The sequence below is a fragment of the Urocitellus parryii genome, chromosome 10 (genome assembly GCF_045843805.1).
Source record: "Urocitellus parryii isolate mUroPar1 chromosome 10, mUroPar1.hap1, whole genome shotgun sequence".
NCBI lineage: Eukaryota > Metazoa > Chordata > Mammalia > Rodentia > Sciuridae > Urocitellus > Urocitellus parryii.
Genome location: NC_135540.1, coordinates 126,458,033 through 126,530,121, shown reverse-complemented (window position 1 = coordinate 126,530,121; position 72,089 = coordinate 126,458,033). Strand labels below are relative to the sequence as shown.

The window sequence follows — 72,089 nt, the reverse complement described above, 5'->3', positions numbered from 1 at the left end:
CAGGAGGGGGCTTAGGTCTAGTGGGGCCTGATTTATCTCTTGGCAAATAGCCTGGACACATTAAATCAATGCACCTCCAGAGCCTGACAGTCACCAATCTACACTTGGAGACTGTACCCCAGGAGTCACCCCAGGGTTCCACTCCTGGGATGGGGAAGCTGGTCCGTCAACACTTCTGTTGCCTGCAGATACCACCCTTCCCAGCCTCCTGAGCTCAGTCTCCAAGCAAAGGCAGTCACACCTGCCCATTCAAATTCCCAACCAGCTGCAGTGGTCCTACAGGACACAGGACTTAAAGGGGGGAAGGAGCACATTTCTCCCAGCCTCCCCAACTTGTATTCCCCCTTGGAAAAATACTCTTCAAATCTGATATCCTCAGGATTTGCTAGGCACAGTCTCGATCACGAGGCGGGTGTATGTCAGGACTTTGTATTGGACCCAGCTGGATCTAGGGGATCCCAGTTCTTGGTTCCTATTGGTGCTGCCACAGCACAGTCACCTCAAGGTGGCTCCTGCCTGGCCTCTTCATGGACAGTTGGGTAAATCGGGTCACCTGTGGTGTGCCAGTTTATTATATCTGCCTAGGGCAGGCTGCCCCTTTGATCTCTGGATTTTCCATGCTGAGACTGTCTGCAGTATTTCTCGACTTTCTCAGTCCTTGTGTGTTTTTCTCAGTCCAATGCTGCTTTTCCCTCAAGCAGCTGAGCTCCAATTTTGTCCCTTTTCCTTGTTTAATGTCCCAAAAAATTTCTAAGTCTCTAAGGTAGTCTGACTGTCCAATATTCAGTTTTAGTGAAATCCCTCTTTCACCCCCCCTCAGAGAAGCAGTATTCCCAGTGCTTGAACCCCAGATCACCAACCAATGAAAGACAGCTTCCCTCCAGTCTGCCTCTTCTCACTGTGACCTTGATTTGCCTTTCTCTGATGGCTAATGATATTGACTACCTTTTCATACACTTATTGGCCATTGTGTATCTTTTTGTAGGAAACTTCTTATTCAGCTTTTTAAATGAGTTGCCTGTTCATTGTTTATTGTTGAGTTATAAAATGTCTTTATATATTTGGATACTAGACCCTTATCAAAAATATGCCTTGAGAATATTTTCTTCTGCTGAGCATAGTGGTACACACCTGTAATCCCAGGGACTCAGGAGGCTGAGACAGGATCAAGTTGAGGACAGCCTCAGCACCTTAGAGGCCCCGTCTCAAAATATAAACAAACAAACAAATGAAAGAAAACATTTTCCACCATTTCATGGTTGAGTTTTTTTGTTTTTGTTTTACTTTTTTGATAGTGTCCTAGGAAGTTTTAAAATTTTAATTTTGATGAAGACCAATTCATCCATTGTTTCTTTAGTTGCTAAGCTTTAGGTATCATATCTGAGAAATCATTGTCTAGTTCAAATTCACAAAGATTTACCCTCCTGTGAATTCTTCCACCATCTGTTTTCTTTTAAGCATCTTATAGTGTCAGCCCTTATGTGTTGGTGGTTGGTCTATTTTGAGCTACTTTTCTTTGTGGTGTGAAAGTACAAGATTTGGGGGCACAGTCTCCAAGACAGCCTCACTCCTGACACTAGCCACTGGACACAAGCTCAACATCCCCAAACAGCCCTCAGTTTCCACAAGTCGCTTGAAAGACTCACGAAGCTCACTGAAAACTGCTGCACGCACAATTCCAGTGTAGGACAGCGAAAGGAAGACAGGGCAGGATCTGGGAAGGTTCCAAACACGAAGCTACGGTGTCTGAGGACACTGTCTCCTGGCATCGACCCATGACAAGGCACACAGGGTACTGGTCACCCAGGTGTTTCAGCTGGGCTTCCGTGTCCAGAGTTGTTACTGGAGCTTCGTCCCAGAGGCATGATACAGTCCATTGGCCAGTATCCAGGTCGGCTGACACCAGGTGACCCAAAGGACAGACCCTAAACCACATGACTTACTGCCTGTGGCTAGCCCCTGCCCTAATCAAGGATGTTTCTATCAGATGTGAAACAGAAGCTGGGGGCAAAGGCCAGTCGTTTTGGGGGACAAGGCAAACTTCTCTATTACACAGCCTAGATCACAACACACACAGGCTACTCACGTTTCCACTCAGAAGTGATAGACGCTGTTGGATATGGAAATGAAAAACCCCCACATAGTGCGGCCTGGGAAAGGGAGAGTAAAAGAAAGCCATACATTGATAGCATTGATCCTTTCCCAGGACATTCTTTCCCAGGGACAAGACAGGCCCTGGGGAGGAAATGTCCCTCCAAGCCTAGACTGGCAGTCTCTGGGAAGAAGGCAAAATAAGTCCTTTCTCAGTGACAGTCAATGAGACCCCGAAGGGAAAGAGATAAATACTGACCACTGACGCCAGACCCTCCATCTGGCCCACTGGCTGCTGACCCCAGACCCTCCAGTAGACACGCTCTGGCAATAATTAGGTCACCTCTCCATGTAACCTATAAGCACAAGCTTCCCCTGGGCTCATTTACCACCAGGAAAGCGGGTCCATCAGAGGCGTCACCTGTTCCTGCATGAAATCTCTTTCCTAAATAAAAAGCTGAGATGATCCGTGAAGTTTGCATCTGGCCTGGTCCTATTGGGCTAGCACATGCCGCTGTCTCTCACATTTCATTGGCTAAAGCAAGTCACAAGGCCAAGTCTATCTTCAAGGGGGGGGGAGGTGTATATATATATATATATATATATATATATATATATATATATCTGTTTATAGAGATGATTAGAAATCCATTCTATCACATAAATATTTTATATGTATTAATTCTCAGTTCCCTCAAAAATCTTGTAATAATCTCCATTTTCCATAAAGAAACTGAGTCACAGAGAGGTTAGGTAAGACACTCAAATACACACAGTTTGTAAGGGCAGAGCTGAGATGCCTGACCTTAAGCCCAGGAACTAGAGCTCTATAGCCCATGCTTTGAGGATAATTAAAGAGCCTGGTATAGTGGTGCACACCCGTAATCCCAGCAGCTCGGGAGAGGCTGAGACAGGAGGACCACAGGTTCAAGGCCAGCCTCAAGCCAGCCTCAGCAATTTGTGAGACCCCACTGAGAATGTGCCTTAGTGGTTAAGCACCCCTGGGTTCAATCTCTGATACCAAACAAGTAAATAAAAAAAATAAAGACAACGAGAGAGAGTGTGTGTGTGTGCGTTGGGGGGTTCCTATAGATTCTTCAAATTTCTTTCCTACATTCAAATAATATTTGTTGAATGCTTCTGAGGCTCAGGGACTCGGCCACTGGAATCCAGTGGGGAGTGAGGAGCAGGCATCTGCCTGGTGAAGCTGAGGTTTTTCCTCCTTTCTTCTTGGCTTGGGGATTTGTGGGGGAAATGGGGCTGGGTTAAGGAGACCCCACTCCCCAACGCAGCCACCACCACTACAACTCTGTCACCCTCGTCACCCCAACGAGAGCAGATGTCACCCACCACTTCCTGGGGCACTGGAGAGGCAAAGAAAGAGGAGATGGGGAAATGCAGATGGAGAGCATGAAAGACTTGACGGCTACACATAGAGCCCCTGGGAGGACCGTCGCCACTTCTCCTTCCTTCAAGATAGGTTTTAAAAGGGACAGTCTAGGCGCTGCCCCATCAGACGCCAGTTGTTAATTACGATTCTGCCTGTACTGCGGCTCTCTGTCGGCGGCACCACCTCTCTCTTTACCATTCCCCTTCAGAGTGGACACTTTTTCCTGAAACTATTACAAAAGAATGCATGTTTGGGGTTTGTTTTTGTTTTTGTTTTTGTTTTTGTTTTCCCTGCTGGGTTTGCTAGTAAGACAAAATGATGCTGGGAAGGATGCTGTCACCACTAGGGACTGGCCTGAGAATGAAACCATTTTAGAAAAATTCAGGCAGAACAGGACACATGCATACCAAAAAAGTGGCATTTTGAACTCCTAGATCCCGTCAAGCCTGAGTCAGTGTGATCTAGACTTTTCAGTTGCGTGAGTCAGTTAACTCTCTTTGTATGGTTAAGAAGTTAAGATGCAGGCTGGGGTTGTGGCTCAGCGGTACATGCAAGGACCTGGGTTCAATCCTCAGCACCACATAAAAAATAAATAAAATACATGTATTGTATCCAACTACAACTAAAAAAAAAATTTTTTAAAAAGAAGTTAAGATGCACTTCTGGTATTGAAATCAAAGAGTCTGACACACTCTATATTGTTTCCCTTTCTAAATTTTTAATGCCAAAAAATCCATCCTATACATAAAGATGCGTATTTAAAAAATGAGAATCGATCTGAGGAAGGCAAATGAAGCTCAGGAGAGATGACACCAAGTTGTCTAGGCATCACCTCTTGAAATCGTCACTCTTCTCTCCACACTCACCTGCAATTTTTAGGAAAGCATGAACGGCCACAGAAGGAGGCACTGGCCACCAGCTCACATGGAGAGAAGCAGCAGGTTAAGTCTCTCCTCTCTCCCCTGAAAAGATTTAGTACCAGGAAACCACAATTAAGTCTCATATTCCTAAAATTCATTACAGCCATAAAAAAGCACCACCATATTTTCATGAGCTATTAAAACAAACAGTGAAAAATAAAGCCCCCTGGGTACCCAACAACCTTCGTGGGTGCATATTTTTTCACGTATTTGGGAAGCAACACAATCTGGTCGACCACAGTACATCTCCCAGCAACTGGTTCAGATGTCCACATTCTCTTCTGCATCTTTGAAGTAATAAGCTACGATTTCTCTAGACACGCCATTTGCAAAGTATGTGGACTTCTATCACAACGTGAAAATGCATTCTGTTTTTATTCTTTGCTTTGCTCACCTGGTCTTCCATCTAAACACTCCTTGAAATCTCCACCAGTGCCGAGTGTCATGGGAGTAAAATAAAGGACACCTATTATGTGTCCACTACATCACATTATTCTATTTCATTTAATTCTGACCTCAATCTTTAAAGCAAGTGTTACTGATTTAATTGCCATTTTTCCTTTAGCCTCAATGAGAGTAAGCTGTTTACCCAAGTTTAAACTGCTCTAAAATAGTGATACTGTCGGTTGCTTCTTTATGACTACTTCCTCCTTCCTTACTGGCTGAATATGCTTCTCATTGAGTAAGTTTGAAATGCTGGCCACTTTTTCCCTCCGATCTCTTTATTACTAGGGCTTGAGCACATCACCCAACCTAGAGAATGGACCGGAGAGAAAGCCTGAAGGAAGTTTTGCAAATTTCTCCCAAATTAAAAAACAAAACAGAACACAGGCACACACAGGAGAACCCTTCCCCACTCTCCCTTCTTTTTGTTTTTGGAAGATGTCTTGGAATGATACAATACTTGGAGGCAGCAGCCATCTTGGGACCATGAGGGTACAGATTTGAAGACAAAGCTCAGTGCTCCGAGATACATTCAGCATGATGAAAAGGAAAAGGGATCCTTCTTGAAATCTTTGATTCTCTCACTTAACTAACTCTGGAGTCCTTCCAACTTAGGACTTAGGACAATGCCTGCAATACTTCACATTTACTGAATTAATAAATAAATGAGAGTCTAAATCTATTTTCCATTACTACATCAAAATATCTGAAGCTAGGTCATTTATAAAGGAAAGAGGTCTATTTAACTCACAGTTTTGGAGGCTGAAGTTCAACACTAGGCAGCACAACTGTTTGCCCATTGGCGAGGTCCCCCTTGGCTGCGTCACAACAGGGCAGGTGGCACCAAGGCAGGAGCATATGTGAGAGGGTGAGATCACATGGGGATTCAGGGCCAGCTTGCTCTCTTTGGAATAATCCCCTCTCTTGGGAACTAACCAGGGTTCTGAGAGAGCAGAACTTCAATATCTTGAGAGATTACTCTCCCCCTGAGCCCACCTTCCCAAGGATCCACCACTGGCCCACACTGCCACCGTGAGGACCAGGCTTCCAGCACAGAGCCCCTGAGGAGCACATCCCCTTGCAGATCACAGCGGGGACTTGAGCTTTCCAAAACCTGACTTCCTCAAAGATCAAGGAAATGCCTCCTGAAGCTAACCACGCACCTGCCCCGGGAGCTGCAGCTTCGTCCCTAGGTCTGTGCAGAGAAATCAGTGTGGGGTGTCCACTAGAGACGTGTGGAGAGGGCTCGTAAGGGCTGCGAGCTAGGGGCAACCCAGGAGCCACCAGCAGGAGGGGAGATGAAGGCTGGGACAGTCACAACCTGGAAAAGGACTCAATATAAACCTACAAACTGTTAATACGACATCATATAAATCATACGGACACGATTATTGAGGGAAGACCCCATAAATACAAAAATACATGTGGTTTGATTTCTTAAAATAAAATTTAAAACAGGAAAAACAAAAACTAATCCATGTTGATAGAAGTCAGCACTTACCTCTGGGGAAGAGCTGGCTATTGACTGGGAAAGGACACACGGATCTTCTGGGGTGATGGGACTGTTACATGTCTTGATCTGAATTGTTTATATATGTAAAAAAAAAATGAGCCAGACACTTAAAATGTGTGCACTTTACTGAGTATAAGACACACCTCCAACTTTTAAAAGGCCAAGAGAAGTTGCTGTTTCACAGGTATGGGACACATCTCTGACCCAGTGCCTACTCAGGGAGGGAGTAACCTTGAGAGCCTTGCAAAATAATGTTCATTAAAAATATTTTTAAGTAGCCATTATTAGTTCCATACAACAAATGCAAAGTATGACCCAGAGGGTCAGCAACCATCCAAAGTCACACAGCCAGTTAGTAGCAATGCCGGGATCTGGATACAAGTTTATCCGACCCCCCAAACCCATGCTCCTTTCTCTGTGTTACCATAAAACAGGTGAGGTGGGTACCTGCATAGCCAAAGGGCTATTGATATGACCCGGGAATGCTCTCCTGGAGTGTGAATTTATGAACAGAAATTGCTTCAGGAGAACAGAAAGTGCTGTGTGAGCAAAGAGACTTGCTGCAGAATTTACAATAGTAAAACACTAGAAACAGCCCAATTATTCAACATCATATAATTAAGCCAATTATATAAATTATTAAGAAAAATTATAAACATGATAGAATGTTGTGCAGCCATTAAAAACAGTACTCAAGATATATGATACAATGATAGAAATTGCGCCTACTTTAAGAATACAACATGAAAAGCAATACTTTTTAAAATTGTGCACATAGAAAATAAAAATCTGAAAGGGTCCGAATGCAAAGACTGTTAACAATGTCTGTTTCTGGATAATGAAATTTCGCAAAGAAGAGAGAGGTGAGGGTAGGGGAGGAGACAGGAAGAGGAGAAGGTCTTTTATGTTTTGCTTTATAAGCTTTGTATTTGATTTGCCATGAATACAAAATTTTATGATAAAAATTTTAACTAATTGATTAGAAACAATTGGAAGGAAATTTATAAAATATTAACAATGGCTGTCTTTGGACAATAAGATTTAGGAGTTTTGTTTGTTTGTTTGTTTTTTTAAGAGATGGGTCTTGCTATGTCACCCAGGCTAGTCTCAAACTATTGGGCTCAGTTGGCCATGGTGACACACTCCTGTAAACCCAGTGGCTTGCAAGGCTGAGACAGGCCTCATCAACTTAGTGAAGCCCTAAGCAACTTAGCAAGACCCTATGTCTAAATAAAATATAAAAAGGGCTGGGGATGTGGCTCAGTTTAAGCACCCTGGGTTCAAATCCCAGTTTAAAAAAAAAGTTCAAACTAATGGACTGAACCCTTCCTCCCACATCAGCCTCTGGAGTAGCTAGGACAGGTGCACAGCACCACAACTAGCCTGGGAGACCTTTAAATCTTCTTTCAGCTTCTCTACACTTTCTAAGATTCCTATAATGAGCACATGTTTCTTTGTATCTGAATTCAAAAACTAAACTTATTTCAAGGAGATGGTGCTTTTGAAAGTGCTCTGTGATCTGTGAAGCACTCAATTAGAAAAAGCAATTCTGTGATGACTATAAAACCCATGAAATGCTGCCGTGCCATTTGGCAGTGGCAGAGGGCACATTCTGTATGCAGCTGCCCAGGCCCTCAGTTTTACCTTCCAGAAAGTGGGAGGGAGGCCGGGGGGATGGGAAGGTTTCCTGGAAAGACTTCAGGAGTCAAGGCTAGGGGAGCCCTGGCTGCACCCCCAGCTGCACCTCAGTTTCCGGGGGAGTTGTTCTATTGCCCAACCTCTGGAGGTTACAAGCCAAGTTGCTTCACAGGAGGCCCGTGGGTGGGTATTTTTAAATGTTTCCCAGTTAACACTGAGTGAAGGGTGAGGCCTTCGGGTGATGCTGTTGATAAACTATGTGGGCCAGCGGCAGGAAGAACTCAGAAACTTCTCTGGAAACAATTAACTCTAATCAAGAAACATACTGTCACATTGCTTGCCTCAAACCAACCTAAGTATAAAAATTAAAAAGTAAGATTTTTAATCACCAAATATTATATATTTACAGTTTACAAAGGGTGCTCAGGAGATATTGTCTTTCGATGCTTCCTTGTGTGTGCACAGGTGCATGTGTTACTGCAAATTGAACCCAGGGGTGCTCTACCACCAGCCATTTTAAAATTTTTATTTTGAGAGAGGTTCTTGAGAAGTGGCTGAGGCTGGCCTTGAGCTTGCCATCCTCCTGCCTCAGCCTCCTGAGTCTCTGGGATTATAGGCATGCACCGCTGCTCCAGGCTTGGTGATCTCATTTAATAAAGATAATGCCCATAAACCGTGAGCAGGTGTAACAGCCCAGACCATTATGGAAGCAGAAAACACAACAGTCATACCTGCATAGCAACATTTAGGTGAACAAGGCCAGGTGTCTGGCAGTGGTCCCATAGCTCATAATGGAGCTGAAAAACTCTATCACAAAGTGACAGCGTGGTTGGCATGTTGTGCGCAATGTACAACTTGCTGGCTTGTGGTGATGATGTGTAAGCAGAACTACGGGCTGCTAGTTCCCATAGATGTCTAACATACCTGACTAGGTAGTATACTTAATGCTTGTTAAAGATAATTAACATTAACAGCAAAGTTGCTAATGATAGTTAACAGCTATGTAACTGGTTTAGTATTTGCTATCCTATACTTTTTATCATCATTTTAGAGGGTTCTCCTACTTAATAACAAAAAAGTAAAATAACAAGCCATGTCACTCTTCAGTGGCCTCGTTCGCCCCACATCTGCTGTGTCTCTTGACCACATTTTATCTTGTGGTGGAATCCCCCCGTGTGTTTGGTCATCGTGGCTTATAGCAATAGGCTGTGCCATACACATACCTGATAGCCTAGGCGCCATCTAGGTTAGTGTAGAACACTCAATGACATTTGCGCAATGACAAAATCACCTAGTGACACATTTTGCAGAACATGTCCCCAATCTTAATTGACATTTTCTTGCAGAAGGAATTGAGAAGGGAGAATTCAGAGTTTCCCCAAATCAAATTACTGCAGACTTGAACTTAAATACTCTTACCTCCAACCACAGCATGCCAGCATCAGGAAGTGAGTCACCAACCCGTTGGAGTGACCAGTGATGTCCTGACCACAGAAGAGTCTAGGAAGCCCTGCCTGCCTCTCTCCCCTCTGCAACCCCAGAGCCTCGAGAGCAACAGGAATGTCCTGAATGGAGGTGTGTCACCCAACAGGACGGCCAAGAGGAGGGCCTGGGGGCTCAAGTCAGGGTGTGTTCAATGAAACAATGAATATTTTCTACAAGACAACATTATCTCTACTTTACAAAGCAGAGAACTCAGACTCCAACTGGAAAGTGAACACAGCCAAGATCACATAATTTGCAAGAGACAGCTAGAAGAAAAGGGGTCTCAGAACGGCCGACTCCACTCCTCTCCTCCAAACTTGACTACTAACGGTAGCTTTTTAAATACCAAGCTGTGCGGTCCATAGTCTCAGAGATAATTTATGTGGTGACTCTTCTCTAGATACTCCACATAGACAGGATCATAGGAGGAGTATTGAACAGGAGTCGGCAACAATGATTTTTGCTATTATTATAGTATTTTATTCAAAACAATTAATTTTGCCAAGATTTTCTTCCAAAATCCTTACTCTGATTAATGACAACCTTTGAAATGATTTAAAGAAAAAAAAGACAATTTTGCTTCCTAAAAAATTTACATAATATAGTACATGGCAGGTAACTATAGTCATATATTTAGATCTAAATTACCGGATACAAATAAAAGATAGCTAGGGAAAAGATATACGTGCTGTAATCAAGAAAAAAAGAAGAAGAAAGACATTTCTAATCAATGTCTTGCAAAACCAAACCATTAACCAAAGTCCTAAACTGGAGGCTCAAATAATTGAAAAATGAAAATGATCCATCTACTCTTGACAGGGAGATTGTGGTTTTATAAAGAAATTGAATGCACAGGCGGATGAAAAGGATCAACACAACCATTTGGTAATTGGCTAAATAACAGGGATAGACAAATAGAAGAAATAACAACAAATAACAAGAAATGGAAAGTAGAAAACAGAGATGTCTCCCTCCTGTCAAAAGGCCACAGCCCGTTTATTCAGAACTGTGATGCTTAAATCATTAGTTACGTAGAATAGAACGGACGATGGTTAAGGGCATTCAATTCATCTGTCCATCCATCCATCCACCCATCTATCCAACCACGAGAAATTGCCCATTATTCGATCACTTTGGACTTACAAAAAAAGGCAACTTCGTGTAATTCAACATAAAATATTCAATTAATAAAGATGGAACAGGCTACCATGCTCCCTGCACCATGTGAGGCTTGGAGAGTAAGGGTTGAATAAAAAAAATCTTCCCCAACTCTGCAAACTCTCAATGGAAAACACACCAGCAACTATTTATAAGGAATTATGAATGTACAAAACACTGTGGGATTGTATTAGCATAGATGAACGGACAATGTAGAGAAATTTGTTAGCAGGGACATGGTTGGTGGGAATTTATCAAATTTTATTCCTTTTGCTTGTCTCTTTTTAAAACATTCATTATTTTTGTAATTAAAGGGTTTTTGTAGATGTGCCATAAAGGCTGCAGAAATATGTATAAAACAGAGGATTTTTCTCCCCAGTACTGGGGAACACAGGGCCACTCTACCTCTGAGGTACATCCTCAGCCCTTTTTGTGTTTTTTGAGACTGGATCTTGTTAAGTTGCCCAGGTTGGCCTTGAACTTGAGATCTTTCGACCTCAGCCTCCCAAATCTCTGGGATTATAGGTGTGCCTCGCCATATATAGCAACATGGAAAATTTTAAAGTTAGAATTGATGAAGCAACCCAGGTAAAATAAGAAGCAAAAGACTAGATATGCAAATCAACTATGGCCCAGACCATATAAAAAATAAAACTCTGACCCACAGTCTCTAGCAATCAGCCCTTTATCTGGAGCAAACAGCCTAGGAAGCCAAATAACAACCTGACCGCAACACAGTTGGGTCTTGATTAATGACTGACAGCTTCCCCGACCTTTGTTCCTGCTTCCACCTCAGGACCGACTAGACAGCCACTCATGTTCCCTGAACCAACCACACAGGTCACCTGCTTCTGCTCAGCAGCCTGCAGCTTCCCCGGCCTGCAGCCCTCCTGCTGGGGCTCACCTCCTCCACCATGAGGCACCTCCTCCACCATGGGATGGTGACGGACTCCCTCCCTGGGCAGCTCTGAGCCGAGGGCTTTTGCCTGTTCTCATTTGGTTGGTCTTTGTTCATGTCCACAGGAGGGAAGGAGAAATGGAATCAGTCTTAACGCACAGAACACAAACCACAGACTCATACACATTGTTGAGAAATGAGGGTCACAGCAACTCTGCACCCCATTGTCCCTGGGGACTAGCTGGGTTCTGACTCAGCCCCAGGAAGATGAAGTTTTTATTTACCTCTTTCCATTTCCTTCTTCATAGCCTCTTCCAGAACACTGGGCTCTCAATCCCTTTACCCGAGAAGCAAAATCTAGAGCCACCATATATATACCTCTATTTTGGTTTGAACCTTGAAAGCCCAATCAGAATCAGGAAGGTGTGGGGGCCAGGTTTCATCTCTAGAATCTGAACTCCATGAGGGAAGGAAACGTGCTTGTTTGGCCCCTCCCCGGGGTTCAGTGAATGATTGAAGTAAACACAAGGATGCCTCTAGCTCATCCGCATCCCACGGTACCTACAAGAAGATAACTCAGATCCTATCCAAAACCTGTCTTACTCCCACTGAAATTTCTAAACTAAGACACAGAAAAAAACCTGTGTGGTCCAATACATCAAGTATGGCCCCGCAGACGAGCCACAGAGACTCCATAGCCTGTCCTGTGGTGCTCAGTGCGTAGCTGGATACAGCTGCATTTCTAAACTCCGTCTCTCTCTCCCTCTCCCTCTCCCTCTCTCTCTCTCTCTCTCTCTCTCTCTCTCTCTCTCTCTCTCTCTCTCTATCTCTCTCTCTCTCGTGCTCACTGGATAGTAAACATGAATTGCTATTAATAATAATTTTCCACTGCACGTCCAGAACAATCCATCCAGAGAAAATTGGAACTTCTTCTTTACTGAGGTCCAGTCCCATCAATTTGATGCTCATTTTATAGAAAGGCCATTGAGCAAAATTAATGTACCCAAACAAATAGAGTTTGTCCTTGTAACTGATTCAGAGTATGACAGGAAACAAAAGGGCTGCCTTAATGGCCTCCTCTGGGAAATTTATTTTCAGAACATTGAGTTATTTTCTTCTACTCTACCAGATTAGATTAAAATCTTCTTTTTTAAAAAGAAAGTAGAATAAAACTTGGTTGTCTGTTTTCATGGACATCGCTTTTCAGAACTAGGCTCATTTAAATACACGTGTCACTGTCCCTGTCAGATCATGCTGCAATTCCAGGTTATTTGACTTCCCACCACTTTCTGTGCTTCCTGTTGTCTTAGCACTCCCAGCACAGCTTGCCCCCTGCCCAGATCTTTAACATGAAAAGGAAAAGTGAGAGCCACCATCTATATGGTAGAAAAGAGGGAGTTGGAGCCTTTTAAAAATATTACTATATCTTGCTATACAATAATACTTTGGACCGTGCTGTGGTTCAAATATGTCCTTCCAAAGTTCATGTGCTGGAAAGTTCATGTGAAATTCACATCGGAATGTTACTTGGAGATGGGACCTTTGGAAAGTAATTGGGATTAAACAAAGTCACGAAAATGGAGCCCCATGATGGCATTAGTGACTTTTATAACAATAGAAAAAGAGACCTGAGCTGGCCGACTTGCTCTGTCTGACCATGACACCCTCCACCATGTTATAATGCAGCCAGAAGGCCCTCACTAGATGCCCACACCAGGATCTTAGACTTTCTAGTATCCAGAACCATGAAGTAAATTGTTATGGCTTGTATGTGAGGTGTCCCCCAGAAGCTCATGGATGAGACAATGTGAGAAGGTTCAGAGGGGAAATGATTCCTTTGTGAGAGCCTTAACCTAATCAGTGAATTAGTCCCTGGGGGGGGGGGTTAAGTGCGTGGTAATTGAGGCAGGTGGAGTGTGGCTAGAGGAGGGGGGGCATTGGGGCTGTGGCTTTGGGGTGTGTATTTGTATCTGGGAAGTAGAGTCCTCTGCTTCATGCCCATCATGTGAGCTGCTTTTCTCCACCACAATCTTCTGCCATGACGTTCTGCCTCACCTCAAGGGAGCCTGCTGTCTGTGGATTGGGACCTCTAAAAATCCTGAGCCCTCAAATAAACTTTTCCTGTTCTATAGTTGTTCTGGTCAGTCCTTTCATTATAGCAGCAAAAAAAGATGACCAAAACATAAATAAACCCCTATTCTTTATGAACTATCCAGTCTGGGACAATCTGTTATAGCAACAGAAAACAGACTAAGACTGTGGCTCCTGTTTTTTGCAGGACAAGAAGGTCAATAACTTTGCCTGCCTCACTTTTAGTAATGAGAAAAATAAATAAATAAAAGTTCTCCCCAACAGTCTTTGTAGAGAAAATATATTCTAGGGCTGGGGTTGTGACTCAGTGGTAGAGCATCTGCCTAACATGTGTGAGTCGCTGGGTTCGCTCCTCAGCACCGCATTGAATAAATAAATAAATTAATTAATTAAAAGTATTTTTTAAAAAAAGAAAAGATGTTCTCTTCCAGGTGATCTCCCGGCCTCCTGCCCTCCCTCATCATAGCCACTTGACTATAAAAACAGCCAGTTTCTGGCTAACCTGTGACACGCCAGGTGTGAAAAGCTCAACCCCAACAAGAAAGAGAGTGATGAAAGAAGCCGAGGAGAGCCCTGCGTAGCAGAGACGCTGAGAACTTGCAAAGGGAAGACCCGAGGAGCCCCCGCTGCAATGAAGCAGCAGCCCCAGGCTCAGGAAGGCGGGACTGCGGGCAGGTCATCACAGGGCTCCAGCAGGAAGGACAGAACAGTAGCCAAGAGCTGGGCCACACGGTGACAGGGGACTGGCAACTTCATGCTGCTTTGGGCTCAGTTCCTGGGCAGGTTTCCCGCAGCCCAGCGAGATGGCAGTTCCGGCCACATGAGCTTCTTCTTATCCTTACCACCCTGGTCCTTCTTAAGGAATAACAAGAACAAGACCCATCACTTAAGGAGCCTGAGTGTGCCTTTTTTAATACAGAAGAGCTACACACACACACATACACACACACACACACACACACACACACACACACACGAACCTCTAAAAGCTAAAGCTAACCCTCACACATCTGGCGGCTTTTCACCTTCCAGCACAAACAGGAGCAGCCAAGTGTCAAGGAGTCCAAATTTACAGGCAGGAGCCAGGAGCTTGGTCCAGCTCCAGTCCTGTTTGTGGTGACATCACAGATTCAGGGTCTCTAACCTCACTTCTTCAACCATAGCAATGGAGTCGGAGGAGAAGCATTCATTTGGTGATTATTTACTGAGTTCCAAGTATGTGGCAAGTTCTGTGTTGGGCATCAAGTGAACTGAGCATGGGTTTTTGGTTCACGTGTTCTCATTGGTAAACAGGTCAGCACAGAATTGTGTGAGGGAGGAAATCCTCCTTGCAACCACAGGGTCAATGCCTGCAAACTTTGTACTTGCCAGGCCCCACAATCATGTGAGTCAATTCCTTAAAAAAAAATTTATGTATCTCATTGGTTCTGCTTCTTTGTAGAACCTTAACTGATATGGTCTGGGTGCAGGCATATAGTCAAGTCCTAGAATAAAGAGGAAGCCAGGACTGGCTTACAATTATTGAGGTGGTCAGGGTTCAGAGCTCACCGGGCCTCGTAAGCCCAGGGAACTATAAGGAAATTCAAACTTTCCCTGTGAAGGTTTGGAAGTTGAGTCTGCTGAACCAAATCAACAGCAGCCAGGTTAAGAAGGGAAAAGGTATGCACATTTTTTAATGTGCCCATGTGCTTGAGAGCCATGCAAGATATGAAACTTGAATGCAAGACCAGATGTGTAAGGTTTCAATGTCTTCTTCATGGTAGGGGGCTGCAGGTGCTTTCACAGGGGGAGTAAATAATGTTTAGGGAAAGTGACAGTTTGGGCTATGGTAATAGTAGGAGAAAGAAGGAAGGTGGGGGATTCAGGAGACCTTTCAGTAAAGAATGAACAGGGAAGGATGGAGGGATAGGAGGAGGCCCAGATGAAATCATTAGGAGAGTTCTGTACACGTGGACAATGACTTTATAGCTTAACATGCCATTTGAAAATTTTCTTATCAAGCAGGAATGATTGGGACTATGTCTTTGATTTTCTTTTACATCTAATGTATTACCCAGAGTGATGACTCCCAGATCAGAAGTTAAAAATAGTACAGGCATGTGAGGTTGTTTACTTTTTATTATTATATGCAGAGGTCAAGAGTCTAATTCAGGAACCTGAAACTCCTGGGCAGCCACTCCTGAGTGCTTCCTCGGTGCCAAGAGTGACTATCTCCAATGGCCAGCGCTTCCTTGGATAAGTCAGTTTCCTTTACCTTGAAGCCAGCTTGATGACAAAGCCCAGAAAAGCACCTTCCAGAAGGAAGTTGTGCAAGATCACTTCAGCATAGTCGGGTCTGGACGTGTGTCTAAGTTGGTACAAGATCCCTTTAGTGAAGACAGGTCTGGACGGCTGGTACGTCCTGTCTCTCCCTAAGTTGGCACATCCTGTCCTCTCCTAGTCTTCTCTAGCTGGGCCTATCATACCCAGTGAGGTAGGGGGACTCCACTGGTGAAGCTCGGGAACACTCCAGACGTCCTGAGCAGTTAATGGAACACGTTCAGCACGGGATAGGTCTTCTTGTGTGCCGCCATTCAGCTCTGGCACTGACCATGGAGAGTGAGGGCAGACCCCACCAGTTAAGGGCTCAGTCTTCCACAGGACTGCTGTCACTTCAGATGCCAGCCACACTTCAGAGGTCCCTCACGACTGACTGGGGGAGGGAAGGGTGTGCTTGCTGGAGTCTTAGACATGAGTGAACAAGGAAGTCCACAAGGAAAGGCATGTTTGGGCAGGTGCTTTGGGCAGGTTTTCAACACGGACCTTTGTTGTCAGAAACTTGGGATCATGAACTTTTCATCCACGGAACAGCACGGATCTGGTCACACACAGGAAGGGGTGTCCTTGAGGGCTCCCTTTTCACTGGGACCATGTTTAGGTTTCTCAGCAGGTTCCTCTTCCTAGTTGCAGGTTCTGGCTAGGAAAGCTATACTATTGGACCACGGAGGCTCTGGGGGTGTCCTTCTAAATTACTGTGATAGGTTTTGGAATAGGTTGAATAGCCACCCTCCCCACCACACACACACAAAAATTCATGTCCACAGAAAACCTCAGCCTGTGACCTGACTTGAAAATAGGGTCTTTGCAGATATTATTAGTTAAGGTGCGTTCATACTGGATTGGGGAGGACCCTAACTTCAGGGGCTCTTGTCCTTATAAGAAGAGGAGACACACAGAGAGGGGAAGGCCATGTGACAATGGAGTAGAGATTGCAATGTCCCCTCTACCAGCCAAGACACACCGAGGAGCCTCCAGAGGCTGGGAGGAGCCAAGGAGGGGCTCTCCTCCAGGACTTTCAGAGGGAGCATCGTTCTGCCAATACCTGGATTCTGAGCTAGTTCCAGACCCCAGGACTGTGAGAGAATAAATCTCTGTTGTTTAAAGCCACCCAGTTCTTGGCCATTTGTTATGACAGCCCCAGGAAACAATCCAGGACTAAGCCCCAGGCCTCTGCAGGCCCTGACCTGTTCGCCCTGTTTCTCTCTTTGCCTGGGGCCTCGGGATTTGGCCTATTTGCCACTTCTTTCAGCACCTGCCAACACTTACCTCCTCTTCCCCCACACCAGCAGGAGTGGCACAGGGTTTCTCCAGCTCCCCATGTTCCTGCTGACAAGCTGATGGCCTTTTCTTTGTTTAATTGCTTTTTTTCCCCCCCTTTAAACTAATTATTACAGATCGGCACCACATAAAGAAGAATCTGGGGAAATTTCAAAGTGTATAAAACTTGTGAAACCTCAGTTCCTGCACTCTAGTTGCTGGGTTTATCTAGCAACTGGAATTGTATTTGCACTTAGATATTTTAGTTTTCTTTCATTAAAATGAAAAACGAGTTGGGCATGTTGGTGCACACCTATAGTCCCAGCACTCAGGAGTTTGAGGCAGGAGGACCCCGTGAGCCCGGGTGTTCCAGACCAGCCTAGGGAATATTAGAAGAACCTGTCTTTTAAAAAGTAAGAGGCCTGGAGTGGTGGTGTACACCTGTAATCCCAGTGACTCAGGAGGCTGAGGCAGGAGGATCACAAGTTTGAGACCAACTTAGCAAGGCCCTAAGCAATTTAATGCAACCCTGCCTCAAACTTAAAAAAAAATAAAAAAGGGCTAGAGATATGGCTCAGCGGTTGTGTCCCGGGTTCAAAAAAGAAGGAAAGAAAAGGAAAAATTGAATGGTCTGCTTACAGCACTAAACTTTTTTCTTAAAAATAAGGCAATCAGCACAAATTAGAAGTATCAGTGCATTTTAATGAAGTATATATGTGTTAACTAATTAATTAATTAGAGACAGCGTCTCACTGTGTTGCCCAGGCTGGTCTTAAACTCCTGGGCTCAAGTGATCCTCCCACCTCAGCCTCCTGAGTAGCTAGAACTACAAGTGTGACAGGTGGGTCCCTTTCCTGTGATGGAGTCCACTTCATGCTTTGCATATAAATCTTGCTGCTTGACCATTGGGCAGCTTATTTTAAAACTTATTTTTTTCCCTTGCCCTTTTCTCTCTCTTCTCTTCCCTAACAACAGGGGGAATAAGATGAACAGTCTTCTTGTTGTCAGATGAATGATCTGTCCTTGCACTCACTGCCCATGAGTGTAAAGGTAAAATTTCTAAGCTGATTCTAAGCTGCAAAGCTTGAGTTAAAGTGTAAAAGACTGGGCATTGTAAAATTTCTAAATTGCAAGGCCTGGGCTAAAAAGTAATAGACCAGGTATTGTTAAAATTCCTCTGCTACCCCCAGAACCCATAATCTCTGTAGCTGTTAGGACAATACTGGAACTGCCCAGTAAATATTTCTCCTGGTCCCCTGGTTATTTAATAGCTAAGGGCTCCAAGTAGCTCGGTACGTAAGCATCCAGGCCACAAAACCAATCAGTTTAAATGTGTACCCCGCTTAGGAGTGACCAATCACCCCTGCCCAGACTGTTCCCGCCAATGAATGGACTAATCATGTCTCAGAGTTGTTGTTCAATTTTCCTGCGCCTCATGATGATTTGTTCTGATGTATGCAAAGCACCCCCCCCCCGCCCTCTCCAAAAAGTGTACTTAAGCTCTGCTTGACCTCTGCTCTGGGATCTGGGCTGCTCTCCTTTCTTGAGTGGGCACAGAGCACCAGCATGCTGGTTCAATAAAATTCCCCCCTGCTTATTGCATGAAGTTGGTCTCTTGTGGTCTCTTTCTCCGACGCTCCGCCAGACCCTTACATGAGAATAAAGAGACTCCAGGCCTGGGAACAGGAGATATACTCTCCCAAGGATACGAGCTGGGCATTAATTACATGTACTGATATACTTGGAAAACAGCCCTTGATGCTCCCCCCCATTTTTAAAAAATATTTTTTAGTTGTCAATGAACCTTTATATTACTTATTTATTTATATGTGGTGCTGAGAATCAAACCCAGTGCCTCACTCTTGCTAGACAAGTGCTACTGAGCTACAACCCCAGCCCCTTGATCCCCTTTATAAAACTGTGTCTTTCCCATGGCAGTTAGAATGGCAGCCTCTATGACTGAGTCCCTTGCCTTTCTCCTTTGCTAGCAAATCAATAAACTTTTTTCTTTTCTTTTTTTAAATCCTGGCTCAGAATGGGGACAAGGACTGAACTTTTGGTATCACCAGCATGTACCACCAAGCCTGGCCTAAATACATGTATATTTTTTAACCATTGCCACAACCTTGAACTTGAACCCATTCCCATGCCAGACCAGGGTCTTCCTTGGCAAAGTCCCTGATGTAGAGTACATAACCAAAACATATTAATTAACTGGAGTGAAAATCTTCCTTTCAGCATCTTGGTAGCCTTTCATATAGTACAAAAGAATTAATTTGTCGAACAGAGGGCAGATGGATTTTTTGGGGGGTGCAGAGAACAATCTGAGAGTGGAGAAAAGTCACAGATTTTTAAACATTGCCCCCCAAAATAAGTATCTATAAAAATTAAAATTATTAAAGTCATTTGATAAGATGTAACCTGTAACTTGGGCTCTGAGGACAAGAAACTTGTGTTCAAGTCACAATTCTACTGACTAGCTGTGGGAACATGGACAAGTTCCATTAGCTTCTCTGACTCTCAGGCTGCTCATCTGTGAAACAGACGGTAAAACCTCTCAGGGGTGATGTGAAGACAGAGGTGATACGAGCAGTGCACGTGACTGTTATGTAGCAGGTGCTCTGTAGATGCTTGGTGTGTGTGGTTGCCCATCATTTCTTCCCTTCCCTCAAACCACCCTTCACATCAAGCATGTTTGCTTTGTTTTTGGAGGTCAGTCTCAGATTATGATGATGGATCAGAGGTCAAATCTCTGGGGGAAAAAAATCAATGCAATTTCCCCCCAATTAGGGAGTATACTGAATTATTGCTAGTCATTTTCCTTAGAAACTTCAGGCATGAGTGAACTTTGACTTTCACTTTCAAACTACTTTCTAATTAAAATATTCCACATTTTTTAAAAGTTCATATTTACTGAGAGGAAACCACTTGTCTACCCACATCTGTCAGTACTGACTTTACCGTCCAACATCTTCATTAGCATACTGTTACTAATCTATCTGACTCCTATCCATACAAATAACTAGATGTTCATTACAGGGACTGCCTGAGAAGTTAATCAAGCATCAGAAGGCAGTTTGGGTCACAAAGTTCTTTGAATCTCTTGTTTCAAAAATTCTTGCTCTGCTGTTTCTACTAATCCTAATTCAATCCTAATCTGGGCCCTGCAAATCCTTAAACCAAACTTTCAATCTCAAAATGTCCTAAACTTGCCCTTACCCTTGAGGATGTAGCCACATTTGAGACGCTGGTTTTCCTTATCACAGTAGGCAATAAACTCAGCTTTGTCTTGTTGACAGGTTGTATGCAAAAAGAGTTAATATGGCAGCCTGAGACTGGCTATCCCTAGAAAGGCCTACTTGTAAGGTGGGTTCATGGCTGATATGTGGGCAGTTGGATATCAGGAGTGTTCCCAGAGTCCTGATAGGGATGGCTCACTGGGTTAAAACTGCTTGTGCAAAACATATCATTTATGCTGAACACTTGCTTTGTTTCTTGGGGTTTGGAATTTTGGTTCATGCCAGGGAGAGACTGCTTACCTGATCAGCCTTAGAACATCTCCGCGCACTGAGTCTCTAAGGGCCTTCCCTGGTACACAGGCATTTCACATGTGTTGTCACAACATATAGATTGGTGAAAGAAGAGTGTCCTGTGTGACTCCACAGGACTCCTAGAAGCAGGCTCCTGGTTCCCTCCGGACTTAGCTCAGTGCCTTTCCCTTTGCTGATTTTCTTTGTAGCCTTTCACTATAACAAGTCACAGATATGAATATGAATGTGAGTCCTCCTGGTGACTCATCAAAACAGGGGGTGATCTTGGGGACCTCTAACCAGATTGTCTTATTGATATTAAAGGAGAAAATATCAATATGCTCGAAGAAAAGTGGAAGGTTGGTGGCTTTCACTGTAACACTTCTTATAGAACTCTTTCAAACATGCCTTTACTAGTGGACTCACTAAGACTCTGGCAAGCACACCCTTCCCTCCTCCAGTCATTCGTGAGGGACCTCTGAAGTGTGGCTGGCATCTGAAGTGACAGCAGTCCTGTGGAAGACTGAGTCCTTAACTGGTGGGGTCTGCCCTCACTCTCCATGGTCAGTGCCAGAGCTGAATGGTGGCACACAAGAAGACCTATCCTGAATCTTCCCGAGATTCTGCTCCAAAGCCTAAGCAATCCTGAGGCTCCCAACAAAGGATGAATTTGAAATACAGGTGTCAGCAAAGTCTTCTTTGACAAAGGCACCATGAAATAGCAGCAGCATTTCTTGCTTTTCTTGTTAAAGGATGATGGTGGCATTGGATGTGGTGCATTTAGGGCTAGATTGAAATGTTCAGAATTCCCATGTATTATAGTGTGGGGGTTGGGGAATAATGACGAATTTCATATCAAAGAATGCATCCTCAAGGGAACAAAATATACAAAGTATTAGAACTATTGGAGGGAGCAAAATATTTGAGTTCCAAACTGAGGGGTGTGTGGGTGTTTGTGTGTGTATGTGCATATATATATAGTTTATAGTTTATTGTATGTGCATATATATTATAGTTTATATATTATAGTTTATAGTTTATTGTTGGATATCAGGAGTGTTCCCGGAGTCCTGATAAGGATGGCTCACTGGGTCAAAACTATTTGCGCAAACCATATCATTTATGCTGAACACTTGCTTTGTTTCTTAGGGTCTGGAATTTTGGTTCATGCCAGGGAGAGGGTGCACATAAACACACACACCACGTTTATGTGCATGTTTGGGGTGTTTGGGGGAGGGATGTGTGCTGGAGATCCAACCTAGGGCCTCACTCCTGCTAAGCAAGTGCTTTGCCTCTGGCATACATTTCTAGACCAACATTTTAACCTGTTCATGTAAATTGAAAAAAAAAAATCTTGTTTTGGCTGGTTGGCCCAAAAAAGAAAACTGACAAAACCAGCATTGCTGATTAACTTATAAGTTAGATGTTTTTCATTCACTGAATGAGAAAAACTGAAGTTCCAAGGTTTTAAAAAATTTTTATTGGTGCATTAAAATTAAACATAACAGTGGGCTTCATTGTGATATATTCACACCTGCACGTAACATAATTGGATCTATTTCATTTTCCAACACCTCCCCTACTCCCTCCCCTTAGCCACCTTCCTGTACTTCACTGGTTTCCTTCTGTTTTTATGAGGCCTCTTTCCTCCCCTTTTTCTCTCTAGTTGCCACATGTGAGAAAAAACATACAGCCTGTGGTTGTCTGACTGGGACTTTCTTAACACAATGTTCTCTAGTTTCATCCATTTTCATGCAAATGACATGTTTTTTTTTTATGACTGAATAAAACTCAATTACAGACATATATGGCATTTTCTTTTTCCACTCATCTATTGACAGACACAAGCTGGTTCCATAACTCAACTATTGTAAATTATGCTGCTGTAAATATGGCTATGCATTTATCCTCATAGTATGATGACTTTGATTCTTTTTTGACAAATACCAAGAAGTGGTTTAGTTTAGACAAATACCAAGAATTGGTATAGTTTGGTTGCATGGCAATTTCACTCCTAGTCTTCTGAGAAAACCCCATGCTTATTTCCATTGTATTTATACTAATATACAGTCGTACCAACAGTATATAAATGTGTCTTTCCCTCCACATTGTCTCCAGCATTTATAATTATCTGTATTCTTTTTTAAGTTAATTTATTTAATTAGGTACATATGACAGCAGAATGCATTTTGATTCATTGTACACAATTGCAGCACAACTTTTTCAGTGGTTGTACACAATGTAGCGTCACACCATACATGTAGTCATACATGTACCTAGGGTAATGATGTCCATCTCATTCTACCATCCTTCCTGCCCCCATGCACCCTCCCCACCCTCCCTACCCTTTCCTCCCCACCCTCCCTACCCTTTCCTCCACCCTCCCTACCCTTTGCCCTATCACAGTTCCTCCATTTTCCCATGCCTCCCCCCTCCCCATTATGGATCAGCATCCACTTATCAGAGGTCCAAGGTTCTGACAAAAAATATACTTAAAGCTCATAAGGAGATAAAAGCATTTTAGAAAAAAAATGCTATCAACAAGAGACCTGTAGAAACATTGATATTTCTATTTTCTCAGCACTGAGTTATAAATAAGGTGCCTTTATTTGTCAAGAATCCCGCCCTACCTGAGATAAGACTCTGGCTTTCACTTTACTCCATGTTAGAATGACTCCAAAATAGGCTAGACTTCAGCTCATTTAAAGTTGTGTTCAAAAGATCAATTTTTGTTGTGAAGACTACTATGATCCCAAAATAAACAGGGAATATAATATATAACTAAGTAAAGGTGTGAGATTATAAAAATCATTTTTCTTGATTCATAGTTACTATACAAATTGGATATATTTTTGCTTTGTTAATTTCATTTTGTATTTTCCTTGCAAAGTTTATGACTGTTGCCTATTAGTGTTTTGCAGAGGTACTGCTTCTAATAAAACAACTTGAGTTAATTTGAGATAAGAAGCCATCACTTACAGGACAGACGGTATGTAGTGCCAACTTCCAGTACTAATACTAACCCCCAAATCTGTAATATTATAGATATTGAAGTTATAACCTGTTACTCGACTGGTGAAACTGACTTGCTGGATGTTTAAAACCCAAAACTTGGAGAACAAAGCCAAGTAAGTAAAAGAAAAAAGCAGCCAATGTTTTGGCCTTTGCCCTCTACATTCAGCCAGGACGCAGCAAATGTTGGGACCCCTCTCTGGGCCCTGCAACTCTGGTGAGTCCCAATCTGTCCATGAGGGATATCGAGAGAACACGAAGCCAACAAGTGCACATTCTGCAAAGAGGAGGGGCAATGGAGATGGAAATGTCCCTGATACTTCCAAGAGAGGCCACTATGGTCAATAAGACCTTGACCCGCCCTGGAAAATGGCACCACGGGTAGAGGAAAGCTAAACAAGCCAAGAGACTTCACACATGTCCCCAAGAGGAATCTCAGCTGACTCTTAAAAGAGTAGATAGGAACAAGGTCAGTTTTGACCAACTTGGTCTTAACAACTGGCAGGAGAGTAAAGCCTAAGCAAAGTCTTACCTGGACATTTAAAAAAAAAATGTTTCTTTTAATATAACTTAAGATGTACACTTGTGTCAGCCCTACAGTTGGAGGCTATAAAGGAGGGGTTCTTGTGTGGGAATGCCCAATAACAATGATCACAAATTTGTCTTGAGTTAATTTGAACCTGATCTCATAGACTTACAAATCTTCCTAACTTACTGCATTGCTAATCTCAACCTGTTTTTCACTGATATGAGTTACTGTCTTTGTGGTTTTCAGAGACTGACTGAAATAGTTTTTGTGTTTTCTGGGCGTGGAGGTGCATGCCTGTAATTCCAGGGGCTCCAGAGGCTGAGGCAGGAGGATCACGAGTTCAAAGCCAGCCCCAGCAAAAAGTGAGGCACTAAGCAACTCAGTGAGACCCTGTCTCTAAATAAAATACAAAATAGGTCTGGGGATGTGGCTCAGTGAGTTCAATCCCCAGTCCCCCTCCTCATAAAAAATACGTATTACTTTTGTATAATTGTTTACAAAAAAGAATGTTTTGCTGTCTTGTTTATTGTTGGTTTCGTATGATCCCTGCCCTAAGTATACCTTGTCTAGTGACCTGCCATCTGCCACCGTGGACCAATGGACTATTCTGATGCTGAATACCCTAAATGTCCATGTCCCACCTGATAGAGAACAAGAACTTTGGGTTACTTCCCCCAACTTTGCCCTCTTTCAGCAGGAAGCAACTTGAAGATGTCATCACCCATTTTCCATAGAAATGGGATGTAGAAATCCACATGGGGAAATAGAACAGTGGTCCCTTTATGCTTTGAATGTAGCCTGTGCTGCTCTGCCCCTGCAACTTAATTTTTAAAATGGACATGTTTCTTTCTCTTCCTGTCTCCCCACTCCCCTCTACTCACTCCCCCACCCTAATCTCAGGGAAACAGGATTACCTTTCTTCCTCATTTTAGGAAGATATATCTGTCCCTGAGTACACCCACCCTAGGAATGAACTAATCCAGACTTTGGGGTGGTACCAAAAGATCTCAGAAATGACTGTCTCCCAGATTAACAAATGAATTACAATTTCAACAGCCTCTGAGTCACTTCTTTAAAAGTCCCCTGTTCCTACTGATGAGCAGAATCACAGCTTCTGGGACAGGAGTCCCCTGTTTTTCTCCTTTGTTAAAAAAGGAATAAGCCTTCTTTTTCCTTTTTAATCAAAAGAAAAAAGAAAGAAAGAAAAAATGATGCCTTGAGGTGAAAGAACTAAGGTATAATTATTATTACTTTAATAAGCCCTATTATTGGTATTTTTGATGGCTTATAAAAGTCATTTTGGTATATATTCCAGAAATTGAATGACTCTAAACAAAGGAGGACCTAAATGATGTCTCAGCATAAATTGTAAAAATTAATTTTTGATTGTAAAGCATTATTCAATCTTTAGCATATACCTTGGAAGGAAATGAGAGTGATGTTTTTTGTTTTTTTTTTTTTGCCATTGCAAAATGCTTCCCACATTCATCTATTTATTTGAACAAATTTTCTCAGTATTTAAATCTATAAAAACTAAAAACTATAAATAGAATTTATGCTAAATGTTCTCTCATCTAGATACAAGAAATATTCCTCCATCAACCCATAAATTGAGAAATGAAAATATTCATTTCACTAAAAGATGCATTTGCAATAAAATATGTCACAGGAGATTATATCAAACTAACCCTCTAAAGAAAAAAATTATACAGTGATTTGAAGACACTGGAAAGTAATCAAAAGCTGGTGGGCAGAAACTGAAAAGACAGCTACTCTTCAAAGGATGGACATACAATGAGTGAGGTTTATGTCCATATGTTTTATCTTGGGGCACTTCCTCGTAGGCACTGTGCAAGGCAGCTGGGACTCAATTAAAAAGTCACACCTCCATGGCTTAAGGAGTAGAGGATGGAATCTGGGGCTCCCAGAGCAGCTGGAAATGGAAGAGAGAAATCCTGAAATGGAATAAGTCAGGGGGGTAGAGGGCCCCTAAATCTGCACATACATTCTGCTCAGATCCTTGCCTAACATCTGAACTGCGTTGCATGGGGGAGACTTCAAGGAGCCCAGAAGAAAGCAACAGTTGGATTGTTGAAAGAAAAATATCAGGTAGATGTTGACTCCAGTCAATACACACACACACACTCTCTCACACACACATAATAAAATATATGGTCATAATAAATTAACAGAAACTTTAGAACTAAAATCGATAGAACTTGAAATTTTAAATCTCTTCACTGGTGGGTTTCATAACTGTTTGTAAATAGTCAAAGGCTCACTGAATTTAAAACTGATTAAGAGAAATTATCACATATGAAGAACAGAGATAAAAACTATTGAAAAATAAATAGGTAGGTAGAGCCATACTGATCTTCGGGACAATATGTAAGAGTAAAACATACATGTAACAGGAATCTCAGAAGGAAAGGAAAGAGAGAATGGGACAGATAAAAAAATTCAAAGAAATAACTGAGATCCTTCGAAATTTCATAGAAAACATAAATCTACAGATTAAAGAAACTCAACAAAACCCACATAAAAGAAAATAATCCCAAAGACATCATGTTCAAGCCACTGGAAACCAAAGATACAGAGGAAATCTCCAAGGCAGCTAGAGAAAAGGGCATGATGCAGATTAGACAGTTAGGTAGCTGGACTTGATTCAGAGACAATGAAGGACACAGAACAATGAAATGACATTTTTAGAATTGAACATGGTTGAGTAAGGGGAGTAAAATTGACCTATTATTTTAAGTCTGGAGAAAATATTTTTTAAATGTTGGTAAAATAATGATAAATTCAAATAAATAAGAACTTGGAGGGCTGGGGCTGTAGTTCAGTGGTAGAGCTCCCGCCTCGCACGTATGAGGCACTGGGTTCGATCCTCAGCACCACATAAAATAAATAAAGATATTGTGTCCATCGACAACTAAAAAACATATTTAAAAAAAGAACTTAGAACTTATCACCAGCAGATTCTGCATTATAAGGAATTTTTAATACAATTCTTCATAAGGAAGTGGAATGATACTAGATAGAAACTCCGATCTACAGGAAGGAGCAAAGAACACAAGAAATACTAAAAATGTGGGTGAATATAAAATACCATAAATTATTTTCTTAATTTCTTTAAAAGATTTGATTGCTTAAGACAAAAATCATTCACTGATTTAAAACATGTAGGTTTAGTGTACATGGCAACAATAATATAAAGGGTGGAGGATAAATGGAACTACATTTTTGCAAGATGCTTGCATTTCATGTCAAATAGTATAATAAAAGCTCTCAAAACATAGAAATAATTTAAAGATGCATACTGTAAGTCCTAGCATAACCACTAAAAATTAAAATGATACAGCATAAAGCCAATGAAATTAGTATGAACTAACTAGACATACTGAATTAATCCTAAAGAAAGCAGAAAAGAAAGAAACAAACAGTACAGGAATTGAAAAGTGAGACATCTAAATCCAACCACATCATTATTACAATAAATGTAAAGGGACTAAAAATCCCAATTAAAGAACAGAGATTAAAAAATCAAGAACCAATGGTAAACTATCTACAGGATATTAACACACTTTAAGTATGAAGACACAAATAGATTAAAAAGTGTAGAAAAAGATTTACCTAAGGTAAACAGCCTAAAAAGTCTAGAATAGTTAATATTATCCCTCAAAATGAACTTCAAGCCAAGAACATTAATAGATAGGAAGAACAGTCCATAATACTAAATTGTTTAAAGTTTAATTTTTAAAACTTTCAAAAAAGTCATTAGGAAGACATGAAACTCTTATGCACACACCTAGTAATATATCTTCAAAATACAGGAAGCAAAACTCATGAAACTAAAAGAAAAAATAGTCAAATCCATAATAATAAATAGCAATCATAATAATCTTCTTAGTAAGAAATAGAACTAGACAAAAAAAAAACAACTTTTAGGATATAGGTGACTTAACTAAATTTATATTTATAGACTCAATTAGTAGTTCAATTCAAAACTATTCAAATGCAGAATTCATCTTCTTTTAAAAATGACCATGTAATGTTCACCTGGGTATATACTATACCACGCTAAATAAGTCTTAACACATTTCACAAGAATGAAATGCCAAAGAATCTTTGTCTACAACAAATTTAAATTTGAAATAACACTAATTAGAAAAACCTTTAAACACTTGGAAATTAAACAACATACTCAAAAGAAATGGGTCAAAGAAGAAATCATAAGGAGAAATTAAAAATTTCATCAGAATGAAAATGAAAGCACAACACATCAAAAATAGCAGAATGCAACTAAAGCAATGCTTAGAGGACAACTCATAGCTTTAAATGCATATTTAAAAAGCAGAAAGGTCTTCAACCAATACTAGAATCTTCTCTAAGCAACTAGAAAATCAAACCTCTACTGAAAAAGAGTATAAGTTGATGAACTCAAAAACGGAAAATGAATGGAATTGAAAGATGGCTTTTTGAAAAGAATTTAAACATTGATAAACTTCTAGCTAGATAATTCGGAAAACAGGAAAATACAAAGTCTGCTATCAGGATTGTCCCAGTACAGATAAATATATAGCCCCAGCCCTCTTAATGGGCTTTTAATAGAGGAAACAAATATCAGCCATTCAGATAAATTCATATATCGCAAAAGCTGTGGTAAACTTTAAGTGAAAATTCTGTAGTAGGAGGAGAAGCCTATTCAGTTTGAAGTGAGGAGGACCTCCGCGGAAATAACTGCTGTCCGCACTGAGTAGGGGGAACAGCAGCCTCCACCAGCGCTTTTCTGGCCTTGGCTGACAGGTGGCTGCCCCACCGGCCCCGCCCGGCCTCGCCCGGCCCCGCCCAGGCTCCGCCCCATCGCGCTGATCCTTCTACGCAGGCGCGAGGGCGGCGCCCCGCGGAGCCGAGGGGTGGGGCGTGGCCGGCGGTGGGCGTGGCCGGCGGCAGGGCAGGGCGGGGCGGGGCAGCCGCGGGGCGGGCCCCGATCTGGCCCTTGTGCTGGTGAGGTGGCGTCGGTGTGACCCAGCCACTCCAGTTTGCCGCGATGCCGAGGCCGGGCCCCGGCACTCCGCCGCTCTGATAAGGTCTCGGCACGGAAGTCGGAGAGGGAGCCCATGGCGGAGCTCTGCGAGCCCGGCCGGCGGGGGTCCGCGGGCGGCGGGAACCCGGAGGAAGAGGAGGACGAGGAGCGGGAGCCGCTGCTGCCGCGGATCGCCTGGGCCCAGCCGCGGAGGGGTGCGCCGGGGGGCGCCGTGAGGCAGCAGGAGGGAGCTGGCGACGAGGGCGCGGCCGCCCCCCTCCAGGCCCGCGACGGAGAATTGCCGCTCCCGCCCAAGGATGGGTCCCGAAGCCTCTCGCGGGCCGTGGGGGCCACCCGCGGCTCGCCCACCGACCACAGCCGGAACCGCCCCTCGGTTTCAGGTGCGTCCCGCTCCCTTCCCGGCGCGTGCGTCCCCAGCGCCTGTTGCCCCCGCCGCGCGTCCCGCTTCCCGCCCGGCCCGGGGCTGCTCCCCGCGCTGCCAGCGCTCCTGGCTCGGCTGCGCCCCTGGCTTGCGCTCGCCTGGATGGAGGGGCTTCCCTGTCGCGGGGCGAGTAGCCAGCCCAGGCACGGACACCTGCCCCGCGCCGCCTCTCGCCTTGTCCACTGTCTGTAGGCTAGACCAGCGATTGTCATTAAACTCCCAGTTCTTTAGATTTCCCCCAAAGTGAGTCCAAACTGTAGCCAGACACTGAAGAAAACTTAACAGAGTGACGTAAGTTGTTTGCTCAAGTTTGGACGTGAGTTCTGAATTAATAATTCAAAACTATCGACAAGTTCCCAGAGTTGTGACTTTGCAAGGTGGATGACAGCAATGAGAGAGATGTCCAGCAAGAATATCCAAAAACGTTTCAAAACGTTTTCCAACTAAATGTTATTGTGACGCTAGTTAGAGGGGGCAGAGACGAATTTCCTGCTCCTGCTATCTATCTCTTACAAAGCTTTTATTTCTTGAGTCGTTTCTATAATTATGCGTTAAAACACACACCTTTTCACTGTTAAATGAATGGATCACCTTTGAAAGAGGGCAGTTGAATGTAAAGTTTAGGCATGTTGCTTAGCATAGATCGTTGTTGAAGAAGTGAGTTTGGGGCTTGTGGAGAGAAGTGAGACTAATTTCATGTAAATCGAGTAGACTTGATATAGTTATTGCTAGAGAAGAGACCAACTTGTTTGTGAAATGGTGGTGTTTACACCTACTTGCCGGTGTTAGGATGGATTTAAAGAGATGGTGTGCACACGGTGTTTTGGAGTTACCTTTCTTTGCAGCACTTAAACGCTACAAAAAAGATAGTTTGTATTAATATTGCTTAGTTTTTCCCGAGTTTTGAACTGCCAGATTTTTACCTGCCCTGCTACTAGTATGTACTATTATGTAGGTAAAGAATTTGGGATAGAGTAAGTTACTCAAGTTCTATTTGAACTTCTGTTCAAACATAAATACTCTAAATTAAAGAGGCCAAGAGGAAGCCATCTGTCCCACTCTTAAGCTTTAGCCAACATTTCTGATGTGCATCTATGCTACTATTATACAGTTAGGCTAATGGGTGCGTTTTCAGTACGACCCTTGGTTGAGCAAACAAACGTGAAGTTGGAACCAGATCACAAATGGATCACATTCACCTAACTACACTGGCAGTTTGGACTTCTATTACCTAGAATCCAGTCTATGAAGTAACCAAGATCCTCATAGATAGCTTGCCTTTTTCCACCTCAAAGTTAACATCATAGCTAGATTTTATTAGGGCCAAAAGTCCAGAAAATGCATTTGTTGTGTGAAAGTGAGGAGTTTTTTTGGTAAATAATGTTAAGGCTAGAAAAAATCAAAGTGAAGCTAGAGTATGGTAGTTAGAATACATATGACTTATTGAAAAGAAGGCCTACCTCTTTAATGGTGATATTTTTATCACAATTTATAGTTAGTTTTCATTGACCATCCTTCTTGGGTAAAATTAATAGAATTGTGATGGTTGGTAGTTCATAGAACTTCAGAGGTAAGTGGTCTGCCCAGAGTCAAATATCTGGGAAGTGGTAAAGACAGAACTAGATAAAGCCTAATTCTTTTTCATGTCCTGCACTTTTCCATTTTGCTATAGATGCCTAAATGTCATTTATTTATTTAGGTAAGACGGGGCGGGGGGTGTTGAACTCAGGGGCACTAGGCCACTGAGCCACATCCCCAGCCCTATTTAGAGACAGGGTCTCACTGAGTTGCTTAGTGCCTGGCTTTTGCTGAGGCTGGCTTTGAACTCACAATCCTCCTGCCTCAGTCTCCTGAACTGCTGGGATTATAGGCGCGCACCACTGCGCCCAGCTAGATCCCTAAGTGTTTATAAAATAATTGTTACTTTGGTTATTATGGAGTTTTTTTAAAATGGGATTTTAAAATAGTTTTGGACTATAAACATTACTTAAAGGTGTTTAAAAGAGATCTCCCCTCAAAAAAAAAAAATACTTATGATTAGTTTAAAATTTAGTTTTTTTTTTTTTTTTTTTTTTTTAAATGAGGCCATTATTTCCTTTGTCTGTTACCATCCAATTTCCATCAAACCACCTTTAGGTCTAAGACATTCTTGCCTTTAGATTAACATCATTTATGATGCTTAGCTGTTTTGTTTATAAAAACAGGAACTTTATGTACTTTAGTCACATGTCTGTTATCTTTAATAAGGCATTTGACAAAGTCTAGAAATAGCAAAAACTATAGTGTTGGTTGTTAAATCATTATCAAAGTAGGAGTAGTGGCATTCCTTGTCCTAGTTATCATTTTAGTCAGTGAATTGCATAGTATTAAAGATGATAAAATCTAATATCTATGTAGCAGTTGGTATGTGCTGGGCATAGTTCTATGTACTTCGCATTTGTTAATTTTTAACCAACCTTATGAAATGAGTGCTATTTTTTTATTCCCATTTAATAAAGCACAGAGAAGTGAAGTGAGTTCTCCAGGGTCCCAGTTAGTACAGACTTGAGCACATACATGTCTGTTGTTGGAGAGCCTAACAGAACAATTAGAACTCACAAAGGAAAATGAAATTTTATTTATGTCATTTAATGATTCACGATAGCTTGAATCATTGGAACCCTAAATGATAACCTGGTTTCATTTAGAGGAAAGTTTAGAAGAGTAGAAGTTGCAGATGTCTGTCACCATAACCTAGCATTGGAACCCTAAAGGTAGCGTTCAATTCATGTTCAAAAAATGCATGTTCAAAATTAGAAAATCATATAAATGTGAAGAAAGATGAGAAAAGGGGTAGTAAACTAAATAAGATGGAGACTGGTATAAGAGTACTGAAATAAGATTACTGAATAGCTAACATGAAAGAAACCAATTAGGGAGACCATGAAGTTGAACTTGTTGTTTGAACCAAAACAGAACTGACAAATGATAACTTGTCATGCATTCTCTTAGAGAAGAGACTATAAGCTGAACAACATCTGTGAAATAAAAGTGATTGAATTCATAAGTCTAGTTCTTATAACTTTCCTGAAGTCCTTTTCAGTAGAAGTAATTCTAGTAGCTGGTGTTAACAGTGTGGCTTGATTCAGGTTCAGGACACTGATAACCTGGTTTCATTTAGAGGAAAGTTTAGAAGAGTAGAAGTTGCAGATGTCTGACAGTCACCATAACTGAGTTTTTGAAATGGAGCAGGGATGTGTTGGAGATTATTCCTCAGCTGTTGCTTAGAATACAGCACACACACTTCTTTGTTTTCCATTCATTAGAGATACATCATTCATCAAATATGTATGCCTGCAGGGTACCTGTGGAAATCAAGATCTTGAAAGAATAGTGACCTATCACATGCATGCCTCCCTACACATCTGTGTAGCCTGGAGGAGGACTTAATCAATTAGAAGAAGTAGTTCTAACACACTGTCCATACTCTGACTGGTAAATCTGAGGTTCCACAGAGGCATGGAGCACTGCCCTCAATGTGTAGGGGACAGGGAAGATTCAGCTGAGTCAGTGACATCTAGCATTGGAACCCTAAAGGTAGCATTCAGTTCATCAGACTTATCAGCACTTTTTTTTAGAAATATTCTGGTTAGTGGGTAAGGTAAGGAAAGATGGGAAAGGGGTAATTCTAACTCTTAAGGGAGGATGGGTTTGTTTTAATTGCTTGTTTAATTACTTAAATTTAAAATTGGTAATTTACCCTGTATTTTTATGTTCAGCTAAGAACCTAAAGGATGTACAGTGGGCTCTCTTAATCCATTTTTTTTTCTATTTTCTAAAGGATCGGTAATAACCCTTAAGTGTGGCTGATGAGAGAGTTTGTTAATTTTTTTTAATTGACATGATCAGATTTTATTTTTATTTTTGTTTTTGGTACTGGGGATTAAACTCAGGAGCACTCAACCACTGAACTACATCCCCCACCCTATTTTGTATTTTATTTAGCGATAGAGTCTCACTGAATTGCTTAGTGCCTTGCAGTTGCTGAGGCTGGCTTTGAACTTGATCCTCCTGTCTCAGCCTCCTGAGCTGCTGGGATTATAGGCATATGCCACAGTGCCCAGCTAGTTTGTTTATTTTTTGAACAAAATTTATTGAGGGTCTGCCATGTGCCAGGACCTCTGTTCTAGGCACATAAGATACATCAGAGAACAAAACAAAGATCTTTTGCTTTCCTGGAACTTAGGTCATTTTGTTATAGTATTGTAAGTGTGAAAGATGAATAAGAAATATCCATGGGAAAGAAGCTTGGAATAGTCATGAGAGCAGCAAAGCTTCAGGGGTGCTTTGGACATCTGTGAAAAGTGAGGAGCCTGAACGAGACTGGAACTTGACTAGAAGGCCACTGTCTCTTCCTAGCATTGACCCAAAGGGAGTATATGAAGCTACTTAGAAAATAATTTTGAATATATTCTGACACAAACACAAAATGCCATACTTTATTTCTTAAGATAGTGACCACAATTTTTTTTAGAAACATGGCTTTTTAAATTTTTTACCTTTATTTTATTTATTTATTTTTATGTGGTGGTTCCAATCGAACCCAGGGCCTCACTCATGCTAGAAGAGTGCTCTACCACTGAGCCACAACCCCAGCCCCAGTGACCACAGTTTTAATGGAATATATATAAATATAATTATATATCAAAGATAGCCTGGTGTGGTGGCACATGCTGTAATCTTAGTTTTTTGGGAGGCTGAGGCAGAAGGATTGCAAGTTTGAGCCAGTCTAGACAACTTAACAAATTCCCAGCAACTTAGTGAGACCTATCTCAAAATAAAAATAAAAGCTGAGCATGGTGGTGCACACCTACAATTCTAACAACTCAGGAGGCTGTTGCAGGAGGATTGCAAGTTTAAGGTTAGCCTTAGCTCCTGTCTCAAAATTTAAAATTAAAAAAAAAAAAGGACTGGGGATGTAGCTCATTGATAGGTTGTCCCTGGGTTCAGTTCCCAATACCCCCGCCCCCACCCACACACACACACAGCAAAAACCCAGAGGGCTGCAGTGTAGCTCTGTATGCTAGAGCACTTGCCTATCGAACAGAAGTCTCTGGGTTCTATTCCTAGCACTGAGTTATTAAAAATCAAACTGATGATAAACCTTCAAACCAGATTATCCATATCATATGTTGCATGAAGCAGTATAATATCTGGGGGTGCCTTTCACATTAAACTCATTATCAAAGTACATTTAAGTAATGAGCATGCAGAAAATCGTAGAATGTAATTGTCAGTAATGAATCAGTTAAGGAAAAATTATCTACTAAAAACCACTTGCTTTCATTTTAGAAGAGTTGATAGGTCTTTTTTCTGACAGTAATTAGATAGTAGGACCAGTTATTTATTTTAAGTGCCCTTCTGGATTTTGATGCTAAATGCAAACCATGTTCAAAGAAAAAAAAATGTGTAGCTTCCTGTAGGATGATATTATCTCAATAATGTGGCAAGAACATCCTGCTTTATTTTCTACAGAAATGTTTCTAATTGATCTGATTTTGGTTGAAACTGAATTGTTCAGTATTTGACAAATGACTATGGACTTCATGATAGGAACAACAGGAGGATCTATGACGCACCTAACCCATAGCCAACTTGGTAACACTTACTAGTAATAATGTGAAGTCTTGCGTAGTCCAAAAGAGCTGTTCAGGTGTAGACTGTGAGAGAACAAGAGTAGTCCAAGAGTTCAGCGATTTCAATATAAATTAGTATTATGACGGAACTCCTGAGGAACTCCTACAGTATTCTAGGGACTCTTTCTTTTGGGTCAGTGTCAAGATTGAGGATGAGGTGTCTATTCTGTTCATGAGTTACTTGGTTCTGGAGACCATATTTGGAGAGGAAACATTGAAATACTGAGGCAGGAAATGAGGACAAGTACGTGAAATACTGAGGCAGGAAATGAGGACAAGTACGATGCTGAAAAGCCTGAGAACACTTCAGTGTGGAAGGAGGTGGAGAAAGACTCAGCGGAACAAGAAAGGCCCTTCAGCTATTTGATGGGCATCAGTGAAGAGGGTAAGTAGTAGGCCTTTGCTCCAGATGGCAGGTCTAGTAAGATAAGGGCGGAAACTGCAGAAGACACACTTCATTTCTGGAGATGGGAAGCCCTTGAACTGTTAGGTACAAAGGAGTGATGCAGTCTGTCCTGTTTTGAGAGGGTTACTATGGCTGCTTGGTTGAGTATAGAAAGACAGGAGTGAAAGAGGAAGACCAGTTAGGGGGCTCTTATAATAAGTTGGGCAAGAACTGATAATTACCTAAGTAACATGGAAGAAATGGAAGATGGTAAGAGGCTGGGCTCCAGACACTAGGCAGTAGAGCCTACACAACTTTCTTGTTGGAGATAGAAGGTGAGAGTGGAAGATCAGGATTGATTCTAAGGTTCTGCAGCTTATTCTGGTTTATACAACTGGAAGATTTTGAATTGCCAGCAGCTACAACAGGGAGGAATGGAGATGAAGTCTTGGGATGGGGGGTGTTAAAGATGAAGAATTGAGTTTTGGGTAATAAACTTTGAGCCATCTGTTAACATCCAAGTAGAGATGTTGAATAATAGTTGCAAGCCCAGGCCTGAGAGAGAAATTTGGAAATCATCAGTGTTGACCCATAGTTAAGCAGTGGATCAGTAGGTGTGGTGCTGTGTGTATGCGTGTGTGTATACACACACACACACACATATATATACATGAGACATATATATTTTTTTTTCACGTCATGAAGTAGGCAGCTAGATAGATAATCTGCTGAGAGAGGGTGGGAGGAGAGGAGGTGTTGAGAATTTGAGTTGATATGCGTTTCTCTGGTCAAGTTCAGCTATCCTGGCAGAGGCATAGAGTCAACAGACAGGTTTCACCAGGACTGGGATTTTTCCTGGTGACCATGATGAAGGGAGGGAGAAGAGTGATTCTGTAATGATAGGCCATATTTAAGGTGGTCAAGGAGTGGGGCACATGAAGGGAGTAAAGACCAAGGATAGCAAGGAGAGCAGTGCTTGTAGGTTCCTGTAGGATGAGTGAATTTTATGCTGGAGGGACTAAACTGGGAAGCTAAGAGGTGCTTGAAAAATTGTGGAGAAGTTGTAGTTACTGATGATAGGATTTGAGACAAGACTGTGGAATTAGAGCTAGAGAAGGATGAAGGACAGAATCATTGCAGAGGAGTTCAAAGAAGTGAGAGGGTATTTGTGTGATTTTTTTCAACAAATAGTAAAGTTTTTTCCATATGGCATTGTTTAGTTAGAAGTGGTCAGGAAGGAGGATCAAAGCTGTCCATGTAGTACTTAATTATATTTTTCTGTACCTCTGTCCTAACACCAATAACCAAATTCACACATTTAGGTCCATATCATGAGCATTCTCGAGGCTAATCTTTCTTCTTAATGCAGTGACCACGGGCCTTTCAGAGATGAATGCATTCTTGGATGATCCAGAATTTGCCGATATTATATTGAGAGCAGAACAAGCAATAGAATTGGGAGTTTTTCCACAAAGAATTTCTCAAGGCTCAAGTGGAAGTTACTTTGTAAAGGATCCTAAGAAGGTGAGAATTTCACAGACCTACTATATACTAAGAAAATTTTGGAAATCACTAACTTAAATCTGAAGTCATTGCGAATTTCTGAAGATATTAATTTCGATTGCACCCTCTTTTGTGAAATAAAGCACAATTTTTTTGGTTATTATTTTTTACTAAAGCACCCTCCTCTATAGAAATAGAGCTAATTGTTGTTAAGTTATAGATTGCTATTCTGACAGCTTCTATTTGGTTTCAAGCAATTACTGAATACCCTGTTCACTTGGAGATTCGTTGAGCATATGTCAATAAGTCCTCACCTTAAAATAGTCTATTACCATACTTGCCAAGCAGAGTAGAAATTGAAACTTTCACAACTTGTCTAATGTCATTTCCAATGCTTGGTTGTTTTTTTTTTCAAGGCTATATTTTTCTCTAGATATATTTTTTTTGGCATTGTGCCAAGGGAAGGAGGCTGGGTAACCTGAAGTGTGAAGTCATTGAAATGCACAAAAGTGAAATGAATAAATGATTCTGGAGCAGAAAAGAGAAATTTCTATGGTAATTTCTTCCACTTAGTCTAGAATTTTTCAAAAATTGATCTCATTTTTTCTAAAAGCCTTCTGATGCACAACCAGCAAATCCTCTTTTGAGAGATAAGAAAGTTCACAATTTTACCCCCTTTTTTTCAAAGACTAAAGTTATATTTTCAAAGTAATTTTAAAGCATAGACCTCCTTTGAGATTTTAAGAGAGTTGTAGGTACCTGGGCACAAGGCACAAGGGCATATGCCTGTAGTCCCAGCTACTCAGAAGTCCGAGGCAGGAGGATCACTTGAGCCCAGGAGTTTGGGGCCACCAGTCTTTGCAACATAGCAAAGTCCTTTCCCTTAAAAGTTAAGATAAAAAATATATATGTATTTTATATATATATATTGTATCAGATCAGTACAAAAGGTTATAGAGATTTTAGACATTCATGAACCAATCTTTTAAATAAAGGAGTTTATTTAAAAGATTGGTTCATGAAAAACATAACTGGGAAAGTCTTAGGCTAAGAGCAGCTGACAGCATAGTTATTCAATGTATCTTATTCCCTTTGTTTAGAGAAATATTTTTTGGCATAGACTTTATTAGTTTATTTAGCAAATGCTTGGAAACTTAATGTGTTTCAGATATGGCTTTGAGTACTAGAGGTGCAGCACTAACAAAGCTCCAGCCTTTTTAGAATGTACGCCGTAGTGGGGAAAGTAGATGTTAAACAAACTTGTGGCTTGGGTGTTTAATAGATTCTGAATAGTAACACTGTTTGACCTAAAGTGATGGTTTTCAAACATTTAAAATTGGTGAGACACCTTTTTTTAACCTGGAAGTCCATTAATATAAAACAAATGAGTTAATCTGGTTAAATGGCATGGGTCACAGGTTAAATGGCATGAACCCTTGCCCTCACCTTCTAAGGTTTGACAGAGCACTATTTGAAAAGTACTGGTCCAAGGAATTATTGAGTTTAGATCCTCAATGGAAATGAGTAAAATGTGATTGAAAACAAACTTCTTAACACTTGAAGGTTATGCCTAAATCTGAGTCAGGGAATAGGAGGAAACAAATTATGAGAATGTGTTTTGTGGATTATTATCTCTCTCTCTCTCAATCTATATGTAAAATAATGGATATCAATGTGTTTGATATATATGTCCGCTTCCACACATGTAAAAGCCTAATAAGATTTTTCCTTTTTACCCCTTTAGAAAATTATTGGTGTTTTTAAACCAAAATCAGAAGAGCCTTATGGTCAATTGAATCCAAAATGGACCAAGTATGTCCACAAGGTCTGCTGCCCTTGCTGCTTTGGCAGAGGCTGCCTGCTTCCCAACCAGGGCTACCTTTCTGAGGCTGGGGCCTACCTCTTGGATGAAAAGCTTCATCTGGGCATTGTACCTAAAACAAAGGTAAAGCAGAGTGGGTTTCCAGTCAAATACTTAGCCCACTTGTCTGTGAGTACTTTAGTAATAACTTAATGGTAGAGCCTAAAGTGGAATCCCTTCTTGGTAATTCAAGAGTATGAGCAGCTGCCAACTTGTCCTCACATAGACCCACAAGCATGCAAGGGAATGGCTCTTGTTCCTGGGAGGTCACGGGAGCTAACACAGAGAGGAGGAAGGACTTGCATTTAGAAAGTAGACAAAAATGAGGGATCGAGATTCGTGGAAGGTCAAGATAGCTATTTATAAGGCTGCTATTGGTTTCTTGTTGGCCTTTGTATGTTTTAATTGTTGCCATCCTCAAAATGTTCATATCTAATTCTACAATTTAAAACTCTTGCTTAGTTTTTTTTCACTAGAAAATTTTAGGTCACTTTTATACCTCTTTGAGAAAAGACATATGTTCCATGGTTTCACAAAATCTCCTGGCCTTTCTATCTTAGATTTTCAGCTATAGCCTTAAACTTTGCTCGTTTACAGGATTAGAGTGAATTTGATTGCGTACGTGGATAGAAATATCATAATGCAAATTCTGACCATTTTTCTGAACTCTGTGTTTCTAGGTGGTTTGGCTTGTCAGTGAGACATTTAATTACAGTGCAATTGACCGAGCAAAATCAAGAGGCAAAAAGTATGCTTTACAGAAAGTGCCAAAAGTAGGTAGAAAGTTTCATCGGATAGGACTACCTCCTAAGGTGAGTTACTATGATAAGCTGTACTTAGGATGTAGTTGGGAGGTTCAGCCTGATCTTTTAGAGCTAAACATCGCACTCTGGACTGTGGTTATAGTAGTAAAAGCTTTTTCCTCTTTGAGGAGCTCATAGTAACCAAGCCATTTCAATGCAGTTTGATAAAGTGCTTGATAGGTAGTAAGTTCGGGAGCTTTGAGAGGTTCAAAGAGGGATGCCTAGAACTGGGATTATAGCCCAGTGGTGGAGCTTTTGCTTAACAGGCCAAGGCCCTGGGTTTGATCCCCAACACCACACACACAAAGACAAGATGCAGAAGAGGGATGCCTAACTGAGTCTGGAGGAGCAGGAAATGTTTCCCAGATGATGTTGTATCAAAGGCTTTATAAAGTAATGGCCAAAAGTTCAGATCTAGAGTCAGAGCTGGGTTCCATCCTATCTCTATACTAGTTAGATTGAGACCTTGGGCAGGGTCTGTATTTTGTCAGCCCTAGTTTCTATGAGGTAGGGAATGACACGAACTACCTCTTAGGATAAACTTGAGAAATTCAAGTCAAGTACTTGGTACATAGTTATGGTTCAGTAAATGGTAGCAGCTGTGTTTTCTCATTGCACATTAGATTTTGTTTTTTCTAATCACTTTAAAATAAACTGAGAGATGATTAGCAGCTAACTAAGCAAAGGTGGAGAGGGCTAATGGAAAAGGCATCCTAGAAAAACTCTAGGATTTATTTTTTAAAAATAGACTTGACCTATAATTTTGTTTTGGTTTTGCTCTACATGTATCTAGATAAAAGACTTTGAGTGGAAATTCATGATTGACTAATTTTAAAAATTGTACTCCAAGTAAACTTGGAGTTCTAAGACTTTTTGTAAGTCCTTTTCCTTCTTGGATGTGCTAAAATAAGCATGACTATTGGAGACTATGGTTTCCATATTAATGACTACTACTACTTAGTTGTAAGTGCCTTAAAGAAAACATTGGAATTGTTTAAAAAAAATCATGCCAACAACAAGACTATAAAATGTCAGGATAAGGAATAGATTTTTGTGTGTGGTGATTTGTTTGCATTTTTGAAGGTTGCTCAGTACCCAGGCATCATCTGCTGTTGAAAACTTGTATTTCCATCTTTAATACATGGTTTAATGTTAACTAGTAAATTTTAGTAACAAAAATGTCTTTTAAGATGGATATATTTTCAAGGAAAGAACTTTGTAAAAAAACACTATAGAGGTTATGATTAATTGATTAGTTCTTTTAAAATTTATGACAGGATCTTTAATCTGAATAGTCAAAGAATCCACTATTATTTTTAAAATAAAATTATTTTCTGTATTTTATGTTTTAAGAAGAATCTTGAAACGTTTCTTTCATGAGTTAAAATTGCACTATTATGAAATAATCAGGATTGATGTTCAATTTGGCCTCCATAATTAAATTCACTTTAATGAATATTTTTAGAAAGCAGCATTCTTGTTAAGAGTGTCACCTTGAGGGCATGTATTTATTTTCCTTTTTGATTATCCCGAAATAGCTGCTTAAAAGTCTAGTCTAGCAATGCTCCTTAATAGTCTAGGGTTGAATATTTTTTATTTGCTGTGCGTTCTTCATGTGATTATTTAAAATTAGTGTGTAAAAATAGGTTTCTTGATAAATATGCTTATCTAAATTAGCGTTATCTCTTCTATTTTTCTTATTATGTTTGTATAACATTTTGTGACAGTACTGCTGAGAAATTAAAAATTAAACCCTTTGTTCTTGTACTTTTGTTTCTAACTATAGTTCTTAAAATTGTAGATTGGTTCCTTTCAGTTATTTGTTGAAGGTTACAAGGAGGCTGAATATTGGCTTAGGAAATTTGAAGCTGATCCTTTGCCTGAGAATATTAGAAAACAATTTCAGTCACAATTTGAAAGATTAGTTGTTTTGGATTACATCATCAGAAACACAGGTATTGAAGTTCTCTCATTTGTTCACTCTGATCTCGTTAGCTTTCAAATTATATACTATTGTTACCTAAATCAGAGCTATAAAATTTTGATGCAAAAATCTTAAAGCTACTTCTTCTACCTGTTTTCAAAACAGACATAGTACAAACTCTCCTGGGCATAATTAATCCTATACTGGGGGATTTGACTCATACCAGGCTCCTGTCTAGGTGACAAAGATCAATTCTTGGCCCCTAAAGAGAAATTTCCTAGGAGCAGGACAAGGCCAGATATTAGAAATGTTATCTTCATAATATGAAAAATTAAAACTTGATTGTATAATTTAGTTTAGATGCTCATTTTGACATTGTGTAATTGTTAGTATAGTTACAAATACATTAAACTTTTCATTTGTTCTGCTTTGTAAGGAAATAATCTAATTCCAAATTTGGATGTAGACAGTCCAAAGCAGTAGGTCCCAATTGTAGTTCCCTGGATTCTCAGGGTCATTCTTGTACAATATCCTAGACTTACTGAGCAGAAACTCTGCAGTGGGGCAAGGACTGTGTTTTCATGTGTTTTCCAGGTAACTCTGATGCACTCTAAAGTTTGAGAACTACTGGTTTGAAATGTTTTCTCATTCATATTAGCTTCTGAAAAAGCATCATGTAATTTTCTACATTGAGCTTCTTAATTAATATGATCTTAAATTAATAACTAAAATTAGTGTGTAGTCCAGGGTACCCCCAGTACCCTGGTAGCCTATTTGGAAATTTGTCTAGCAGGAAGGGTAGATGCTTTTCTTTCTCAGGTGAAGAGGAAGTTATCCTTGATTTTAATAACCTTAATCTAATAATCATATCTCCCTCACAGGGTAGGTTATAAGGATTGAATTAGCACATGTGAAGCCCCTAGAACAGTATCTGGCACAGAGAAAACATTCAATAAATGGTCGCTAATATTTATGGGGGTTTTTTGTTTGTTTGGTTGGGTTTTTTTTAGTTTTAAATCGGAACTTTGATATGGTAGACGTATGCTATAGAAAATCAATGAAAATCTCAAAAATCAGCAGGTGACTAGATTTCTCCCATTGATATTCATCTATAATGCCCATAAAAATCAATTAACAAATTTTTTTGTTTCTTTTAAAAGACAGAGGAAATGATAATTGGTTAGTCAGATATGAAAAGGAGAAATGTAAAAAAGAAACTGACCATGAGGTAAGCAAATTTTAAAATGAATAAGTAAATATATCTATATCTACACACACACACACACACACACACACATACACAACAGTCAATTTGTGTAAAAGATTTCTTGAAATTAAGTTATTCTCCATTATCTCCTCCTTCCCTTGTTAAATCTTTGATTTTAATTCTGTTCTTCTCATCTTTTTTCTGTCACTTGTTTACACTGAATTTCCAGATTCTAATTTTTATTATCTCTAGGCAGCTTTATTTTTTGTTTTGTATTAAAATAGAAGAATGATACCAGATGTATCATTTTTTTTAGAGCTTGGGAAATTTGCAGAATGACCATTTTTACTTTGCTTTTATGTAATTAAGGTTTCTGGTATTTGTATTTTATTAGTTCAGTTCCTGCTGAGTTTTTTGGTACTAGGAATTGAACTCAGGGTGCTATATCACTGAGCCACAGTCCCTGCTCTTTTTATTTTTTATTTTTGAGACAGGGTCTCACTAGTTCTGAGACTGACCTTGAACCTTGTGATCTTCCTGCCTCAGCCTGCCAATGTGCTGGGATTATAGGCATGTGTATACCATTGCACTGGCTCCTTCCGAGTTTTTGATTCAGTATTAGGTAATCTAATATTACCTAATGCAGTGGAACATGTATGCTTTACTTATGAATTATACCCACTGAACTTAAAGAAAACTTTCACTTAGAAGCTGGTTTTAACACAGAATAAACTTAGATTCTTAACACTATAAAAATTTTAGATTCATTACTATCAACTCTGAGTAACCTAAGTTCACATATTAGTTACATAAGACATTTTTAGACTTTTTAAAGTTTACAACAACCTGGCCCCACTTTTGAGAAAATTTTAAGTGATTAAGAAAAATAATTTCTCCAGTACTTATAATTTCTGTGTTCTTAAATTGTCACTTAAAATATTTGCATCACTTTGAAGCATTTGTACTTTTAATTGTTTATCCAGGAAATTTTAAAATACATATGCAATACTTAGTAATAAAAAAAAACCAAACTTGATACACATAGTAAGGGAATCAACCTTTTTAAAACTACGCTGAGTGAAAGAAGCTATAAAAGGTCACATACTGTATGATTCCATTTACATAAAAGTCTAGAAAATGCAGATCAGTCCCTACTGACAGAAGGCAGACCAGTGGGTACCGGGGACGGGGCAGAGGGAGGCATGAACTGCAGTGGAACTCAGGAAACTTTTGGGTAAAGCTTTCACATCTATTCAGGTTTATCAAATAGGACCCTTTGACATGTAAGGTTTATTTGTATAAATTGTACCTCAACAAAGTTGTAAATAGGAAAAAGAATGATAGAAATAGAAAATAAATGGCAGTTATAGCAGAAAGGGATTTAAAATATATACCAAAATATATATGTGTGTAATACCTCCTGAATTTGTTTTATTGGTATATCTTGGATAATTAAATTTGTCGAAAACTTTCTTCTTTTGCCCTGAGTATTTTGTGTATGTTCATTGAGGTGAGATTTGGTATAAATTAAGAGAAACAAAGAAACCTGGCACATCTTCACAGTAGAATTTTTAATTTAAAAATAGCCCTTTTCACTTCTTGCTCTTTTATCTAGGACACTTACTAATGCCAACCACCTGTCTTTATATAATGGGAACTACTCTTTGTCTTCCTCCTGAGGTCTTGGTTTCTGCTACAGAAGAATGTAGAAGTCAGGAATGGCCTACATTCTGTAGTCAAGAATATCTTGAGGTTCCTTCTGCTCGACCTTATTATATTTAGTTATAGTCTTTTAGAGGAATTTTCTTTAGAAATACTTTATATGTAACCTAATTGTTTCCATGGGACTATAAGAAAGACTAAATTTTAATAAGGTAATTTTGTCAAGTTGTTATCTTAAAGAAATCAATAATATTTTGCAAATATCAAACATCTAAGCAATGCATCTAGAATATCACTTTTTTTGGTGGGGGTGGGGTACAGGGGATGGAACCAGAGGCACTTTGCCATGGAGCCATTCCCCAGCTTCTTTTTTTTTTTTTTTTTTTTTTTTTGAGACAGGGACTTGCTAAATTGCTGAGGGCTTTGAACTTGCAATCCTCCTGCCTCAGCCTCCCAAGCTGCTGGTATTACAGGCATGCACCACTGTATCCAGCTTAGAATATCACTTTTAAAGTCTTAATATTCTCAAACTCTCCAAAAACAGGGGACAAAAGTGAAACCATTACCAAGTAAACATGTTGTGTCAAATTTTAAAATTAGCATTTGTGAAATTCTTACTGGTTTTTTAAAATAGTCTCTTCCCTTCCTGGGTGAATTTGTTTTGGTTTTGATTTTGATTTTCTTTTTTTATATTTCATTTTTTTTGCAACAATTTTAATTTTTATGGACTCTTTTTAAAAATATTTTTTATACTTTTATTTTATTTGTTTTTATGTGGTGCTGAGGATCGAACCTAGTGCCTCACACATAGTAGGCGAACGCTCTACCACTGAGCTACAACCCCAGCCCTTTTATGGACTCTTGAGAAAGAATATGTCCTTAAACCCCAGTAAGTATTATAAATAATTTATCCTTTGGAAATATTTATATAGGTGCTTTTACCAACAGATCATTCTTTCTTCTTTAGGTCTTAAACTGGATCAATGATAAAGAATTGCTTATTAAAGTAGCTGCAATTGATAATGGTCTAGCATTTCCTTTTAAACATCCTGATGAATGGAGAACATGTGAGTATTTAGAACTATCTGTAGATTCTATCATAGTCTCTTTTCCAAAGCAGAGAGGGAACAAGATGTGTAGACATCAAAATAACAGAACTGGATGAAGTATAAGTATAATCATTTATTAGGATTCAGTTCTAGGCACTGGGAATACAAAGATGTGTACTGCATGGGTCTTGCTGTCTATTGTTTGGTTAATATTGTGAGTTGAATTCACTTATAAAATGATTTAGGCCTGTCCCCCTTCCATTCAATAGTGATTTAATTTTTTTCCAAGTCTCTTCTATGGTTAAATACCAAGTTTTCTATATCTTGAGCCAGTTACAGACATTTTTAAGTTTGCTCAAAATTATCTATGATATCTGGAGTTTCAGATTTGTGAGTATAACATTTTACGTAGAATTCTCTTATAACTTAAAAAAAATTAAATGTCAGGCATTTAATTACACCTGTAATCTCATCCATTTGGGAAGCTGAGACAGGAAGATCACGAGTTAAAAGCCAGCCTCAGCAATTTAGAGAGGTCGTAAGCAAATTAATGAGACCTTGTCTCAAAATAAAAAATAAAAAAAGGCTAGGGATGATGTTCATCGGTTAAGTGACCCTGCGTTCAGTCCCTTGTCCCCACCCCACCAATTTTTTAATCCCTTCTTTGCATTTTAACTTCTTAGAAGATGAAATGAAGTGATATATAGAATTTGCATTTAAATATTGGTGGAGGTAGAGACAAGATAGAATAGGTGAAGTAATTTCACAAAAGTTTATTAATAACTAAATTAGGTTATTTGGAATGTAGGAGTTTACTACATTGTTTTTTGATTTTTGCGTAGTTTAAAATATATGTAGTAATTAAAATTTTAAAATGATCTCTATGATTATACCTCTTTTAAATTCCTACTATGAATTACTTTTATTTAATGTTTAAGCTTGTCAAAGATTTGTTGCTTGTTAAGCATTAGACTATTTGTTTACTTACTTATCTTGCTTTTCTTTAGGTTATTTTATTGATCAGATTTTCAGTTTGCTTGCTTGATTTTTTTTTCATTAACTATGTGTTCTATCTTTTATTATGTTCATCCTCTTTTGCTCTCCATCACTGTGACAAAGTAACTGAGAAAATAAACTTAATGAAGGAAAAGGTTTATTTTGGCTCGTGGTTCCAGAGGTTTCCATCCATGGTCTTTTAGCTCTGTTGATTTGGGCCTGTGGTAGCATAGAACATCGTGGTGAGAGCATGTACCAGAGACTGCTTACCTCGTGGCTGCTAGAAAGCAAATGAGAGTGACAGGAGGAAGCCAGGTCCCAATATTGCTTTAAAGGGCACACCCCGAGTGACCTAACTTCCTCTCACAAAGTTCCACCACCTCCCAGTAGCACCGCAGGCTGACAACTGAGCATTTTACACATGGCCCCTTGGATGACAGTCAAAATCCAAATTATGACACTATAAATGCTATTATTGGGCCATATATTTTCATCTGGGTATCATTTCAGCTAAACTACTGATTGGATGAGTTCTGCCATATTGTTCTGCTTTGCTTATTTGTATTCTCTGATTTCTTTGATAAAAGTAACTTAGAAGTATTTTATTTGATTTCAATATTGGTTGTTTTGATTATTGACATTTTTTTAAAGTGTGTGTTGTTGCAGTTGTCCAATGTTACTTCATTGTGATCCATGAAAATGGCATGTGAATTTTTTTTCTCTTTCCACATTTCTTATTGGTGCATTGTAGTTATATATAATGATAGAATTTGTTCTTCTATAATTGTACATGCACACAAGTGAATTGTTTTTTGCAATTCATTAGAATGTACTTTATGATTTTATATGTGGCTGATTTGGAGGACTATATTTGAAAAAATGTTTTGGCACAAAGTTCTGTCTATGTCTACTAATTAAAGTTTGTTGGTTGTTAGTCCTATCAAATCCTTGACTTATTTCTTGACCACTTAATTAAACCACTTAATTTTGGAGAGGCAATTAAGATCACCTTGATTGTGATTTTGTCGATTTCTTCTTGCATTTTTTACTTTGTATTTCACTCACAAAAATGTCCAGTGTTTTATGTTCTTGGTGGTTTTTCTGTTTTGTTTTGTTTTGTTTTTAATCTGTGTGAATTATATTGCCCTTTATCCCTCTCCATCTTTTGCTTTTTATTTTGCCTGTTACAACATTGCTATCCCTCCTTTCTTTTTGTTGGCATTTACCTGGTATTAGACAATTTTATTTTTAACCTTCATCATTTTGTTTTAAGTGTATGGCTAATAAACAACGTTGGGTACATTTTTCTTAACCCAGTCTGAGTCTTGTAATAGGTGCACTTAACTCTATAGTTTAAATCTTAATAAACTGTTTGAACTTTTTTCTGCCATCTTATCTTTTTTTCTCCTGACTGTGAATTCTCATTTGTTCCCTTTTGCTTTTCCTATCTTTTGTTGATTGAATTGTCTTGTTTCCATTTTATTTTTCCTAATCTTTGGGAAACTGTGTTCAAATAACATTTTAAAGTATTAGGTTTTCTGTAAGACAGTTGGTAAATTTTATCAAACATGTAGTTGGGTATTAAAGGTCTGGAACTTAAAGAGGAATTACTATTGAGAATATAGTTTTTAAACTGTTGTCACCTGGAAGCCATGGTGGTAGTTATGGTGGTATTTGCTATCACCCAGGGAAATCAAGGAGAACAAACATCATTGCCTAATCCAGTGCTAGGAACATAAGAGCCTGATAAATGTTTCATGAATACTTAATAAGTAAAGAAGGGAGGGAAGGAACTGAGTTTAGAGTCTGGAGGAACGCCGATGTTGAAAGAATGGAGGAAATGCCAGCACAAGAGAGAGGGAGCGACTTATAAGACAGAAAGTAAATTGTGAGAGAGTGGTATCTCCAGAACCATAGAGGGGGAATTTCATAAAGGTGATAAGAACGGTGCTCCTTGCTGCAGAGACTAAGTAGCATGAGGACTGCAGGTGGGTCAGTGGAGAGCCCTTGTGGGATGACTCGGGGGCCCAGGGAGGGATTTTGGATGAAGTTGAGGGATAAGAAGTGAAGGCAGGCAAAGAATAAGGGCTTTCCCTTTAAGAAACTCTTCAGGGAAAGACAAGAAGGGAACTGGAGGTACCTTCCAGGAGATGGGGGCCAGAGGAAAGGCTTTAGCATGCAATTAGTACCTCCCGCAGTGTGCAGAGAGATCTATAGAAGAGAGATGAGTATCAGTGGCTCCAAGGGAAGATTTCTTCCTCAAGCTCTCTGAGTGGTGGGAACCTAACTGGGGGGTTTGGAATATGCATTCGTACCCTTTTTAGAAGATTCCACCATTATGCAAATCTTTCAAGTCCTGGTACTGTGTGAATTTAATGGTCTCCTTGTAGGGGCCACTAGTTACCCAGAAATATGGATTCTTTTCTTTTTTCTTTTTCTTATTATTTTTTGTGGTGCTGGAGATCTAACCCAAGAGTTCACCTGATAGGCAAGCGCTCTACCACTGAGCTACATCATCAACCAAGTTATAGATCTTTCATCCCTTAAAGCTACCTATTTACTTTCTGATATTATAAAAATTTAGAATGTCTTCTATATACAAATGCCACAGTTCCAGTTGATTTATACAACTATGGTATTTAGTCTGGGGCTGTGGATAATTAGTAGGTACCCACCAATCTCTGAACTCAGGAACCAGATAGATTCAAATACATTTTTGGATAGAACTATTTGAAATAGACTCAACAAATTCTGATTCTTTACCATCTCAAACTCAGAAATATAACTAGTTCAGGTTAGACCTTACTGTGCTTTACCATCTGAACTGGCTATCTGAACTTGGAATCTGATTAATTTGAATTACAAAAAATAGTTTACTCTCCTAACTTCTCTCTCCTGTCCTTTCTTTGGGAGACCTAAGAGTTGTAGGAAAGAAACAGGATAAATGTGAGTCTAAATAAACCATTTTCTGTCACTGCTTATTTTCTATTAGATCCATTTCACTGGGCGTGGCTTCCTCAAGCAAAAGTTCCTTTTTCTGAAGAAACAAGAAACTTGGTTCTGCCATATATTTCTGACATGAACTTTGTGCAAGATTTATGTGAAGATCTTTATGAACTTTTTAAGGTAAATAAAAGTTTAATTTGTGTGTGGAGATGATGTTTGCACATTATTATTATTTTTTTAAACTGGGGTTTGAGCCAAGGGTCTAACACACACACACTACTACTGAGCTATTATGTCCAACCCTTTGTTTTTTATTTTGAGAGAGGGTCTTACTAAGTTGCCCAGGCTGGCCTTGAACTTGGGATCCTCCTACTTCAACCACTCTAGTAGCTGAGGTCCCAGGCATGTGAAACAGAGCCTGGCAGCATCATGCTTTTTTATTTATGTCTCACTTAAAACTTACTACAACCTTATAGCACCCTTGATGAAGCTAGTGCTGAGAAAGGTCAAATTCATTGCCCAGATTTAAAATGCAAACACATGTCTATCTTATACCAATGTTTATTTGTATTTACCTCTGATACTTGGCTCTCATCTATAACCCAGGTGCTTGTACAATTTTTAAAAAGGAAAAAATAAATAAAGCAAACAGTCGGCATAGTGTTTTTAAAAAATGTTTAGTTTTGATTATTACAAAAAAAGAAAGAAAGAAACCTTAAAAAGAGCTTTTCTTTTCCTTTCTTTCCAGTGCTGGGGATTGAACGTTGGGGTGCTGTACAACTGAGCTACATTCCCAGCTTTTGTTTTTACTTTTTATTTTGAGGCAGAGTCTTGCTAAATTGTCAAGGCTGGCCCTACACTTGCAGTCCCCGTGCCTCAGCTTCCCTAGTCGCTGAGATCATAGACATTTACCATCACACCTAACAAAAAAGATGTTTCCAAGTAGAGCTAATTTAGTTTACTACTACTTGTATTTTGGCTTGCAGTAGAACCTAATATAACAGGATTTAGCAACTTTATTTTCCTGAAGCATAAATTTTGTAAAGTTACACTTACTATGAGTATCTTTTCAAGTGAGATTACATCAAAATTGTGATGTTGCTTTCCTTAAAAGTTGAATTTTTACAAAATTACTGTATGAATTATATGAGTTTGGTGATTGCTGTGATCTAATTCTTGAAAAGCCTGAACTCATTGTCTAGAAAACCATCTAAATCCTTTCTGAAACAAGTTGGATATAAACAAATTAAATTTTCCTTGTCATTCTAGGAGTATGGAAAAAGTACGTTAAGTGAGAATATTCTTGTTATTTTATCAATTGAGAAAAATTTCTAATGACCTTGTTTGCTATATGGAACAGTTTTTTTTCAATTCTATATTTGTTTCAAAGGTTTTGAGTTTTGGAATAATAATAATTTTTTTTTTCCTTTCTGTAATAGACTGACAAAAGTTTTGACAAAGCTACTTTTGAAAGTCAGATGTCTGTGATGAGGGGTCAGGTAGGTCTCTTTTTGATGATTAAGTTAAAACTTCCTGAGACATTATCACTGTAACCTGTGATTAGAAATGAAATTGATTTAAGTAGTGTCTTTCCTCTGTCGTCTTATATATTAGGCACATTGGACCTAGTTGAATGTGGTGTATTTAACCAGTTGTCAGTACCTGCCCCTGAGTCATCATCCCATTGGCTCTTTTCCTTTAGTACCCTTTATTCCCTCAGTCCCCTTGTGTGGATCTTCAATACCAAGTTCTAGTCCATTAGATTATTTTCCTTGTGGAACAAGTTTGGCTTTGCTAGAGCCATCAGTAAATAACCCTGTCATCAGAGTTGAGTACTGATTAAGAGTCAGGGCACTACATAATTTTAAATCAATCCTCTTACGCTTCCTCCTCCTCGACTCCTCTAATAGAGACACACAGTGTTAGGTCTGTTGGTGTGGACCTACAGGCTAGGCCACCTCACATGGCATCTGCTTCCTTGACTATTCCAAAAGGAAACCTTGCAGTGAAAATATATCATACTGTAAAGATTGACTTTTAGTAAACTCCAAATTAGCATTCTCTTCCTAAAACATACATTGAATTTAAGATAACTGTTTGCTATAGTACTTGTGGCAAGGAAGATGAATTTGGCTTTTGCATTGATTGTGTTCTAGAATTTTTATTAATTCATCAAATACTTATGGCAGAACTGGTAGAATATAGCCCGTTTATATAGAAGGCCTTGAGAATCAGAGTATTGATTTCACATGGCAGGGATTAGAGTAATTAGAAATTTAGCATTAAAGAAGAGTGTGAAAAGGGGCTTGGGGGTGGGACTGGGATTTTGGCTTAGGGGCAGTGCACTTGCCTGGCATGTGTTAAGCACTGGGTTCGATCCCCAGCACCACATAAAAATAAATAAATAAATACATAAATAAAATAAAGTTATTGTGTACAACTACAAAAAATAAATATAGGAAAAAAAGAAAAAGAAGAGTGTGAAAAAACCCTTATCCTTGGTTTTTTCTCTGTACTCCCTGAAATTATGTGTGAAATTTTGTATGTGCATTTTGCCAGGGATGGGGGTGGGTAGGACTTATATCTCAGCGAAGGGATTCCTAACCCAGAAGAGGTTTGAACCGCTGCCGAAGGCGAGGCTGGACAGTGAGTGCAGATTTGCTTAGCAGATGAGGAGACTAGAGCCAGGGAGCCTAGCTAGGAGAGTCTTTTGGCATTTGAGCATGGATAAAGGGATTAGTTGACCAGTAATTATAATTATATTGCAGAAGTTTTTAACCATTCCAAAATATGTTTGAGTAACATTTTCAAGTGTGAAGAATTATGTCCCTCTTTGACCTTTTTGCTTGAAACAAATTGTCTTGCCATATCACTATGCTTCATCCTCTGGGGTTTTCTTCTCCCTGAAGGTATCCTTTAGTCTCCCCTTTTTCTGGGGATGTGTTCCAAGACCTCAAGTGAATGCCTGAAACTGAATAGTACTGAACACTATATGTACAGTTTTTTCCTATGCATACATACATACCTATGATAAAATCTGACTAACAATAACAGTAATAAAATAAAACAATTATAGCAATATACTAAAATAAGTTATTTAAAACATGCATTGTTTATTTATGGAAATTTCCATTTAATACTTTCAGAATAAGGTTGACTTTGGGTAACTGAAATCTTAATTAAGAGGGGACTCCTGTATCTTTATATTAGGAATGTTATTTTAAATAAGCAAATAAGTAAGTGCTATAAATAATATTGTTAGCTTTACTTGTGGATTAAAGTTAGCACATGAGAAATTTAAATTAAGAAATGCTTCCCCAAGGAGGCGTGGAAACACTCATTTCTGAGGTCAGCTACAAAGGCGTGCCAGTAAGTAGCTGCTGTTTCCAGTGTGTTTATTCCTATCCTATCTCATTCATATAGGAACTAACATATTATAAAAATGCTTATAAAAATAGATAAAAAATGACAGGACCAAGATCTGGGGTGGGGGGGGGAGAAAATGATGATATCTAGGTTATATGTTTTAATTTATTTTGTTTTTAAATTTTAATTTGAGTTTGAGCTTTCTGATATCCAAAAAGAATAATATGGAGCTGGGGTTGTAGCTCAGTGGTAAAGCGCTTGCCTAGCATGTGTGAGGCTCTGGGTTCAATCCCCAGCACCACACAAAAAACTAATTAAACAAAATAAAGGCATTGTGTCCATCTACAACTAAAAATGTTTCTTAAAATAAATAAATAATGTACCCTGATTATGTATGTGTGTGGTTGTGTAGCTCTCTGGTTTTAGGTGGGGCTTTGTTTGTTGAAAGTTGGCCTAAAAATAAAATATTGTCCTTTATCTGAAAATAAATCAATACTTATAAAGCAAACACTTAACAACATGCAAAAAATAAAACAACAAAAAAACACCAGTACATTTTATATTCTGAACAACAGAATCATTATTTCAGCCAGTTCCTTAATTCAGTCAAAATGCTCATGTTTTATCATTTATAAATATCTCTTAAATTCCTCTCCCCTCCAGTTTTATTCACTATCTTAATGATTTGTGATGTGTACAACCAAGCTTTTTGCCCTAGTTTACAGTAGTTTAGTTTTTATACACATAACCAGTGACATGCTCTAATTCTTCACATGAGGATATGGCCTGGAACTAGTATGAAGGCATTTCTTAGAATTCAGAACTGGTAATATTCGTAAGAGCTAAATGACATTTTGAATTTTATATTAGTTAACAATAGGCAATGATTAGGTTCAACAAAACTCATTAAGTTCTACCTGTGCATGGAACACTGAATTTCAGAGTAATTTGGTTATGAGAAATATGAAGTGTATCTTCCCCATGATCTGAAAAACGGCAGAAATAGTAAAACTGTTTTAAGAAAACACAATTAGCTTGTATTCACTGATTGACAAACCAGAATCTTAAAAGCAAATTAAGTTATTGATGTTAAAGAAAATGAAGCTAAAATTTTAGTACCCCCTAAGCACTTGACCCTTTCCTGGGTGTTTTATGTTTGTTGTCATTTACCCTCACAATAACTACTGTCACCTGCATTTTTTGTAAGGCTCTAGGATCATAAAATGGATCCTAAGAAACATGACTGAGGGGGTCTAAGTCACATGCTGTATCTATGAAATCGGGGATCTGTCTTAGCTTGTCAAATCTGCAGCATTTTGGCGTTGCATCTACCTGAGGTCTTTTATCATCTCATTTCTGGATTTATTGACATCTTCTAAGTCACATCCTTATCTTCCACAGTAGAATGAGGACCAGGCTGGGAGTAGTGGTAGAGGGCTTACCTAACATGCATGAGGACCTGGGTTCAATTCCCTGCACTGCATGGAGAGGGAGAGAGAACACAGTCTTAAAAATACCTGTGATCCTGTCTTTTGTCAAGGCAGCTCCCTGGACTTGCTCTTGTGCACAAGCTCAAGTCCAACCCCCCAGCACAGCCAACAAGGTTCTTCACAGCCTTCAGCCATCACACCGCCCCTTACTCTTGCTGTTTTGCAACTTCCCGAGCTTCTTAGCTTCTCTGAACTGCTCTTTCTTCCCACTTCTCAATGGAGCTCTTGTGCTCTGCCCTCCTTGGATGCCTCTCCCTCTTCTGCAAGAGTTTTCCCTTCAAGCTCCAGCTTGGTCTTCTCAGGCTCCTCCTGCCACTCAGGGGAGGCAGTTTCTGCAGCACTCCCCGGGAATATACTGGTGTCTGTTGGACTCAGAAAGTTGATTTTTAAATCAGCCTGTTGAGTATATGCCTATTGGAAAACAGCATAAAACGGATCCTAAGTTAGAATATCTGTGGTTTTGTATTTATGGCACAGTGATTCTTCTGCCAACTGAAATTGAGGGCCAGTGAACTAATCTAAAGGAAAGCAGTCTGTATGAAGTAGGTGAGTTTGTGCCACCTGTCTTTGCCAGATCGCACATGTCCCTATCAAGCTATCAGGTGTGACATTGGTGGAGAGCTTTAGTGTTTCCTCTTGCCTGCAGTTTGGTCCATTGTATTTTTTAAAACAAGCCTCTATAATTAAACATACAATAAAAGGTTTGTGTATTCTTTGAGAAGTGGGGAAAAAAAAAAACTGGGCAGGGGGAAGGGATCGGATTTTAAAGTCAGGGCACAATTTCCTGCAGCTAAAGTGTTTCTCACACTGCACTGCAGTTATTTGCTCCTGTGGCCCTTTGTTTTGGGAGTATAAGTTCTTTCAAGGCTCATTTTGTTTTTCCTTTCTGTTTTGTCTCTTCTCCTATGCAGTGAGCTCTTTGTAAATGTTTATTTAGTAGATAAATGCAAGATTATCGAGTCTCTTTTGATCCCAGAGAAATATTAATAGTCAGGATTGTTTTAAGATTGAGTAACTTGTGCTGTTATAATACTTTGAAAATCCATATAATCTTGTGGAGTGACTTTCATTTTCTTGTACCTCTCTATTTTTCAGATTCTCTATAACAATCGTGCATTGTAATTAGCATCAGGAAAATCTTAGATGTTACTTAAAATGCTATATTTAGACTTACTATTTGTGGAATAGAATTTTTAAAAAGAAAAAACTAACTAGAACATTTTATTCCTTACACATGCTGGTCTCCATTTTATTTTCATGGTATAAACAATGCTTATAAACCTAAATTTTATAAGTTCTTTTTTTTCTTGTGTCCAAATGTAACCAAAGTAGAAAATTTTAAGAGGGAAACTTAAAAAGCATCCTAAAACAAATATAATGTATAACTACTGTTGCTAGTAAATATTTATTTCTGTGATATATTAAATACTTTGGGAGCTCAACCATCTCATTTATAGTATTCAAAATATTATGAGGCTTATTAGTTAGTATAGCTATATGTTGACATTTTCATGCTTATCATTATTAACTAATCTTTATTAAAGAACCAGTGAAGTGCATATTAGATATTTTCGAGTACCTAAAGGAGATATCTGTATATTTAAAGTACATAATAAAAGAATTTTTCCTAATATGCAGGAAAAAAAGAAAAATGAATTATTAAAATTTTATTTTATCTGAACAAAGAATAGACTAGGCTCTAAGCTATGAATTGAGTTTCATAACCTTATTTGTATGCTCAAAGGTAAAAATTCTAGGTATCTTTGAACATGGAATATATTTCTTCCAAGTTTGATTTTTCCTATAATAAACTCTTAAATAAAATTTTATTTGAAATTGGTACCTCCCCCAACTCTCTAACCCACTCTGGGCCTGTTTCATGCTTGCCCACCTTCTAGTACATGAAATAATTTACTTACTTCTGCTTATTGACCCCTTCCCCTGCTAAAAAGAAGGCAGGAATTTTGTCTGTATTTCTATCATATCCCCAGCACGCAGAATGGAGCCTAATGCATAGTAGGTATGCAGTAAATTTATTCGTCAAATAAATGAGTAAGGCAAATATTTAAACTATTATTTGTTTAAGTTCTGTGTGAGATGAAATGTATTGAACCTTTCAGTTTATCTAGTCTCTGATTTCATTGCTCTTGGACATAGATGCATTCCAAAGTGTTTTAAAGTTACCAAATTAGTAGGTTACTCTAATTTTGTGCATTAAAGACAGAATTATAATAGTTACTTATCACAATCTCTGTTGTGCATGATGGGTGAAATAAAAATTATGGTGGATTAAATGATTGAAATAATAATGTCAGTGGAGGCTTTTTGGCTTCTTTGAATTGATGAAAATCTCTCTTCTTTCCATAGATCTTAAACCTTACTCAGGCACTGAGAGATGGGAAGAGTCCTGTTCAGCTGGTCCAGATGCCTTGTGTGATTGTGGAACGAAGTAAAGGGGGAAGTCAGGGTCGGATTATCCACCCAGGCAGCTCCTTTACCCAGACTGTCCATTGCAGGAAACCGTTTTTTTCCTCTTGGTAGCAGGTGTAAGAGAAACAACTGTTGGGCATTATTGCATTGTTAAAACATTGCAGCAATGTAAATCTGCTGTTAAGAGCTCCAGATGCCAAAACTATTTAAGTTCTTAAAATGGTTACATTTTGAATGTAATCAAAGTTTACAGTTTTTGTCCAAATATTAAATTTCTATATCAGGGAAGAAGTGATAAGTCTTCTACATTGTATTTTTGTAGAAAATATGTATTTTATGTTTTTGTTAGTGTAAAAGGTAAATTCATGGTTTACACAACTAGAATGACTGTAATTACTGTATAATTTGAAGTAGAAAAATTAGATATTTGTTGACTTTGAATACAATGACATTTTCTGTATTTTTTAAACATTGGGAAGAATGTTCTTGTTAACTCTTCTTACGTTGCATTACAAAAGACCTTTGAGGGTGGGTAAATCTGAAACCATTCCTGTGAACTTAAGAGTAGTCTGTAGAAAAATAGATAAGAATAAAGCAATGCTGCCTTAATTTTAAAAGCTGCTATTTTAGAACTTGAATAAGTGCCGCTAAAGTGGTCATTTTTGGGGACCTAAAAATTAAATATGTTGTTGAAGTGACAGAGACCATTTTCTTTTTTGTACCTTAAAATTTTTTTTGTGAGGGGTGGTAATCAGGAATTGAACCCGGGGGTACTTAGCCACTAAGTCATATTCCAACCCTTTTTTATTTTCTGTTTTGAGGCAGTGTGTCTCTAAGTTGCTTATGACCTTCTTAAACTGGCTTTGAACTTGTGATCCTCCTGCCTCAGCCTCCCAAGCCACTGGGATTACAGGAGCATGCTCCCATGCCTGGCACGTTGGCATATTTTTGATGATTTATTTTGTTTTAGTAAGAAAAAAACATTGAAAAATATTCCCCCTTTAAAAAACAAATGGACAGGGGTCTGGAGTTGTAGCTCAGTGGTAGAATGCTTGCCTAGCATGTGTGAGGCACTGGGTTTGATCCTCAGCACCACATAAAAGTAAATAAGCAAAATAAAGGTGTTATGTCTATCTACAACTAAAAAAATTTTTTTAAATGGATATATTCAAATGAGACTTGAGGGGAATAATGTAAATTTAAGGTAGATCTCTAGTATTTTGAAATTTCACAAGAACCTTAGAAATTCCCTTTTGTTTCTTACATGAGATCAAGTGATTAATCAATCAGTACTTCAGAGTCTTGTTCATTTTAGTATTCAGTTAGTATTAAAGTCACTGAAAAGTAAACTGTCCCTAAAGTGTGTATTAGATTGTGTTATGGATTTCTCAATAATAAGTTCTTAAAAATAATAGTGGTGCTTAAAATTATATATGCTGTTATAATTAGAACCGGTTTTATATTATTAGCCCAAATTAGAGGGAAACATAAGAGGGAACCACAAATTATTTATATTTGATTTTGAAGTTTACTTTTATATTTTATTTTGAATATGAGTATGTCTCATTCTCGGAATTTATAACACTATTAGGTCACAAAGTGATTTAAATTAAAATGAGCCTAATATAAAGATGTGATTCCAGAGGAGAAAAGTTTAATTTCTTCTTCAGTCTCAGAGCTAGTAACATCATTACTTGGACTAAACTGGGCAATTTGTGGTCTTGGTCTTTTGTTTTTTAGGTTTGCTTTTCGTGATTTTTTAAAAATGAGTTATTTTGTGTAAAAAGCATATTCAAGTGGTTATTTTAGGATATAGGACAGATCTGCAGTCTCTTCCTCAAATCACTGTTGATATTCATGGATGTGATGAGTGAGCATATTGCTGCCTTTGAGGAGCTAATTGGAAACCTGTGTCCTATCTTCTACAACCTTCCATTTACTCAGTTTGAAATAAATGGAAAAATTACTGTAAAATCAAAATTACTGTAAAATCAAAATACTAGTAATCAAAATGTGCCTTTTGAAGATGTATCTGAAAGGAAGGATATCAGTTGTTGTGATGTGGGTCTGTCTGACTTTCATAAACAATTTTTTTTAGTATTTTGAGAATTACTATCTTAATTTTTATAATGGAGAACTTAGTAAATTGCTACTGTTTTATAACTTAAAATAACGTGAATATATTTTTAAATGTCTGACCATGATTCAAAAGTAAAGTTGAGATATTTAAGATAAGTTTACAAGTTAGGGTACATTGGCATTGGCTATGTTTTGTAAACTTTCATGAACTTAATTCTTATTTAAATATTGTGTTTTCTTCAGTGAGTATATTTATATTGTCAAACCTGGTAGACTAAAGGTAATAAAATTTATTGTCTTGAGGCTAGATTTCTCCTGTATGTATGTATGTTTAATATCTAAAGTGTTTGCGAACATGCTTATGTTTATAAATGATAGCAAACTACCACTTTTCTTACTTGGGATATTAGTGGTATTGTTTAACTCTGTAATGTAAAGGATATATTTAACTGGAATCTTCATAATCAGAAACATTCTTAATCTTTTTACATTTCATGCTGCCTTTGTCAGCCCCTCTATTTGTCACCAGTTGATGACTGTAGAGATCTGGTTTTTTGCATATTTGAAAATAACTTGATTTATACAACTTTCATTTTGTTTTGGGGATTGAACCCAGGGCATTGTGCTTGCTAGGCAAATGATCTTCTACTAAGCTATAACCGAGCTTGCAATTTTTCTCTATATTTAAGTACTGTGCAATGAAATTTAAACCTTATTAAATAACAGTGATGACATGCTCTTTGATCAGGTACCTTGTATGGATCTGGGGAGAGAGGTGACTTTGTAGGTTGACAGCCTGCCTCACTGAGTTGCTTGGGTGACTTTATAGACTTGATTTCTTAGTGCTTTTCTACCTTTCCAAGTCTCATCTGCAGTTTGGGGCCATGTGAGTGAGTTCCGGCCAAGGAGATGTAGAGATAAGTGATATGTGTGACTTCCAGGCTTGGCAGTGAAACTACTGCCATAACTGACCACTCTCATCTTCTTATTTGATTTTAAGCAAAGACTTTATCTGGGCACAGGAGTCAGTGCTGGAGAAATACTACCAGTATAGCCTCCTGACTTCATTGGGCTGTGACATGAGCAGAAAGAAGTCACTTTAAAATCAAAAACACATCTCTCTAAAGTAAAATATCAAAAAAGCAATTTTACCTGAAGTGTGGTAGTAGCAATGGTTTCTAAATCTCCATAACTCAGTTAGGGTAACAAAAAATACAGCGAGATACCATCTCACCAAAAATAGGTGACAGATGATCTCTCTAATTCTGGATCAAATTCCAGCTTGGATCAAAACCATCAAGAGCCTCAAGATCACATAGGAACACTAGCTGTGGAAAAGCAACCTGAGAGAAGAAAAGCAGAGCATGTGATGACCTAAGAGCCAGGGAACCCAGAATTTGCTACCATCTACTCAGCTTCAAAAGGAGGATCTCCCTCAATTGGTAGATATAAAAATCACAATCAAAAGGGGGATGAAGGCTTCCCAGCATTCCATTGGCAGCTTGTAAAAAGGAGCCTGCAGAAAGAAAGTTATGAAAGACACTGCTGGAAACAGAACACACCAAGGGAATGGCCCTGCAATAGAGGAGCGATGGTTCAGATACTGCCAAATGGAAAAGAATTATGTTAGAAGACTAACTGCTAGGAGAGAGTACCAAATGGAAGAGAATTCACACAGTACTAAAGAGGTGGTGAAACACATAACTTTTGTAATTACTGACAAAGCCCTAGAACCATTTTTTTTAGCTGTGCTGAGAATTGAACCCAGGGCCTTGTGCATGCTAAGCAATGCTCTATCACTGGGCTACCTGAGCCTCCTGCACAGGACACTTGAAAAAAATAATAGAAAAATCCATCTCAATTAAACATGACTACATCTTACAATATGCTCTGAAAAGAAGTAGGATAACTATCTGTTTAACATAACCATAGAAAATGAAGACATCCCAGCCATAAGAATGAAGCAGAAGAAAACAGTTCATTTTTTTACCCCCAGTTGAGGTCTTACTTTGCTGCCCAGGCTGGTCTAAAACTTGTGAGCTCAAATTATTTTCCGACCACAGCCTCCCAAGTAGCTGGGAGAACAGGCACATGACATCATCCCTGGTTCAATCTAATATTTTAATAAAATGTGCTAAAGGAATTTAAGAAATGATAGAAGCTAAGAGCAAAATAACATCAAAATCAGAAAATGAGATGGACAAGCAACAAGAAGATTAAATGAGAGCTGACAGCTTTAAGGAAATATTGAGTTAAAAACCGGTTTTAGAAATCAAGTAGAAGGGCCGGGTGTGGTGACACATGTCTGTAATCCCAGTGGCTTGGGAGGCTGAGACAGGAGGATCACAGTTTCAAAGCCAGCCTCAGCAAAGGTGAGGCACTAAGCAACTCAGTGAGACCCTGTCTCTAAATAAAATATTAAAAATAGGGCTAAGGATGTGGCTCAGTGGTTGAGTGCCCCTGAGTTCAATCCCTGGTACCAAAAAAACAAAAAAAGAAAGAAAGAAAGAAAGAAATCAAGTAGAAGGAACACAAGAGCAAATAGCCAACATCAAAAACATCATACTAAGGGTTGAAAAATCTAAAACTTTGTATATTTTATATTGCTGCTATAACAAATTGTCACATACTTACTTAGTGGCTTAAAACAATACAAACTTATTATCTGGTAGTTCTACAACTTCAAAAGTCTTGACACAAGTTTCAGTGGACTAAAATCAAGGTGTCCCCATGGCTCTTTCTTGGAGGCTGTACGAGAGAATCCGTTGCTTTCCCTTTAGGCTTCCATTCCTAGGCACTATGCCTCTCCCTCCTTCCATTCTCTCGTACTTTGAAGGACCCCGGTGTTCACACTGGGCCCACCAAGATAATACAGGATAATGTTACCCCTACCATTTTTTTAGTTGTGCTGAGAATTGAACCCAGGGCCTTATGCATGCTAAGCACATGCTCTACCACTGGGCTATACCCATCAGCTCCTTTCCTTTTCAAAAATTTGCTGACATACAATCTTAATTTTAACTGTGAACTTTTTCCATATTTTCATTGATGCATTGTAATTAGTCACAATAGTGGGGTTTCTTGTTACATATTTGTACCTGCACATGATGTAACAATATAATTTGGGCAATATCATTCCCCAGTATTTCCCCTTCCTCTCCCCTCCTCCCTTTCAGCTTTAACTTTCATCCCTAGATATGGACATCTTCAGAGGCCATTTTTCTGTCTTCTCACAGTTCCCATAAGGTCAGAAATTTGAGGAAGATGCCTGCTCTCACCTCTTAGTGTTGTGCTGAAGAGCCTAACAGGTGTAGAAAGGTAAGAAAGAGAGAGGTACAAGGTATAAGGGTTAGAGAGGAAGAAATGACACTCATTATTTATGAGTGATGTAATTATGCATATAGAAAATGTAAAAATATCAAAGACAACTGCTGCAGGCTGCTCGACCGGGCTGCGTGGGCTCTGCCGAGCTCCGCTCCTGCCGCTGCTCTCACCGAGCACCGCCTGCTGCCTTCCTGCTGGGCGCCTTCCTGCTGGGCTGTCAGTGTACACTGGCTTGCAATCTTGCAAACCAGTTGGGCACAGAAACACAAGCCAGTCAAACTGAAACAAAGTTTTATTTTGTGAGAGGCTGTGTGCGACCCCTAACAAGCCGGTCCACACACGTGTGTCTCTACCGGCGCCGGGGGCTCCACTTCCCCCGGAACACCCTCCTACCATCCTTCCCCAACCAATGGGAACTCTCCGGGAGTCCAGTAACTTGAGTTCCCAAACAGGCCTAGGTGAACAGCAGGAGTCCATTTAACATATGAATGTAATACTTTTGCAGTGGCTCCTAGCAGACAACAATTAAGATTAAAATAATTTTTCAAGGTTTACAAACAAGCAATATTAGAATAAAAGAACATGTAAAAAATATATAATTTATATAAAGCAGCAAGATCTCTCCACCAAACTATAAAAGCATTGGAAAAAAATCAAAGATTTAAACAAAAGGAGAGCTATGCCATACTTATGTATTGAAAATATCAAGAGTCAATTCTCAAATTTATAGATTCAACATAAAAATCCTATCTGAAATTTTTGTCAAAAGCTAATTCTAACCTTTTTCTCAAGATGGTGCTGTAAGCCAAATAGGAAGCTCCTGCCCCTCCCGAAGTTGAAGCCAGCAAAAGCTTTGAAGTCCAAGAAGCCAGTGTTGAAGGACCCTCATAGTCATGAAAAGAAGATCCTCATGTCACCTACCTTCCCATGGCCCAATTGCGGCCATGGAGGCAGCCCAAATATCCTTGGAAGGGAAACAAGCTTGACCACCATGCCATAATCAAGTTCCCCATGACCACTGAGTCAGCCACGAAGAGGATTGAAGACAACAACACACTGTGTTGATTGTGGATGTTCAGGCCAACAAATACTAGATCAAACAAGCTGTAAAGAAGTTCTGTGACATTGATGTGGCCAAGGTTAACACCCTGATCAGGCCTGATGGAGAGAAGAAGGCATACATTTGACAGGCTCCTGATTATGCTGCTTTGGATGTTGCCAACAAAATTAGGATCACCTAAACAGAGTCCAGCTGTCTAATTCTAAATTTACCCTTTTTGTTAAGGTAAAAAATTTTAAAAAGCTAATTCTAAAGTGTATATGGAACTGCTTCCTGGCTACCATAAGGTAAGCACCTATCCTCCACCATGCCCTTCTACCATATTCTGCCTCACTCAGGCTCAAAGCAATGGAGTCAACTGACCATGGACTGAACCTCTGAAACTGTGGATCCCATCATTATGTATAACTATTTTGCACCAATAAAAATAATACACTTCTTTCCTCCTCTGGGTTGTTCATATCAGGTATCTTTGTCACAGCACCAAAAACCTAACTAACCCAGGAATTGGTACTGAGAAGTGGAGTCATTGCTCTGACTCACCTGACCATATGTTTCAAAGTCATTGGAACTGGTTTGTAGGAGGAGTTTGGAAAAGTGGGAAATGCAGGATTAGAATGTTATAATCAAAGCTAAGTGGGTGATTCTGGTGGGAGCTCAGGAGACCAGAATGCAGATTAAGAATGCAGACAGTAAGGACTGTGCTTAGGCAGTTTCAGATGTGAGGGAGGATATTTTAGGGAATTGCACTAGAGTTAATTCATATTACATTCTGGCAAAAACTTACCTACATTTTGTCAGTCTTGAGACTTTGTGTGAGGTATGAATTAATCAGATTAGTGGTGGACTAATCTAACAAAGGAAATTTCAGGGCAGCACCACATTCAGGTTTTGGCATGATGTTGCTGAAAGCTTTTAGCCAGGTGTTCTTTGAGACTAGGGAGCAAAAAGCAGAGAGGAAAGATTTGAAAAAGTTTACAGTTTGGCCATAGAAGAAACATACCTAATATTGGGCCAAGGAAGGCCGGCCACTAAAGAGAAGTTAAGTATGTTGGATTAACACAATAGGAAAGATTCTTTGAGGCCATCTCAGGAATCAACAAGACCATACCCACCTGCAAGTTCAAGGGTATAGAAGTGAAAACTCTTAATTAAGAGACCTTGGGGGCACCCTGTTCACAAAGGGATGCCTAGAAAGTTGTTTCCCCAGGCTTTGTTTCATGATGCTCAGCCACCCAGGCACTCAAGAGGCCACTGCAGCCATGGTCCAAGGGGGCCTGGCTACTGCTCAAGCGGATGGCAGACCTTGATGTCATCCATATGCTGCTGGTTATTCATGAATGAAGGATGCTGGAGGTTTAAGGGGTCATAAAGACTTCCAAAAGATTTCAAAGGCCTTGGAGGCCAGGCAGCATATAGCAGGATTGGAATCTCTGTGAGCATCGGTTTGAGAGGGAGATGTGTGAGATTGTGAGACAAAGACAAAGGTACAGTGTAGACCTCTGAGATGAAGAGATACCAGTAACATGAAACCTGTGCCAAGAAAAGCTCCTGGTTAAAGAGAGACCATGTTGGCTGCAACATGAAAGGTCCTGGGGTGGGTCTGCCCTGGGGATCACATCCTGCTGCCATGTGCCTGAGAGGCCACACACAAAGCTACAGGACTTGTTTGCCCAGTTGAATCCTGCTCTTGCTTTGGTGTCATCCCTTCTTATTGTGCCCCTAAATTGAAATGTTTACTAATGACATAATATATAATGTACATAACTTGCTTTGGATCTTTACAGGGGTTCATAGCCACAAGTTTGCTTTGAGTCTCAAAGGAATCTTTGGACCTGGTCTTTTGGGCAGTACTAAAACTGTTAAGGCTATGGGGACATTTAAAGATGGGACAAAAGCATTTTTCTTTGTGAGATGGATATAAGCTTTTGGGGGCAAGGGGTGCAGTGTTATGGTTTAGATATGAGTAACCCCCCAAAGCTCCTGTGTTAATGCAAGAGGTGAAATATTTAGATTATGAGAGCTGTAGCCTAGGAAGTGTATTAATCCATTTGATGGATTAATAATTTGAATTAGTGGGTGGTAACTGTAGGCTGGTGGGGTGTGGCTGGAGGAAGTGGTTCACTGGAATTATGCTTTGGGAATTATTTGTTTCTAACTCATGATCTCTTTCTGCTTCCTGACTACCATGAAGAAACAGCCTTTGTCCACCTTGCCCTTCCACCATAATGTTCTACTTCACCTCAGGCCCAGAGCAATGGAGTCAGGTAACCATGGCCTGAACCTCTGAAACCATGAGTCCAAATCCATTTTGCTCCTCTTAAAAAAAAATGCATATAGCAATGTTTGGGCCAAGATAAATGGACAAGAACAAAGTTGGAGGACTTATTCAGATACCTGATATCAAGACATAAAAAGCTGCAGTATCCAGATGTTGTCATATTGGTATAATCACAGCTGGGTATAGTGGCACATGCCTATCCTGGTGATTTGGGAGGCTGAGGCAGGAGGGTCACAATTTCAAGATCATTGTTGGTTTAGCAAGATTCCCTCTCAAAAAAACGAAAAAAGGGACTGGGGATGTAGCTTAGTGGTAAAGTACTAAAAATGTGATAAAGAAAAAAGTATAAGCAAAACAGATCAATATTCTCAATAGAGCACAGAAATAAACCCTGCACATATAGTAAACTGATTTTCAACAAATGGTTCCAAAATAGAAAATAAGTGCATGTTACACATAAACACGTGCATGTGGGTACACACACACAGGCGAGACTTCATCTTAATCTCATATGTACACCTAGAAGAGCTAATGAGTTTGTAAGGCTAAAAGTTCTGGAAGAAAACAAAAACTCTTGCTGGGGGCAATGGTCCCTGCCTGTATTCCCAGCAGTTTGGGAGGCTGAGGCAGAAGCATCACAAGTTCAAGGCTAGTCTCAGCAATTCAGCAAGGCCCCAAGCAACTTAATGAGACCTTGTCTCAAAAGGGTTGGAGATGGAACTCAGTGGTAAGGCTCTCCGGGTTCATTCCCAGTGCCAAGAACCCTCTGGCCCTGAATTTGCCCTTCTCTCCAGAAACTTCTCCTATACTCCTTTGGAGCTTCTCTTCCCTGTGACAACCTTACTTCCTGAGAAACTAAGAGAAATTTCAAAAGCTGTCAGAATCCTGGCATCTGTGCCTACCTGTGAAATGCCAATCTGGCAGTCAGTGGCCTTTGCTTCTGTGAGTTTGTGGGGGATTTTTTGTTTTGTTTTTTAATCTGAAAATTGAAAGCACACATTCAAAAAGAAGCAGCTAACCTCTGTGAGCAAAGAGATGATTTTTTCTTTGATTCCAGGAACCTGCCTGTCCCAGAGGCTCTGGTTACACAATCCCCCTGGCAGTCTGGCTACTGAAACTATTGAGACCTGCAGAAGCAGCAGAAAGCCAGGCAGCCTCACCCACCCAAGGATGAGAAAGCTGTGTAAACATCCAGAACCATCTATGGTTGAGAGAACTGGTCTAACCACATGCTTGATCCTGGATACCACCTGGTGAACAACATTGCCTTTTATCTCACTGTGGTTTGGGGGAACATTCCAGAAAACTATTCTACCTTCAAGTATTTGTTTTAAATTGCAGTACTTAAAGATAATCAGGAAGGGCATTTAAACCAAAGCACTGGTTTAAACCAGTGTGGCAGCTGTCCCAACTTGGCTTCTAAGCAATTTAACATCCAGTCAAGACTCAGCTTGCTCCCTAGGCCCTCTGCAAGGAGGTGAAAATACATAATGTCCTGAATTTCTATCTAAAGCTCAGTTTCTGTGGGACATAGTAGCAAATACCTATAATGCCAGGTACTTGGGAGACTGAGGCAAGAGGATTGCAATTTCAAGACAAGCCTAGAAATTTTAGCATGAACATGTTTCAAAATAAAAAATAATTTAAATAAAAGACTGGCAAAACAGACTGAGTTTGGGTCCCCAGCCCTTCTTTGAATTGGGAATACATTTGAATCTCCTGCTGACAGAAGGAAGCTGGAGAAGCAGAGCCCCCAACTCTGACATGCCAAGGAAGACGGGCGCCAAGCTAGTCCATCTAGACTGCCTACAGCAGGCTGAATGACTCTACATGTGCGTTTTTCCTGCCTTTTGTCACTTCCCTGCCTCAACCTGTTCAACCCAGGGCTGCAAACACCCCAAGCATACTGTTTACCAGTCCCTACAAAAGAACTTGGGAGATGCGATGGAGGGTTTTAGCTATTTGGTTATGCACTCTTTGCTGGGCAGTGGGCCAGGATCCAAAGGAGGGCCACGTGGTACCTAGAAGCAGGGGAAATACATAGGATGGGTCATGTGCCCAGTGTGCAAGTGGTTTCTTCAGATGTTTTATGAGAACATTCCTTTACTTTATAACTAAGGTCATTCTGTTTAGATCCTCTCCTTAAGATTGGAGATAAGGGAAGTGACCAGCTTCCCCTCTCCATTCCATTCCTTATCGCATTCTTCAGAGTCCTTATCTCACTGCCAGCTCTCCTAGGCACTGACTAGTGTTTACCCCATACCTCCTTTAAGAGTTCTGCTGATTTTCAGGTATTTTAGAAGTGGGACCTTTGAAGCAATTCATTTCTTCCATCTTCCTTCAAAGTTGGATTTGAATAAAATGTATTGAAACTATATTTATTGGAACCAAATTCCCTGCCTCTGCATTATAATCACTGGGGTTCTTGTCTCATGAACTCCAAAAATAAAATCTATGGATAACGGAGAATGAATGCAAAAGATTAAGATTTATTCAGGCTAGAAGAAACAGCTTCGCTAAGTGAGAGGGGCCCTGAAACTGGTCAGAAACACCAAATGTTACCAAGCTGGGGCCATCTGGGAAACTGAGGCAGTGCAGAGGCCTCCCTTCAAACCCTGATTCTTGCAACCAAGTCAGAAAGATTTCAGACATGTTGCTCAGAGTAATAGGCGTGAGTTTATCAGAAGGGATGGGAAAGGGGAAGGGAGGACACCCTCAAATGAGAGAGTAGGTCCTCTTAGAGGAAGCGAGATGAAGTGCTCCTCCTGCCCTCCAGATTTATTGGGAGTCCCAGGGTGAAAGGAAAGTAAGGAACTGGGAGACAGAATGAGCGAGAAATGAAGGACAGAGACCAGGCAGAGATACACACAAGAGTTTATTTGTCAGAGCTGACAAAGGCCATCTCTCCATAGGTGGAGAGAGGGGCTTTTATGGGGCAGGCTCAGGGATTGCAGCTGGGTGGGTCCTAATGGGGGTGCTTAAGTGTGGGGTTGGTATGAGTGGTGAGTCTTTCTCAGAAAGGCCTTGAGGGAAAGCAAAACTTGTTCTGAAGATGGCGGCTGTCACTTAAGATGGCGGCTTTCACTTAATATGGCCATCCAAATGCTAAGCAAGAAAGGGCCTGTTATGCTCGAATTCGGGACCCCCAAAAGACCACTAGAGACCAAGATCGATGTAAATAGCAAAGAGGTGTTTATTGCGAGCTAGCTCTGTCCTCCGCGCACACACAGCAACTGGTGATGCTGAGAGGCCCCGAGCCCAGGGTTTGCAGCAGTTTCATACATTCTTTGGAGAAGGCAGGGACCCGCACATACATCATAGCATCTCTTAGCAAATCATCACACACCGCGGGAAAATCAAATAACAACTCTAAAACATGATTAGCACATTCACTGGCGGGAACAAGTTGGGTAGGGGTGATTGGTTACTACAAGAGGGGGATTTGTTTGAACTGATTGGTTTAAGCCAAGAGGGGTGTTCATGCTGAACTACATGGTTTCCCAACATGTTATCAACCACCATAAACTACTGGGAGGGTCATCTGGCATCCCAGGTATTTCCCTGTCTCATGCTGATCGGTGGCTGCTAGGGGGCTGCTATGGGTCCCCACCTAGCCTGACTGAGTCAGGGACACCTGGCATCACAGATCTCTCCTGTTATTTGTAGATAAACAACTTAGCAGGATGGGTATGTGCCTAGGAGTGCTCTGTGGGTCTTTCCAAGGACAAGGGTCACGCCCCCTTCCTTGGACAGGCTTTGCTCTGAGATAGAGGCTGGTTTTTCGAGGTGAGAACTTTTAAAGAGGCGGGGATGCACATATGTGGATCTATTACCTGTGCTGGGAGGCCCAGATCCACTCCCAGAATCTCTGGGGCCTGTCAGGGTGGGGGAGTTGTAGCCCCACAATCTCCACCCTCAGTAGGTGGAATGTTCCCCCTTCAGAAAGAGTAGGGCAAATACAGGCTGTTTCCTAATCTCCAGAAGAATACCCCAAGAAAAAGCCTTAGACTGGAACGAGGAGGTCAACTAGACTGTAGTGGAGGCGCTCCTTATTAGTGGGGCGGGTTACTGGGGCTTGCTGGGTGCCTGTGGCTGTGGTGTTGTATACACTCCCGTGTGTGGGCCTTTGCTTACTTACATAACAGTGCTACTGTGTGTGGGTTCCTTCCTTTGGCAGGAGCTCTGTTAGTTGATTTCCAGGCTGCTCTGGACAGGGTCTGTTTTCTCTGCTAAGTCCGCTCCACACCCTCCCCTCTGCTTTGTGTTGGAGGTTGACCTTGATGGACGATAGCAACCTACACTTCTCACTTCTGGTTGCCTCTGCCAATAAGAGGCCCTGATGAAGAAAGCTCTGAGGGCCAGAGAGTGAGGCTGGGGTATTGATCCCCCACCCCCAGTTTCTGCAGTTGACTTTGGGTAATGCAGACATTTTCATGGTGCTACTTTTTTCAGTTTTGAGCATGAGATGTCTTTTCATTCCCCCCACCCCCCATAATTTCTCTTGTCCCTCCTGACTTCTGCCCTGTGGGTTTGTCATGGTTGACTGAGATCCTCTACTAGGGGCCATTGTAGCAGGTCTTGGACAGCTGACTTTTTCCAAGTAATTATTCTCTTTGACTTCCAGAAACTTCTTGGCCGAATAGACCTGGGGTGGAGGTGGCACCCTGCTGTTAATGGCCCGACATGCAGGGTCCTTGGGTGGTTCACCTGAAATTAACTCACAACCTGGGCAAAAAGTCCCCCTGTAAGGGGACAAATAGATGAGAATGTGGGAACAGGAGGTTACGAGAATCATTGTATAAAATGAGCCCTCTGTATAGACACCCCACATGCTTTCTTTGCCAAAAAGCAATCTGCCTGCAGCCCCGCCTGGCCTGAGGGGACAGGAAATGTCACATTCCTCAACAAACTGAGGCAGGTGGGAAGGTCTGGCAGTCAGTGTGGATAATGGAGGATTGAGTGCAGAGAGGTTATCCCTGGGTAATCCCTAACACACGGTCCAGCCGGAGGGGTGCTAACACCTCCAAGGATCCCGCTTCCCAGCGCAAGCAAGCCATCACCCCCTGCACTACTCCTGCCTGCCCTGAGACTCCTGCGGAGAAGAAAGAGAAGATGGGGTTCTGGGGTCTATAAAAGGGCAAGACACACCCACTCCCGTGGTCCCCAGCTCTCCAGAGAAGTCTACTCCCTTAAGTAAAACTTGCTGTCTACGCTTGACTTGATGTTTCTCAGATGTTTAATCTTCAGCACCGACGGAACAAGGACCCATTCCTGATCCCCAAGACTGGTACCACCTCGGTACCCCACTTGAGTGTGTCATCAGTTTCCTGCCAGAATCCTGAAAGTCACACATTATCACTTTTGGTTTTTACCACAACCTGGAAGAGATATGTGTCATTACTTCCATAGTGAGCCCGAGAAAGGCTCAGAGAGGTTATGCCATTTGCCCGGAGTTACATAACTTCTATACAAGACAGCAAGATTCAATGGGAGCTGTCATTATTGAAGTCCTAGGCCAGAGGCTGACTCTGGGGTATCAGATCTGGTCATCTGCCATTCCCAAAAGTTGGTCTATTTAACAAAGGGAGCAGACATGGTGAAGCAGGAAGGAGTCTATTTTTGGTTTGGTCAAACAGGGAACACTACAGAAAACTTTCTTCCTGGTTGGAACAATAACTCCATGGTTATTCAGGGAAGGGACGAAAGCAGGGCACCGAGAGGTACACATATGCAAACAACTTGGCCAGGTGGCACCTGCATGCTGCAGATAGGCTTCTCTGGGCTCAGGTGCCAGGGCTTGGGGGACAGATTTCTCTTCCAGCAGGCGATGAAGCTGGGAGGGATGGACAAAATGAAGTCAGTCAGGAGAACAGATGCTGCTTCTTTTTTAAAAAAATTTGTTCTTTTTAGTTCTGTGACAGTAGAGTGCATTTTGACATATCATACATGGAGTACAGCTTCCCATTCTTGTGGTTGTACATGATGTGGGGTTTCACTGGTCGTGTATTCACACATGAACGTAGGAAAGTTATGTCCGATTCATTCTACTGCCTTTCTTATTCCCATCCCCCTCCCTTTCCTTCCATTCCCCTTTGTCTAATTCAGTGAACTTCTGTTCTTCCCTACCAGCCCCTTATTGTGTGCTAGCATCTGCATAGCAGAGAGAACATTGGATTTTTGAGACTGGCTTTTTTCACTTAGCATGATAGTCTCCAGTCTCATCCATTTACCAACAAATGCCATAATATCATTTTTCTTTATGGCTGAGTAATATTCCATTGTGTATACGTACCACATTTTCTTTA

General features: G+C 40.1%; 1 protein-coding gene and 1 pseudogene across 2 annotated transcripts; both read left to right on the top strand.

The window, feature by feature from the left end:
• Positions 1-29,295: 29,295 nt before the first annotated feature.
• Positions 29,296-62,406, top strand: Pi4k2b (phosphatidylinositol 4-kinase type 2 beta). 2 transcript variants are annotated; one of them, XM_077803365.1, is made up of 11 exons: positions 29,296-29,702; positions 37,173-37,327; positions 39,051-39,251; positions 39,848-39,979; positions 41,772-41,925; positions 43,055-43,122; positions 45,731-45,830; positions 49,801-49,934; positions 51,194-51,253; positions 56,978-57,059; positions 62,356-62,406. In XM_077803365.1, exons 1-11 carry the CDS (start codon positions 29,396-29,398, stop codon positions 62,376-62,378), a joined length of 1,416 nt encoding a protein of 471 aa, XP_077659491.1. In that variant the 5' UTR covers positions 29,296-29,395; the 3' UTR covers positions 62,379-62,406. The 2 variants fall into 2 exon arrangements, with proteins under 2 accessions (XP_077659491.1, XP_026259073.2); XM_026403288.2 differs by lacking the exon at positions 62,356-62,406 and having other exon boundaries at positions 56,978-59,678.
• An 829-nt stretch (positions 62,407-63,235) lies between these two features.
• Positions 63,236-63,684, top strand: LOC113192819 (large ribosomal subunit protein uL23 pseudogene; annotated as a pseudogene).
• Positions 63,685-72,089: the final 8,405 nt, after the last annotated feature.

Bases quoted from the DNA above. Each gene is read 5' to 3' on its own strand.
- Pi4k2b (XM_026403288.2), top strand. From the start codon at position 29,396: ATGGCGGAGCTCTGCGAGCCCGGCCGGCGGGGGTCCGCGGGCGGCGGG. The intron at 37,328-39,050 runs GTGAGAATTTCA...TTACCCCTTTAG, and splicing joins TTGTAAAGGATCCTAAGAAG to AAAATTATTGGTGTTTTTAA. The intron at 39,980-41,771 runs GTGAGTTACTAT...TTAAAATTGTAG, and splicing joins GGATAGGACTACCTCCTAAG to ATTGGTTCCTTTCAGTTATT.